At 41.0% G+C, this 72,089-nt stretch overlaps 1 protein-coding gene across 1 annotated transcript; it reads left to right on the plus strand.

Annotated features, from left to right (window-relative positions):
• The first annotated feature begins 17,835 nt into the window (after positions 1-17,835).
• ST8SIA3 (ST8 alpha-N-acetyl-neuraminide alpha-2,8-sialyltransferase 3) lies at positions 17,836-35,031 on the plus strand. Its single transcript, XM_023648274.2, has 4 exons — positions 17,836-18,592; positions 19,962-20,081; positions 22,498-23,055; positions 25,651-35,031. Exons 1-4 carry the CDS (start codon positions 18,414-18,416, stop codon positions 25,931-25,933), a joined length of 1,140 nt encoding a protein of 379 aa, XP_023504042.2. The 5' UTR covers positions 17,836-18,413; the 3' UTR covers positions 25,934-35,031.
• The last annotated feature ends 37,058 nt before the right edge of the window (positions 35,032-72,089 follow it).

A 72,089-nucleotide genomic window follows, 5' to 3' on the forward strand; every position in this document is an offset into this window, starting at 1 on the left:
TACGTGCAGTCCAGTTAGCGAAGCAGGGAGTCCCTCAGGACTCCCCCCCCCCCCCACCCTCTGTGCTTGCTCTCAGCACCTGCTTCTGGTCCCCAGCCTGGGGGCCCCTCCAGCTGTCACTCCTGGATTTATACTTGGCTGTCTCTCAGGGTCAGCAGCCTTGGCAGCTTCTTCAACCTGGACACCCCCCTTCGGTTCAGAGGAGGACTCTCTGTTGCAGTCCTGAGACCCACAGAACCCCATTTGCTAGCATCAGTGAGGACAGGGGGGCATTTCTGACACCACATTCCAAAATTCAGTGAGCTGAGGGACAGTGTTGGATCAGGCCACCCCGGCCAGACCCCGGCCCCCAACATTTGTATCTAGGTAAATCTGGCCAAAGAGAAGACCTAGGGCAGCTAGAAAGATAAAAACTGGTGTGGGATAGGGGAGAGGATTGAGCAGAGCAACAAGAAAACAAACTGGGAGGTAGCCGGAAAAGGTGTGCTGGGAGGGTCACTCCTGCAGGCAACCAGCCCCAACGGTCTCTATAGGGGCACCAAAGTGTTCAGCTCCCGTGGGGAAGGGTTAGCACCTCCACCTAATGTCCCCCCCATCTGAAAGCCGACCCACCTCTCCAGAGAGGAGCAACCCCAGTTGTTCGGGCACGTGGACTAGACAAACCATTGGCAGATTTTGCAAAAACACTTGCTCAAATCATTGGTGCCTTAGAATAATTGTTTCCTTCCTCTCTACTCCAATTGTGACAGCCTGGAATTTTCCATGAGAAACTACTGATGGTGCCAGCCAGAAATTTCTAGAACTCAATCATTTCCAAAGTTTTTTGATTACTCATCTCTATTAGTAAAAAGTTTTAGATGCACTCTCAATATAGGTGTGTTTAAAACTTTATACATTATTACAACTGTACCTGTATATTAGTACATTATAAAGCATACACGAAAGTAAGCATTTTTGAAGGATGAGTTAAAAATTCAATACAAATAGAAGGTTTAAGTTTTCTTCCTCTGCGCCAGCCAATCATCAGGTGCAACCCACTTTAGAGGCCACAGCCGTCAGCAGCCTCCTTGTCTGTTAACTCTTTTTTTCCTTAAACTTTGTTGCAGGTGCCACGTCTCTACTCAGCTATTCATCTTAGCTGTGCCAACTTGCAACAGAATTTGTGTCTCTGTCCCCTGGATGAACATGTCTGAGGGTGGGAAGAAGAGATGAGCGGATTAACCCTCGCCTTCAAATTTGAAGGATTAGCCTACACATTCTGCAACAATTCAAAGCGACTAAGTGACCACTGTGTGCCTGGCATGGTGTTGGGCACTGAGGGTCATACAGGGAAATACAAGGATGAGTCTGGCATGGAGTCTGCTCTTGAGAGCACTCCATCTCTGCTACTGAGGGGGAGGGGTGCACACATAGCTCAGATTCAGGGCAGATGGATGGTAGGAGAAACAGTGGACTGTAGGAATATGGCAGGAGAGCTGAGAGATATGGGACTTGAGCTGGTGTCTGAAGGATGGGCAGGACATTGCCATGTGGGATACAGGGAAAGGACTCCCAGCAGAGGGGCTAACTGTCTCCAAATTTAAGGTAATAAAATATGCCGTAATGCGCTGCCCTAATGAATATCCTGTCCCAAAGTCTGTTGGATACCGAAACCACAGGAAGAATACGTCTTCACTTTGACTCAGGCAGGCCTGGACTCCATTGTCGGCTCTTCCACCAGCTAGCTGTGTGACCCAGAACAGGGCACTCCATCTCCCCGAACCACAGCTACCTTGCCTGTTAAATTCAGATACTATAGCTCGCAGGCTTGTTGCAAAGTGTGACTAAAATAACGCACGTCAGCATCTACTACAGTACACAGTAAACATGGGTTACCCGTGCAGAGCAGCACTGGAGGATGCCTGTGGAAATGGGGCAGCCCCCAGTGGCCTTTCCTCCCTTCAGGGACCCCCTCTGGATGGACCATTCATGAATGTGGGTCACGCCTTTCATCCCAGCCCATCTTGAGGCCCAGTGAGTGACCATTTGTGTTTCAGTTGGGAGCACAAAGTCAGAAAGCAGACCCCTTAGTCCAAATCCCGCTATCCCACGTGCTAGCTGCATGCCTGGGAGCAAGCCCCTACTACCTCAGCCTCTTTCCTTATCTGTAAAATGGGGATGATGCATTCATTCAACAAGTATTTATTTTGTACCTACTGTGCACCAGAGATTATTCTGGTGTATACAACAATGCTGAGGAGACAGCAATGAACAAAACAGATAAAGATCCCAGGCCTAGAGCAGAACAAGTACAAGATGAACCTGGAACATCTTGTCACCCCAGAAAGCAAGGCTGCTATCCAAGGTCATGTCAAAACATCTCAGGGGCCAACTTGAAGGGACTCCTACAGGCCAAGGAAGAGCATCAGTAAGACTAAAACTGGCAATGGATTGAAACGTATCACATTCGTAAAAATCCATGAGTTTATACTGATGTTTTTTTAAATGGTTATATTTTGAGGATCCTGGATGTATTATTCTGAAAACTGAAAAAAATACAATCAAGCTTTTAACTCACCTTTCCTGAATGAGCTGTATATCAAGGTAAATCAACAGTTGATGAGGGAATATTTCACTCTGTAGGACTATTCTCGATATTAATTGGAAAAAAATGATAGAATATCACCATCCTGCTACTCACTAATGAATTAATGGATCTGGGCATGATCATCGACGGCTGCTCACACCACAAAATGATTCCATGTGACTCCTGACACAGCACCACCTGTGAAGTACTCCTGGCAAACAAGAAAAACCAAACCTGAATCTCAAGAAGGCTCTAGATCTACCAGTTTGCAGGAAATACAGGGGACAGAGGAATGTGTAAAATGACATTATGGGAATGCAATCAGCAAGATCCAAGATAAACTGCCCAATTTCTTCAACAATAATTGCAAGGGGTGGGGAGGGAAACCTATGAACTTAAAGGAAATATCAATCAAATGCAATCTATGGGTCTTACATGTCCCGATACAAACAAACTCACTATTAAAAAATCATTTGCATTTTTAATGGGTACACAGTTTCAGCAGGGGATGATGAAAAAGCTCTGGGCATGGTTCCACAACAATGTAAATGTACTTATGCCAATGATTAAAATGGTCAATTTCATGTGATGTATGTTTTATCACAAAAAAAAAATCATTTGTGAGACTATTGGAGAAATTTGAATACTGACTGGATACTTGATGATATTAAGGAACTGCGATGGTTGTATTTTCAGTGTCCTCATCTTTTAGAGGTACGTATTGAACTATTTATGGATTAAATGTATGGTATAAATTTGCCTCAAATTAATCCAGTGGTGGTGTGGGGGATGGTATAAATGGTACAAGATTCACCAGGAGTTGGTGATTATTAGAGCTGATGATGGATACAAGGGATTTATCATATATTTGAAGTGTTCTATAACTCAAAGTTTAAAAAAAAATCCCTGCCCTTCTAGAGTTTACATTTGACTGTGATAAAATAAACAAATAAATAAGTAAAATACATAGCATATCGGATGTTAATGAGTGTTATAGCAAAGAAATACGCCAGGAATATAGGAGGAGAAGCAGGTTAGAAATATAAATTTGGAAATTTTTATGCTAAGTGAAATAAGTCAAAGAAATACAAATACTGTATGATTTCACTTACATGTGGAATAAAAACCAAAACAAATGAACAAACAAAACAAAACTTATAGATAGAGAGAACAGAATAGTGGTTGCCAGAGGAGAGAGGGGTTGGGGAGAGAGGGAAGTGAAATGGGTAAAGGAGGTCAAGAGGTACAAGCTTTCAGTTATAAAAGAAATAAGTCATGAGGATGTAATGTGCAGCACGGTGACCATAGTCAATAATACTGTAGTGCATATTTAAAAGTTGCCGAGATAGTAAATCTTAAAAGTTCTTATCATCAGAAAAAAATTTTTGTAAGTTTGTATGGTGATGGATGGTAACTAGACTTATTGTGGCGATCATTTTGCAGTGTATACAAATATCAAATCATTATGTTGTACACCTGAAACTAACATATTGTCAATATATGTCAATTATACCTCAATAAAAAACACAAATGAGTGAAACATTTTTAAAAATTGGAAATTTTCAGCCCATGTAGGTATCTGAAGCCATGAGACTGGTTGAGTTTATCTACGGAATGAGTATAGATAGAAAACAGTTGTCTGCATTCTGAGTCCCGGGGCCCTCCGTGGCTCTGAGTTTAGGGAAATGGGGACAATCCAGCAAAGAATTGAGAAGGAACAATTAGTGAGAAAGGAGGAAAACTCAGGAACATGAAGTCCTTTAATCCAGGGACAAAAGTGCTCCAAGAGGGGATTGATCATCTGTGTCAAATGATGCTAATAGCCCAGTAACTTAGGACTGAAGAAGGACCATTAGATTTAGCAATAGGGAAGTCACCCGTGATCTTAGCAGGAATGTAGGGAAGGGTATAGGCGAAAGCTTCATCAGAGTGAGTTCTGGTGAGAAGTGAAAACATCAAGAATAGACAACACTTTCAAGTATATTGTTAACAATATATGGTATCATACACTTGAAAGTTGCTGAAAGTAGATCTGAAGCATTCTTACCAAAAAAAAAATGAAGTTACCTACGTGAAGTGATGATGTGTTAATTATCTTGATCTTGGTAACCATTCTATAGTGAATACGTATATCAAATCATCATTTGATGATGTGTTGTACACTTTAAATACGTACAATTGTATTTGTCAACTATTCCTCAATAAAGTTAAAAAAAGAATAGACAACTCTTTCAAGGAGTTTTGCTATAAAAAGGAACAAAAAACTGGGGTGGTAATGGAGCAGTACGTGGAGTCAAGAGAAGAATTTTTAAGAAGGAAGAAATTAAAGTATGTTAATAGGCTGTTGGGAGTGAAGCAGCAGAGAGCAACAATTGATAACGCAGGAGAGAAGTGCTGAGCCAACGCCCTTGGGTAGGCAAGAACCGACAGGGCCTAGTGCACGAGGGCACGGCTGCAGCCCATCCACGGGAACGGGAGGGAGGTGGATGGTATCACGCTGACACAGACCCTTCAGGTGGTAGGAGACATGCAGCTGTGGAAGTTCCGTTCCATTGCTTCTGTTTTCTCAGGGAAGTCATCAGGTGAGAGCGAGAATGAGGAAGGAGGTGGGGAGGTTTAAGGAGAGAGGAGAAGGTGTGACAGAGGTATCCACGTGAGTGGAGCAGAAGAGTGAAAGAACCCAGGAAATACAGGTGGCCTGTCAGGATAATGCCTATGCCTGTACCTCCATCATAAAGGGGTTGTAAAACTTCAGTTAGATAACACACGTAAAGCACTTAGAATAGTGCCTGCATAATAAACACACAATAAATATTAGTAATTTTTTACTATTAGGCCACTCTTCCTAAATTCTCTCAATCTTTGAGAATTGCCACTATTTCTAACATACAAGGTTACTGAAGCCCTAGGTTGTCTCTGTTTTTTTTTTTTTTTTCTTTTTTTGGCTGAGGAAGATTTGCCCTGAGCTAACATCTGTTGCCAAACTTCCTCTTCCTCTTTTGGTATGTAAGCCACTGCTGTAGCATGGCCACTGACAGACAAGTGGTGTAGGTCTGCACCCAGAAACTAGGCCCAGGCCACCAAAGTGAAGCATGCCAAACTTGAGCACGCCAAAGTTAATTCACTAGGCCACCAGGGCTGGCCCTGGATTGTCTCCATTTTACAGTTCTTTGGCTGAAACCCTGGAAAATAGCTCCTTCATCTCAAAACCAACAGAGCCATCATCGCCTGCCAAGGATATCTCCCTGCATGTGTCTGGAGAGGCGTCATCCCTGGAAGGCAGCCTTCCTGGCAGCAGGCACAGCAACAGAACACTGTGTCCCACTGAAAGGAGAGCCCATTCAGATCAGGCGTTCCTTGTCAGTAATTACAGTCCCAGCCTTGGAATTTCCTCAGGACTTGGTGTGGCTCTTGGGCTCCTAGTCCCCAGGGGCTGTATAGTGATCTTGCACATGGTACAAACAAGAAATTACAAATAGCTGCAGGATATGCAGACTCAGGGGATTCTGTGCAGGGACCCTCAGTGGTGAGCTGCCAGGCATGAGAGTGGGTTAACTTATGAAGATGAAGATGAATCACACACGTGCAGACAGGAACAGGTGGCTGGGGAGACACCAGGCATGATGGTGGGAAGTACTGAACCAAGAGTCCAAAGGCTTGGGATGGAATCCTGCCTCTGCCACAATGAACCACATTATCTTGAACTGTTCAGGTTCCTTTTTTGTACACAGGAGTGGTGGTGGTGATGATGATGATGATAATGATGATGATGATGATGGTGATAGCTATACTCTGATTCTAATGAAACACAGTCCCTGCAATACTAAAGTCCATGCTCCAAAAGGAAGGAAGATGAGAAGGGTCAAGACTCTTGTGTCAGATATCTTCTGTTTGCACCTCAAAAAGCCATTCTCCACTCTGATCCACTCTGCTTCATGCCCTGGGATGCAAGCCTGGATCTGGACTGCGTCAATGGGCTTTCTTACCTTCTGGCATTGGGTTCAGCTAACACAAGACCCCAGCTGGAAATCAGAGACTGGGACAAGCATGAAGCCAGGCATTTATTTGCCATAGGTTCGCCGCTTCCCTCTACTAAAGGCCACAGCTCCCCCAGGTTGTCCTCTTCCTCATCTACCCTGTCTATGTTCTGGTGGCCCCTTGCTCTCCCGCCCTTTAGAAGGAGGATAAGAGCATTCCACTGTCATTAGTCCCACGGTGCTTCACCGTCCCTTACTGGCCTCCTAAGCACTGCCCACACCTTTATTAAATTCCTTCAAATGTCCGGTTTGGTTGTGTCTAACATTTCCTCCTGAGATCTTGACTGAGTTCCCTTTTCTAGAGTTTTCTTTTCTTATCATTGACAGACACTGAACCGTACTGAGCAGTTAATGTCTACCAGGCTCCACTTAGGTTACAAAAAGTAAAAAAAGCAACATTTTACTGCAAAGGACCTAAAATCTCATTTGAAAGTCAAGGTATACGTACATCAAAAGGCATAAAAAGTGCCCCCCCCCCCCACATGCTCAACAAATCCAACTTCTTTCCCTGCCTAATAGATGGAGAAACCTACTTTCCAGTTGCTGAGCCTCTGGGCCACTTGCCCATCCAGGTCCCCTACAAATCAGGTCCCCACAGCACCAGAAGGCATAAAAGGGAAATTGCAGGATGCCAAGCTGTAAGCTTTCCTAGTGTAGCACAAATTCCATCAGAATTTCCAGTTTATTCATCTGTATCCCCAACAATACAATGAGCCTTGTGAGGGCAGGGACCCTATTCATCTTCCCATTCTCTTCTGGTCTGGAGACTGTGTTGGGTTCCTAACTGTTCTCCTTGCTTCAACCCTTGTCCCCTGCCCTAGTTAACCATTCTTCACACAGTATCAGGAGTGCCTTCTAAAACTATAAATCTAATCCTGCTGCTCTGTTGCTTAAGACTATCCAAGGGCTTCCTACTACAACTAGGATAAAGTCCAATTCCACATTATACAAGGGCTTATGGGATCTCATACCAACCCACTTCACTACACTCCCACCACATTAACCTTTCTGCACCTCAAATACGCCAAGCTAAGTCTGACCTTTGGGCCACTGACTTGCTGTTCCCTCTTCCTGAAATGCCTGGCTGGCTCCTTGCTCTCCTCCAGGCCTCAGCTCAAATGTCACATCCTCTATCACGTCTCCTTTTACAGTTTCTACACAGCACTTAGCACCATACGAAATAATCTTGTTCATTTATTATCTGTCACTCCCACAATATTAGCACCCTGAGAGTGGGACCTTGTCTGTATCATTCACCACTAGATCCCCAAAGCATGGAACACTGCTTGGGCACACAGTAAATTCTCATTAAATATTTAGTGGATGAAGGCATAGTATCCAGGTGAGCTCAAAGATGCTTTGGAGGAATGTATCAGGAGCAGAGAGAAGTTCTTTAAGCAAAGGTAAGGGAGAAATAAACTAACCTAATGCCTTCCGTTGTCTTAGCAGGTAACTGACAAGAGCTGGCTGGCCAGAAAGGAAGAGCTGAGTCCACATGTAGGAAGGGTGTTGGACTATGCCCTTAGGGGCCCTTATAAGGCTGGAAACCTTGGGGACCTCTGTCCTTCACACAGATTGAGTAGAGGCAGGGAGCTGTGCAGAGCTGTCTCACTCTCGTATTCCTCTCCTCCATTACCTTCCTTTCTCTCCTTCTACCTTTCCTTCATCTCCTCCCACAGATACTGAAATACTGCCCTCATCTAGCACTATTGGAAAAAGTCTCTCTTTAAGAGGTTCCAGGGACATCAGCCCAGGGACCAGATTTTTTAAAAAATAAACACCAGAGTTTAAACAATGTGGCATGATAACTACACCAGTTAGAATGCTTTTGGCCAAATTAAACCCAGATTCAACTGGTTTAAACAATAAGGAAGATTTATCTTCTCACATAGCTAGAGGTTCTGACAAAGGGAGGCTGCAAGATCAGTTAGATCAATTCCTTGCAATATCCTCAAGGACCCAGTTCCTTCTGCCTTACCATTTTATTATCCCCAGTATCAGATTTGTCCTCAGCTCTTTCCCCTCACGGTCACAAGATGGCTGCCACCATTCCAAACCTCACAACAAACACGACAATGTCCAGGGGAAGAAGAATGACTACTCTTCCTCAGGTCTCATTTTAAAAGTGAGGTCATCTTTCTCAGAAATCCTCCCAGTCACTTTCCTTCATGTCTTATTGGCCAGCAGGGGCTCATGCTCCCCACAAGGCAGAATGTGGCAAGAAAATGGAATTACCATAGTGGAATTAGACTCATCAAGAATTGCTCTTGCACAGGGGATGAGTGTTGGGGAGTTTACCAATAGTGCCATTATAGGCACCAGTCAGGAGTCTCACTCTGCTCTGAGGTATTAGGTAGAAGGTGCAAAGTTACCCAAATTTCAATGCAACCATCATTGTGAAATTCACTATGCAAAAGGATTGCTTAGCCCTAAATTAAAGAATAATAGGAAAATATACAATTGATGAGAGCAGAGAAGAGAAGCACCTAACTGGAGAGTGGGGAATGAGCTGGAAACTGGGAGCCTTCTCAGAGGAGATGCCAATAATAAAGCCAGAATCTCTTTACTACATGCCCGGCACAGTGCTAAGCGCATTACATAATTCACTCATTTAATCCCTTCAATAGCCCTCTGACACAGTTACTACTCTTTCCCGTTTTAAGGTGAGGAAACTGAGGTGTGGAGAATTAAATAGCTTTTCCCAGGTCACCAATTTAGTTAACTGGTCTCTGGATTCGCGTCCAGGCAAGCTGATTCCAGACTCATTCTTTTACTTAATTCCTGGACCATTCTTCCTCTCTAATCTTGCAAAAAGCTTTCCAAAGAGACAAATAAGAGTTCCCCAGCTGGTTAAACTAGAGGTAGGAAGTCTAGGCAGGAGGGACGAGTACACCTGCTAGAAAGTTATTATCTGGTTCAGGCAGGAGGTGGCTAGCGCCTCATTAGATGGTACAAAAGAAGAGACAAATTGAAAAAATATATTATTTTCAAAGGAAGAACTATTGGTACCAACATTGATATAATTGCTAATGGATGGGTGTTGCCAGAACAATGTCTCATACTGGCAACTTTAAGAAAAATTGAATTTCTATAAAGGTTTCACAGGACCTGGAACTGAATCTAGAAAGCCATTCAGTGTCTAAGCAAGCTGGCTTACAAAGTCACTCTGGTATTCCTCCATATCTGCCAGTCAATGCTTTCCATGTGCTCCCTCCATGTTCCAAGGGAACTGAGAGTTTTTCTCCCTGGTTACCATATGAGTAGCTGGCCAATGGATGTGTGGATCCACTCCTAGTCTAGTCAGTGCCCAGTGCACAGCCTAGCACTGACTCTCCACCAGCGGCCGTGGGCAGGGCAGTGTCAGCCAAATGAGGAGACCACGATGGAGGCCTGGGTAAAGGAGAAAGAAGATTCCAAACTGATTTACAAGCCCGGAAGAATGAGGCTATTCAAAGCAGAGAAGTGGTTGGAAACCATTTAAAAGAGTTATATTGTAGGAGGAAGGAAGATGATATGCTCAGTTTTGAATAGGTTGGGTTTGAGAAGATGGTGGCACATCCAAGAGATGGCATTAGAGGAGCAAGACTGAAATGCAGGTTGGGACTGCATACACAGATACGTGATTCAGTCAAGTAGACGTGATCATTCATCCAGTTATTGAGCATGTGTCTGTCCTATGTTCTAGAACAGTCTTAGGTTCCAGAGCTGCAGCAGTGACCTGAATAAAGCCTTTGCTCTTACAAGGCTTACGTTCTAATGTCCAAGCCCTTGAAAATAAATGACCCTTTGCACAACCCCTCACAATATTCCCTGGACCCTGTGTGACCATGCAGAGAAAACAGCGAAGTTGAAGTCACGGAAGTTGGGAAGATAAAATAGAGATAGTGAAGAAGAAAATAAGACAGCGAGGGCACCATCAGAGAGGAATAGGAAACTGAGAGAGTGCCATTTCAGAGAGCCAAAAGTGAGTGAGTTTAAAGAAGAAATTAATATCCAATGGCCCCAGGCTAGTAGCGAAGGAAAACCCATTGAATTTGATGTGAGGGTTGCCTTGGTCAGCTTCTAACAATGGTTTTTGATCCTCACTGTGCATCAGAATCACCTGAGGAGCTTTAAGACACACAGATGCCTGGGAGCTAACCCCAAAATCCTGATGCAATTGGTCTGGAGTGAGGCCTGGGCATTGGTATCATTTCTAAGTTGCTCACATGACTCAAGTGTACAGGTAGAGTTGAGAAACATTGCTTTAAATAAAGCAATTTCAGCAGTAGAAGCTAGATTGCAGAGAATAAAAAAGTGGATTTTTTATTAGTAGAGAGACTAGCAGTCTTAACATCAGACGTGGATGTTTAGCCTCAGTCTCCTTCCCCCTTGCTGTGGGATTTAACCTCCTTGTGTCTTATCTATGAAATCAGGATAGAAATACTCGCTGTGCCCAACTCACAGTTTCTTTGGGAGGTCAAGATGGGAGAATAGATGTGAGAGTACTTTGAAAAAAGATTGCAGTGCCATAAAAATGTAAGATTTATATGGTTGTCAGTTTTTTTCCCCAAAGATGGCCCTAAAGATAGTGATTATCAACTGTAAAGACCTACGTGGAACCCGCATCCCTTTCCACACTGAGCTCACAAAGAGAGCATCCTTTGATAAGTGCTCACAGCCACTATCCAAAGGTCTAATGTTGTTTGCAACTCTTTTTCACAGCTAGCCTTTCACCACATCTATAATAGATGCAGTTTCCACAGGCTTGAAAATCCTACCTAAAATTGCTAAATACACAGCCATCCAACATAAAACTAAAGAGTTGAAGGATGCTGCTGTAAAGATTGAAAAGTAAATTTAATGTTTTAAGGTCCCCATTTAGTTGTCAATCCTAATTGTTATAGAGAATGGAGAAGGCAGAGGAGAGACTACAGATATCTGTGAGAGCAGGCAAAGCTGCAGGACCTGAAAAGCCTAATGCCCCTGGCAGATGGGGAAGGATTGTCCAAGATCTGAGCCAAAACCAGCAGTAGGATTCAGTAAGCACCTTGGGGTCTGCTTCAGGTACCAGGATACACCTACCTATATAATATATGTCAGGCTGGGTCTCCAAGAAATGAAGCAATACTCTCAACCTTCCACACTCTGACTTTCCTTGAGGTAGCACCTGCTCCCAGGTGAGCAGTGGTACCTGTTCGTAGTGACCAAGGTCCAATAGGGAGGCTTTCCTTAATTATTGATGATCACAGATGTGAAGAGTAGTATTACAACATGCTCTCTACTCATTTTTGTTTGATGTTTTCCTTGAGTAAAAATACAAAAAAAATGCAATTCTTTGTCAAGGAAATAGCAAACATAATCGTTGAGTTTCTTTTTTCTAATAAGCAGCATGAACTGAGAGCAGGAGTAAAAAGATAAGCAAACTTCTCCAGAGGAATTAAGCCAGGTGTCAGATAACCGGTGTAAGCATCAGAGCTATCCTGGGGAAGGTCAGTTGCCTTCCTCTCGCCTCTGAGCCTGCCCTAGTTCCCTCTGCTCCAGTTGCACTTAGGGTGAAGGTGCTAATTGCTTCCTGATCCTCCTGCAACTCCTCTGATACTCTCCGCCCAACCTCTTCCACCTGCGGAAAGACTTGCTTCAGAACTGCCCTCCTCAAAACGGAAGTACAGACCCCCAAAGCCAGAAACGCCCTCAGCTTACACCACCTCCAACAGGCCTTAGACCCTCTTGCATGTAAAAATACACAACAAAATAGAATTTTGAAACAAAGATATAAAAGGATCTTCACAAGTTTACATTGATCATCTGAACCATGGAGAAGCCACTTTCCTTGTGTTTGAACATCCTTGTAAAAAGCTAACCATGAGAAGTAAGGAATACAGAAGCCAAGGTGGGTACCACATCCCTGGCTCCTTTCTTAATGAGAAACATCCACTTTGAAAAAACATCTTTCATGCCCCAGTGTATAGACCATAAGCTTCTGGCTTGAGAGGCAACAAGGTTTGGTGAAAAGAGGAATAACTGTGCAGCCATTCGATCCTATATTAAAGACTCATTTTGTAAAAAGCCGCTGTGAACTTGGCCAAGTCCTTCAACCTCCTGGAGTCAGTTTTTCCCACATCTATGAAAAGGAATAAAAATATTATCATACGGCATTATTGTGAACATGACTTGATCCAGAATATGGAGGTCCATAATATAAGACACAGTATAGCTCAGTCTCTCCTCCTTTCCCTCTGAGACTGAGTTTTTCAATATTGGGAAGTCCAATGATCTCTTATGCTTGTGATTTCCCTGTGAACAGAACACAAGTAATCTCAGCTAGGAGGGTGTGCTTATAATTGGAGGGGGAGGCATCCAGAGCCCAGGGAAGGGGGTACTTAATACTCCATCCTTCAACAATTCCTACCATTTCCTCTGCAGAAGCAGCGTTCATCAATAAATCAGCAAGTGGTAGTGCATTTTTTAAAATAACCTGGAAATTTTACCGTTTTTGTTATATTTTGTTATAATAGCATACACAAACAAAACAGCAGTTTTTCCCCAAAGATATGTTATTGACAATTACAGTTTCAGAAGCACAGAGACAAAAACTGTCCAGAAACTCACGATGAAGGCTAAAATTAGATTTCTTTTTAAAACACCCCCCCGACGGTACCTAGCTAATGTTATTACGGCTGCTCTAACTGTGGGTGATTTTCTATACCCACTGTCAGTGCAATAAAGAGACATAATAGACATAAGAATAGCTTAAAACTTAACTGTAAGATTATTTTTCAAGTAGCTTCTCCAAGTATAATACCTTAGCTTCTAGAAAAAGTAATCGCTGCAAACATTTGAAAAGTCGAAGTTCTATGCAAGGACCCAGGAGATTAACACAATTGAACATAATAGCTCCTTCCAAACCATTTCCTAGGGACTGGAGCGCAAAAAACCTTCAGACGGCTTTCCAAATATATTTTCTTTATTCAACGGAGAAAAGGCTATTTGAAGTTCTTGTATTCCTTTCACATAGAGATGCTTCACTGAGCTTTAAGAGAAACATTCATCTGTAGGCACAAAATGAGTAATTCCTCAGCTTCTAAAAACTGTAATCGTTGCAAACAGCTGAAATGTTAAATTTTATGCAAAATGTCTTTTGAAAAGACAGAAACAAAAACATGGAAATAAATATTTCAAACCAGTCTCAGCATTTATGTTTAAAAACATTAATACATACTCATATGCTTGTGGACGCATAGAGTGTCTCTGGGCTGCAACAGTGACTGTCTCTAGGAAGTTAAGGGTTGGAGGGAGTTTTACTGTTCGCAGTGCATCCCTCACGTGTTTTATATTTTGTACTATGTGCAGGTATTAATATTAACCTAGCTCAACCTAGTTACTTAGTTAAACGTGGTCTCTTCAATCAGCAAGCAAACTCATCCATCCCCGTCAAGGTAGGGGATCATCCTCTACAATCTGAAGACCAACCTTCTCCCTAGCCTGGACCCCACGTATGCTGCAAAGCAGAGAAGCTCCCTGCCTTCTTTTCACACTGAGCACCAGCTGTGCTGGGGGCTCTGCTGGCACTAAAGGACACAACAAAAACAAGAGGCTGTCTCCAGGCTGTCCCCACAGGATGGCTGGGGCTCCCTCCCCAGGCTCCAGCCCTCCCCAGCCTTCCCCTTTCCCTAGAGCAGCCCACTGCTTTTCAGATGTATCACTCTAGTCTTTTCCTTGTTGCCCCCACCCCTTCACTCTTGTGATTAAATGGCTTTGTCCAAGAGGTTAGTGTGTACTCTCTTTCTCAGTGACCCTGAGACACAATGACTAAGGGAGGAGGTTAAAGTCCCGAACACATTGGAGCCAAATCCTCTTCTAGAACACATTAGCTGTGTGACCTTGGCAAGCTACATAGCCCCTTCGAGTCTCAGTTTCTTCATTCTTGAAATGGTGGCAGTTACTATATCCTAAGAGGGATGGAATAGAGATTGAATGAGATCAGTTATGTAAACTGCCTAGTATAATACTCAACATACAGCAGGTGTGCAATCAATGTTAGATATCATCACCATCATCATCATCACCATCATAGTAGTAGTAGTAACTGGTTCTCACTGCCAAAGGATGACACTTTCAAACTTCCCAGGCCTGCACACGTTGCTAGCTCTCTGTCTCAGGAAAAGCAGAATGGAATAGTGGAAAGGGTGGGCCTTGGAGCCAGAAAGGCTTTACCTTGAGTAAGTCCTTAACACCAAATTTCTTCAATTATAAAGTGAGGATAGTTATGCCTGCCTCAGTGGATCAGGGTGAAGAGTACAGACAATGTATAAAAAACATCTGGCACCTAGTAAGTCCTCTCTACATCTTGGCTGTGTCCACTTTACTCCAGGGGGCTTATCTTATCACTGCCCCCAACAGACCTTTGCCCTCTTCAGTCTCCACGTCTTCGTTCAGCCCCGTTGCCCCTGCCTGCCCTGCCCTCTGTTCACATCTCCATCTCTGGAAACTTCCTGCATCTTTCTAGATTCAGTTTCATCCGAGAGCTTTTGGGGAGCTTTCTTTGACCACAATGGCTTTTCCCACAAAGTGTTTATCTTCTGTGGGGAAATAGGAGGTAGAAACCCAGAGGATCCTCAAATCTTTCCTCTGTTTCCCCTGTTAGACCTACTAGAAACTAAGAAGTTAAGCAATAAGGTGCAGAAAGAACTCCAGTCACATGTGGCCAAAGAGTAGTTTCCCAGTGAACTTTCTTCCCAGGAACTATGATCTCTGTGCTGTCTAGGAGTGGTCACTCGCCCCTCCAAAAGTCAACTCCCTAATGCCTTATTCAGGATTGTCTCATAATGGAAAATGGTCAATTGGTTCATTGATAACTTAAGGCCCACTGGGAATTCTAGCATGTGGACAGGCTAGTGGGCCACTGGACACATTAGCTGATGTCCACATGAGCAGAGATGCTTCTACTTCCCCATGGGCCTGACTGCAGCTGCTCCTAAATCCATTCAGTGTGAATCAGATTGAGCCATTGTGCTCCACAAATGTTGGACAATTCTGAGCAGTGCTGCTAGAGGATACAGCCAACTCCTTAGCATGCCATCCCAGACTCTTCACAATCTGACCTCAACTCCTTTTCTCAGCTCTTCTTTTGTGGCAGCCACCTCATACCTCCTGCTGCTTCCCAAGCCCACCATAATCTTCCTTGCCTCCTAGTCTTCCCTGTAGTTGGAATGTCCTTTTTCAACTTCTTTACCTAATGAATCCCACTCATGCTTTAAAACCCAGCTCAGATGTTGCCCTCTATGAAGAATCCTGCCATTCTTCCGCAGACAGAGTCTATCCCCCAATTCTCTCATCAGCCCTCTTGTTAAGCTCTTTAGATGGTACTAAGAGGATGCTTACTCCTGTCTCCCCGATGAGACCATAAGTATCATGAGTCAAGGATGATTTTATAACCCGTGTGTCTGCCCACCATGGTGCCTGATAACCAACACATTTTATTTAATGAATTGATGAAAGAAAACAGAAATAAATGAATGGATTATTCCATTTCTATCAAAAGACACCATCTTTCCCAGCCTTCCCATCTAAGTGCTGCCTGGAAGTTACTCTTGGTAGGTATGGGCTGGTGAGGGACAGAACCATGTTTGCAAAAGGTGGGCTCTCCTGCGGGTGGGAGAGGGAAGTACATGTGTCCAAAATAACAACTCCCCTTGAAAACATTAAGTCAGAAGGGTCTTTCACTTCTGTATTTCTTGTTTTCACCCTCCTATACTCCCATACAGGCCTGATATCCAATGAAATCTGATAAGTGATATTTTGTAAAAATATCCAAATTATTTTTTAATTTACTAAGTAGCTACAACACCAGACATGAAAAAATCCTCTATCCAGTAGCTGTGGTTGCCCTTTGAAGTGCCATCCACAGGATTTTTCCCTCTGGTAACTATTGAGCAACCCATTTTCACCTTTAGGCCTGGCACAGGATGCCTGCCTGCCTGTTTATTTTCTGGCTAATTCAGTTCCTTTACATCCTATGACCTTCAGTCCCATAAGCAATATGGGAGTCATCCCAGCAGGACACAGACAGTTGCCGGCAGTATGTGGAAACAGGGAGAAGAAAGGCATGGTCCTGGCTCTGCAGAAGCTCGGAGCTCAGAGTTCACCCCTTTGAGGAATTCACAGCCCACAGACAGACCATAACATTAGGTCCACCAAAGCCCATAAGGCGAGAAGTTCAGGAAGAAAAGAAATCATAACCACCTTGGAAAATATCAACTGCTTTGTTAGAAAAGACTTTCAAAGGCCAATTTCTCACCTCCAGCTTCTTTCACTAGTTTGTATTGACCATTATTGGGAGGCCCAGGCCAAGGGTAAAGCCAGGGTGAAGAAGCCACAAGCTAATTACAAAGGACAGAGCTAAAGAAACATGTGAGCTGTCTCTGAGTACGCAGTAGCGTGACCGATAATTGATTAATTTTTATTTCCAATGGATATTAAAACAGGCAACACGCGAATATGCTAACAAACTGAAAGTCAAGCAATACAATGAGGTAGGCAGTAAGCGTTCCTCCCACCCTCAGAGGCTGCCTCTCTTCCTTGCTTCTTAGGCCCCTTCAAAAGAGACTTCTGTGCATTTATAATGGACAGACATGTACAATGCCTTCAGCTTCTTGGTGGCTCAGGGCTAAGTTAAGCGGCCCATACTGAAGGCTTAGCCACAGGGATGAGTCAGAAAAGTGGGCAATGGAGAGTAAAATCAGGGCAGAATGCGCCAGGCCTGGTTAACTCAGGGGCATGCCCCCTGACCACCTGCTGTGTGCTGGCAGTCGTGCTGGCAAGAGGACAGGGGAGGGGGAGCCAGGCCCTCCACACTCACAGTTCACCTCGCAACTTTGCTAGGCATTACCCATCTTTTAGAGAGAAATAAGGTATGTGGAGAGCTGAGAGGCAGATAGGGGACAGATTCTCGAAAACTCCAAGGAGGTTTTAAGCCCTCACAAAGCAGACAGGCCCAGTAGCTGTCTAGCGCTTCCTTGCCGGGATGCTGTGGCATGTGCTGTTCCATGGGGCCCAGGGAAGTGCCTATGTGGTGAGGAGAGAAGTTCTTAAACGTCTTCCTTGCTAACACCATTCTCCCTGCCTCTCAGAAGCACCCAGCTGGTGTGTATCCTCCAGGACAGCAAATCCAGTTATTTATCTCCATATTCCGTGATATATTTATAGAGTAACGAATGGCCTATTAAACTAAGTTTGGGCGTCTGTCTCGCCACAGCCACGTCCTCGTCCGCGTCCTCAGCCGGGGAGGCCGTTGACGTGGGCTGCAGCCTTTCAGCCTCAATTCCCCTCCCTCTGCCACCTCCTCTTTATCCCTCCCTCTTCCTCCCCTCCTCCGCTTATTTGGGAGATTAGAGTTCATTAATTAAATCTTGTGCTTAGATCGAACTGTAACATTATTCCAATCACATTTATCTTGCAGGCGGCGGGGGAGATGGCAGCCTCACTGAAAACGCGCGGGGGAGCCTGAGCCGGCGGCCGGAGACGCACGGCGCGGCGCGCTCCATCGCCACGCCGCCCCGCAGACCCTCCATCTTCCTGCTCAGCCTCCTGGCCCCACTCGCCCCTGCCTTGGGGATCCGGCTTCTCTCTGGGGCGCCTGCCCGCCCCCACCCCACCCCACCCCACCCCACTCCCGGCCCTCCGCGGCTCCCCTGCCCGGTCCCCCTCCCCCGCCACACACGCTGACACGCGCACGCGAACACACACACTCACACGCTGACACGCCAGCGAGCTGCTGGCCGCTCAACGGAGCGATTTCCCCGCTTTCCCTGATCCCAGCACAGCCTGGGATGAGAAATTGCAAAATGGCCCGGGTCGCCAGTGTGCTGGGGCTGGTCATGCTCAGCGTCGCAGTGCTGATTTTATCACTCATCAGCTACGTGTCCCTGAAAAAGGAGAACATCTTCACCATTCCCAAGTACGCCAGCCCGGGGGCGCCCCGAATGTACGCGTTCCAGGCGGGATTCCGGTGAGTGCGGGCCTCTGAGCGCCCTCGGGTATCTGGTTTGTGGGGAAGGGGGTTGTTTTGGCTTCTCTGAGACACTTGGGGCAAGATAACTGCGTGGTCCTTCCACTCCTCTCTCTGATTCTCCCTTCCCCCTCCCCTTTGTTTTTTTTTTAACCAAGAGCACCTAAAAGCCGTTGTCCTAATCTCTGTAATTGCATTTTTCGTATTCTTCCTCGACATCCCTTCCCCCATTTCAAAAATGGGAGGAGGGTATAAGGAGAATGATGGTGGAGGGAGAGGCAATGTGTGTGTTTGGGAGGGGGTGGTGAATCGGGAGGAGGACTTGCATGAGGTTAGCGCCTTCTCCGCGCCCTGTCCGCAGACTCGGCGGCCGGGCTCTGAGAGGTCCAGGGGCGATTTAATGGCGCAGGCGCCGGACTCCCCTTGCGCTCTTTCCACTCCCCTCCCCCACCCCCCACCCCATCAAATGATGTGCGGGTCTATTCTCATGAAACCCCTGGGGTATTCTACCTCGATCTTTACCCCCTCCTCGTTTTCACCCCCCCCTTCCGGGATTTTTGTAATTCCCCCGCCCTCTGCGGGAAGCGAGCCTCCTAAGGGCCGCCTACCCTCGCCGCAGGTCCAAGTCACCGCCCGGCCGGCGTAGGGCTGAACTGGGAAGGCACCAGGCGCGGCTTGGCACAGCTCATCAAGAGCCCCTGTCCCTACCTGTGACCCCTAGACGCTGTCTCAGCAGGGTCCCCTGAGGGGCAGATGGCAAATACAAACTGCAGCCTGTGGTCCAAGCTGGGCCAGAGGTGCGGAACCTAGAGAAGCCCCAGCTGGGCAGAAGAGCGGAGCTGGCCGACGGCCTCCGAGGGTCCCCAGGCAGGAGACCGGGAGTGAAATCAAGCATAGGCTCGGGAAGGAAGAGGTTAAGGCGAGAGCCACCCTCAGCGTTCCCCTGGGTCTCCGGTTTCCTCTGCCCTTTCTCCAAAAATCAATTCACCCGGACGACGGGAGCGTCGCCCGCGAGGCTGGCGGCGGCGCGGCCGCTGTCCGCGGTGCTGACTCCCCTCGTCCTCGCTGCGCATCGGGCTCCAGCCGTGCGCCGGGCTCCCGCCCCTGCTCTCCGCCAGACGGCCATTTTATGGGTCTCTCCCGCGCCCGGAGGGATGGACAATGGAGACGGATTCCCTCAGTTTTCTTTATTCCTCCGGGCTGTATTGGGGAACAGAGGGTAGACCAAATGAGAGGTGACTTTGGGGCGGGATGGAGCCAGTGCGTGTGCCAGCTGCCCCCCGCCCCCACCGGCTGAACTTTAATGGCTACCTCGGCTTCCCCCAGCTGAGGCCAGCACGTTTGTCTGTGTACTCATGCTCCTCTCCAGGTCACAGTTTGCGCTGAAGTTTCTAGATCCGTCATTTGTGCCCATTACGAATTCTCTGACCCGCAAACTCGAAAAGAAACCTAAGTGGAGATTTAATCGGACAGCGTTTTTACATCAAAGGTAGGATAGGGGGGAGAGATCCAAAAGGTGTTTTTGAATCCTGGAGCTCAAAAAACAAAACAAAACAAAGTAATCCACAACAGCAAAAATCTGTCCTCCACCCTGAGGTATTTGTCTTGTCTTCTTGGCCTGACTGCACAAAAGCTGATTGGTAAGCCTTTTTATGTATGTAGTGCCTTCTCAGAAAACATCAAGAAGACCAATTTGAATGGAAGAAAAAAAGATATTTCTAATATCCTCCCTAACTTAGGCTTAATTGAGCATCATGATTCATAGTTGATGTGTATGGCTAATACTGCCAAAGCTATCTAATTTTTAGAAAGGTTAATTGGAAAAAGACCACCCAGTGCATTTTCATTCCCCCACTGAAAAAATTTGAAAAAATAAAATAGTATTGTCTCATTGAAACACAAAGAAAATACTACAATCCATCTCTATCAAATTACTCGTGAAAATCTTAGCCCAAATATATGCAAGTATTTAAGTATGGTTTTGTTTTGCTTTTGCCTGTTTATTTTCATTAAACCTTTACAGTTTTTAATATATTGTAAAAGCTACCCAGCATCTTTCTTAATAGTTGTTCTGTAGCAGCCTCATTTATACACGAAGGAGTTTATGTGTGTGTATGTGTGGGGATTTTTGTGTTTTTGTTTTGTTTTGTTTTGTTTGAGGTGGGGAAGAAGGATGAGGTTTACTCAGATGTATTTATTCTCCTCAGTGATTCTGGTCTACTCTTAGCAACCCCAGATAAGTCATTACTCCTTCCTTCTTGGTGGGATTACAATGCTGCTAAATGGAATGTGAGCCATCTAGTGTATTCATTAGGTGTGTGAATACTTATTTTACAAATACTTATTTTACCACTCTATTTAGGGGATTGCGTTTAGCCATAGCATTTCTGGTTACTGCACTCTCTCTTTTTAATTTTAATCTAATGACAGAATTAAAACAAATTCAATAGATATCCATGGTGTCATGAAAATATTGTTTATTTGAAAAGTTGACATATAGTCATGTGATTATGATTAAAATTTTTTAAACACTGTTTAATTAGGAATTAGTCCATGACAGTAATTGATTAATTCTAAAACCCTAGAAGTGCTTTCTTTTTTAACTTTTGGGTTTTCAATCCAATATTAATTTTATAGACAACCTAGAGAACTCTCATGAGTAGAACATATACTTTTTCCCAAAATATATTTCTATCTCAATAAAAATATTCTTCCCACACTAGGCCATGTGACCCAAATGACCAGTCAGAACAATATTTCTTTCTCAAAACTCTCCTCCTTTCAATCCATTTATTATGTAATCTTTCATTTCCCCAGTGTTATTTTAAACTTACTTTACCTTTGTCACAGCTTATAAAGAACAGTATTGGTAACTTTTGAAGTTTTGGATTAAAGCCTTCAGTTTATGCTGCTCTATACTTTGATGAATAAAGTGATTTTTAAAAATAAAATTCCAGTTAAAGTGATGATATGCAAAGCATTTCGTTTCATTTCTGCTATTTTTTAGGCAAAAGATGCAGGAAATTCAATGTGATTTCTTAGAATTGGAGAATCTAGTAGCAAAGTAACATGTTACTGGTCTCTTAAACATTTTAAATAGCTGAGACTTTAAGATGCTTAATTTTACTTAATACTCAACATGAAAGCAACCTGAAATTAGTGCTAAGTTTCCCCCTTGTCTTGTTTATCCTCTGAGTCCTTAGAATTTACACACGTTTTCAGGATTTACAATAGCCTGTTTTTCTAAGAATTAGATTCTCCAACTAAATTGTGTTTTTGTATAATCAAGTAGAAATATGCCCCTGTTTCATTATTCAAAGGACCTTAATGAGATTATCTCATTTCTATTAAATATTCAACTATACCCACTGCTATTACCATTTTCATATTTTAATAATAGATAGTACTATACTGAGTCATCTGTTTGGCTCTTATTTGGACACCAGTGATATTTGATACTCCTTGAATACTGCAGTCCCATAGCAAACAAGTAGTCCCTAGTTACAAACTCTAAGTCACCAATGTTTGTGCATTAATGTGAGCTCTTTGGGGCCTGTGTAAATTGTCTCCCTGTATATTCTGACACAGTATGGCCTGCACCTCCCCCTTGATCAAATACACTCTTTATGTAGAGCAGAAAACCAAAGAATGGCAACTAGAACTGTAAGTTACAACATTTGCGAGCCTCGAAGGATTACATCCAGAACGTGACTGAAAGATGAGTGTATGTCTGAAGATTCTGAAGCAGTCCTCCCCTCAAAGACCACAATTGTTATGAATGTATATTCTTTCTTGGATTCAATGTGCCTACGATTCTTGTCTGAATGAAATGGCAGCATAAGACATAAGATGGAAAATCAATTCTTTTGAATGGGATGCATTTAATGAATTTCTTTTTATTTTAGGCAAGAAATTCTTCAGCATGTCGATGTAATAAAAAATTTTTCTTTGACCAAGAATAGTGTTCGGATTGGACAACTGATGCACTATGATTATTCCAGCCATAAATATGTTTTTTCTATTAGCAATAGCTTCCGATCACTGCTTCCAGATATGTCGCCCATTGTGAATAAGCATTATAATATTTGTGCGGTGGTTGGAAATAGCGGGATCCTGACAGAGAGCCAGTGTGGACAAGAAATAGATAAGTCAGATTTTGTTTTCCGTTGCAATTTCGCCCCTACGGAGCCTTTCCAAAGAGATGTTGGAAGGAAAACCAACGTTACCACCTTCAACCCCAGCATCCTGGAAAAATATTACAACAATCTTTTGACCATTCAGGACCGTAACAACTTTTTCCTCAGTTTAAAAAAGCTCGATGGGGCCATTCTTTGGATCCCTGCGTTTTTCTTCCACACTTCAGCAACTGTTACCAGAACATTAGTTGACTTTTTTGTTGAACACAGAGGTCAGTTAAAGGTCCAACTGGCTTGGCCTGGAAATATAATGCTGCATGTCAACAGGTGTGTGTATTTTATTGCCTTTAACTCATACCCCACCAGATGGCAAATCAATATTGTAATCTCTTGGGGGTGGGAGCTATCCGATTAGTTGTTGTGGTTAGCTTAGTACTTTAGGACAAACTCTTATGTTTTGTAATGAATGAATGAGTCATTCTAGGTAAGAAGTTCAATCTCCTACTCCCAGCTGGTAACCAAGTGCCAAACGGAGGGACTGGTGTTTCATCAGCCTCTCCTCTCTATTCCCTGTCCCCTCCCTTGGTAGAAGCCTAATGAACAGTCATGGAAATAACCACAGATCAAGAATTTTCTTTAAATGGATACCTCCGTCCCAATAATGCCAATGGCTAAGTTAGACAAATCAAGTAGTTTTTTCAAAGAAGAGGCAATTGACTTAAAATGTTCCTTTTTATTTGATGTTTGGGTGTTTTGTAGATGTCCAAGATTAACAAGCCACCCAGATAAGTCATAAATTGCATAATCTGCCTTTATAATTTGGGATTTGAGTGCTCAAACAATGGTAAATGTGTATTTTATGAGCTCATTGTTACCCCTTGTAATTTGATAGACAGATTGACCAGAAATGCAATATTCCCGTCTAGTCTCATGGGTCTTAATTCTGGCTGTACATTAGAATCACTTGGAGGGCTTTAAAAAATACTTTTGCCTGGGCTCTATGTCAAAAGATTTTGAGTAATTTGTCTGTGGGAGAGGGGAGAGGCCCAGGTACTTGGTATTTCTTAATAACTCCCCAGATGATTCTAATATGCAATCAGAATTGGGAGGCACTAATTCAGGGCATTTTATAAAGCAAGATTAATCATGGGATTTTTTTTTTCTTTACATCATCTGAGGAAATTGCCCCAACTCTAATTTCCCCTATGTAAGTAGCTCCACTGTCCTAACATACTGTCCAGGTATTACTGCAAGTTAGAGTGGGTTCTGGGAGGCCCGGTAACAGGGAATTCTAAAGATTTTTATCCCATAGTAGATATTACCATTCTGTAGTCCCCTAAAGTCTTCCAAATTTAAGATCTCTTTAGTTGACCTCTCATAGAAGGAGGAATCATCATCTAATAAGCTGGTACCTATCTAACAAGTAGGGTATAACTTATAGTGTGTATATATATATATATATATATATATATATATATATATATACTATATATATACTATTACAGGTAGCCATAATTTATAGTGCAAACTGGAACTTTTCTTTGAGACAAAGAGGATGCTATTAATAATTACAACAAAGGTAACAGACAAAACTGGGACTGTCCCAGTTTCCCAGGGTGTATGGGCACGTTTTTAAGAGGTAATATAGCCCAACTCCTAAGTTTAAAGATGAGTCAAGTGAGCAACAAAGAACAGGAGTTATTGACCCAATGTCACTGCCCAAAATGGCAGAACCAGAATCTGAAGCCAGGCCTCTGCCAACCTGTCCTGTGATCTTTTGACCTCATCGTTTTTCTCCCCTCTTGCTCCATTTAAGTTCAGCTGTACCAAAAGAATTATCAGAAGTCATTCTAGGTAAGAATATTAAAACCAAGACTAACCTTTTAAACTCCAACTGGAAGGCAAAAGGTCTATCTTTGAAGCCTTCAAGTAGTGAAAAAGGAACTACATGTGCTTAGAAACTTAAGGAAACTTGCCTGTGTGGCCTGTCCTGCCCTCAGCTTTTCAGAAGGCCTGTGGATTTCACCATAATGCCTCACAACTGCTCAGACTTGAACCAAACACAATGGATCAATGAAAACTCAAAGGAAATACAGTCCATAGAAACCTGATTGATGGGCAGTTTAATTCTGCCTGCACAGCCAATAATAAACATACACACACATACTCCACAGCAGTCTCAAATATTCGGCGGTGAGGTAGGAAGGCTTCAAATTACTATCTAAATATGGAAGAAAAAATAACCATAATTTAGCATTTTCTTAAATTCAGAAAGTGAGTAAATACTTTTCTGATGTTGTGGCATGCTAAAGAAGGGCTTGTGAGCCCTCAGTTAGAAGACAAAGGAGAAGGGAATATGATTTTTTACAAGAGGTTGGAGAAAAATAAGCCCTCACAATCTTTCCAAACCCAAGAAGAAGGACTTATCTCTAGGTGTAGTAAGGAAGTGACAGAGGAGGTACCCTTAGACTAAACAACCTCCTCCCCACGTCCAGGGGCCCTTTATGTATGAGAAGCATCATCATTCTCATCAGTGGCCTTCTGTGGTGTCACCATTGAGTCAGAGTCACTACTCTTTAATACAACCCAGAGGCAGGACTGGCATCAAAATGGGCAACCTGTGCAGTCACACAGGAGCCGTGCTCAGAAGGGCCTGGCACTGGGTTTAATACTCTGCTATCACCCTCTTGAAATTCTCAATGACTTTTGAAACAAGGGCCCACATTTTCGTTTTGCCACTGGGTCTCACAAATTCTGTAGTCAGTCCTTCCCAGAGGCATTTTATAGTCTAAAAGATAGATTCAAAGCAAGTATTGTTTAAGGTACTTGAAGAAATGCAGCTTCCAGCCCAGTCATATCGACCTATCTGATTGAAACTTTCAACACTGGTCTCTGAATCCACCTGTACTTATTGTTCCACAGGTACTGGAAAAACAAACATTTGTCGCCCAAACGGCTGAGCACAGGTATTCTTATGTACACCCTTGCATCAGCAATATGTGAAGAGATCCACTTGTATGGATTTTGGCCTTTTGGACAGGACCCCAACACAGAGGAAGATCTTCCATACCATTACTATGACAAAAAAGGAACCAAATTTACCACCAAGTGGCAGGAGTCCCACCAGCTGCCTGCTGAGTTTCAGCTGCTGTACCGAATGCATGCGCAAGGGCTCACCAAGCTGACTCTGTCACACTGTGCCTAAGAACTCCAAACAGAAAGTGCCAAATGGCTGTTTAAAAAGTGCCCCAAATCAAATTGAATAGTCATCAGAATAGAACCCTAGAGAATTTCTTATAAGGATTGTCTGCCACTTAAAAAGAAAGACGTCTTCACTCCCTCTTTTGCACTGCTCTTGTACGGGGCTTAGCAGGACAGACGCGTTGAAGCCACATGATTTAAACTTGATTGATAAAAGGAATGTTACATTTGGAACTATGCTGCTAACAAAATGGTTTGAAGTATTTTCATGTTTATATTTTAATAATAAACTGCCTCTCATTTTCTATGAGGACTAGAGCTGCAGTTTCTGCAGCTTTGCTCAGACACAGTCCTCGTAATCAGATTTGGGCAGGATTTCAGTTTTGCCTGGGTGGGATCTGACTCTTAAAAATGGAAACATAAAAAACTGGTTTGCTTATCTGATCTCTCTCTCACTCTCTCCTTCTCTACAACCACTCCTCTAGTCCCACCCCAGTGGAGTTTAATAGTTTGCTAGGAATCATATTGAATTAGCTTTGCTTGTATGTGTTGCATCTGTACTTGATGTGTTCAAGGCTCTGGGTAACTTTGATGTTTCATGACAAACCGAGAAAATCATGATCGATCCCTTTATGATGACTTCTATGAGAAATGTCTCTTAGGAAGTTCTCACTGGTCCATATAGTCACTCTATAGCAGAGTGGTCCCTCTGTGGTAGGTGGCATGTAATGCAGTGCATCTTTCACTATCACAAAGAAAGCCTATGTCGTAGGTGGCATCACATCTCTTGACATGAGTGCTATTGTGGCAAATCATTCTGTTGCCACATCTGCAAGGGCATTCCACCCTGAGTTTAATGCTTCCTGCAATCCCAACCCAGGTACTGGGCTGGTAATTCTCTCAGAATAGAAAGGCAGCTTAAGAGCCTGGGATATAGGGAGGAAACAGATGATTAGAAGTTGTGATGGATCCCATATACCCTAAAGTGTTGTAACCACGTTGCCTGTTCAGAGCGTTTGAGAACCAGCAGGGTTAGAGTAGAGTAGAAGCTCCCAGGTTGGCTAGGGGAGGCCCCCATGTGAAAGTGCTGAATATCACTGTGTCTACTAGCACTGCCCCAGAACCATTTGCTCCCTTTAAGACAATTGTAGACACCCTATATTCCCTCTTTCCACTGAAACCGGATCTATACATCTACAAAGTAAGCTTTTCAAAAGGAAAAGCCAATGTGTAGTGGCAAGATTTGGTACTAAATAACCCTTGGAATTTGAGATGTGTAGACCTGCCATGAAGGAATTAGTTGGCCATTCTCTTTTTCGTTATTTCAGCCTTAGCAGTAGAAATCACATCACTCCTCTCCTTAGCTTTTCACTGAGCAGCACTTTGTTGTTCCAATTCCACCCAAAGTCTGGCCAAGTTGATGTTAAATTTTAATAAGAGTTTCTTTTTTCTTTCCAAATGCCAGTCAAGCACATTTGTAATATATTTGGGTGGAGTAGCTTTTTCTTTTCCAGAAATTTCATCGAGATTGCTTGCACTGTTACAAATACTATTTAAAATAATTGCTGTAGTTCAGTAATCATCTCACTGCCCCTCCTTGGGAAGGTATAATCATGCCTAAAACTAAACCAATACAGGGGCTGGCCCTGTGGCCGAGTGGTTAAGTTCGCGCGCTCCGCTGCAGGTGGCCCAGTGTTTCGTTGGTTCGAATCCTGGGCGCGGACATGGCACTGCTCATCAAACCACGCTGAGGCAGCGTCCCACATGCCACAACTAGAAGTACGCACAACGAAGAATATACAGCTATGTACCGAGGGGCTTTGGGGAGAAAAAGGAAAAAAATAAAATCTTTAAAAAAAAAAACTAATCAATACAGTAAGGAAAGACACAGTCTTTATGCTCATGTTCTGCCTAGTTCTAAAGGGGAGCTGTCTTGTTCTAATTTTTTTCAGAAAGCTAATTAAAGCAGCTTACATAGATCCAGATATTAACTAGTGAAGGAAAACCATACAGGTTTAAATGTGTCACCAATGGTGACACATCTTACAACGTTGTATGAATGGCAATCATCCAAATAGATGGGAAGAAATAGGAATAGATGTTTCAAAAAACAGCTCGATACTTGAAATAATTAGAGGAGACAGTAAAAAACATTTTTAAATTCAATGGTGTAATTTGACGGGCATCAAAACTGCACCATGTTCACTCCGTGTCACTTTGGAGAGGATACCACTACAGCTCTCATGCTGAGCTGTGTTAGGATCGCTGCGAGAATGATAACTGACACAAGTGTTTAGTTGGCTCTTCTGAAGCACTTAGTTCGTTTGGTTATAGCTAAATGATTTTAATGCCAGCCTTGCATGGGCCAGATTCTGACTCTGGAGTTTTAATCCCAATGTGCCCATTAGATTTCACTAAATAAAAATACATAGACACTTTGAGCCAGGCAGGTTAAAAGAGCAAAAGACTAGAATTCCTAAAACCAGTTAATTGTTCTATGGTAGATCATTTAAATTACATCTCATCATAATGTCAAGTGTTTTTGGGAGGGGGGCATTGTTTAAAGTTCAGGGAGATTTTTTAAAATCTCACTTCACTTCTGGCCCCGTCTTAACCTACAGTGAGAGGACTTCTCCAGCTCCCAACATCATTTCATCTGTTGCTTTCACAAGAACTCAAAATGTCGAGGAAATGGACTTGTCTCCCAGAACTAGAAGGGCTCAGAGATCAGGCTCATTCCTGTTTCTAGGCAGGACTTCCTGAAGCTGATCCCAAAAGACCACCCTTCTCTTTTCTCTAAAAATCTCTGAAGAAAACCCAAGGCCCTCGGTAGTAGTTAACCACAATTCTCATAATTTATAAATTCTTGATATACAGCCTATATCCCTCTTATTGGAAAAATTAGGTGCAATATGTTGATAAAGCATTTATTCCAGTTTTCGGCGTGTAATGAGCACTCAATATATGGCAGCTTTTACTGTTATTTTTATTGTTAGTTATACCCTTGACCTACACTTCCAGCATAGAGAAAAATAGCCTGTAGCTGATCATACAAAATCTCTTTTTGTTTTTAAAGACTATTTCAAAGATAAAATCTATATAACCACTGTCATGACAAAAAGAGTTGGGCAGTCCCATGAGTCCTGATTAGAAAGGCCGTGGTGTAAGCAACCAGCACTTCTGGGCCTGTGTGGTCAACAGCAGTGAACTGGGCAGGCAGGACCATTGGGTCTCTCCTCCTGATTCAGCTACAGATACATAATACTGGCTTTGGTATTCCCCTTCCTTTACTGGTTCTAGGTTAAGTGCATCCTTTTGTCAGAACCTTTCTTCTTTTTGGATAGTCACAGCAGAGTCCATCCTCAGCTATTGGAATAAATTTCATCATAAAACCCCCACAGCTATCTACACATGACACCATCACAAATGACCAATTGAGTTGCAGAGGGGGAAGAAAAACCCACAAACATTTAGCCACCTGCTTAATGCTAGTGCCTCAGTTTTCATCAGTTGTTCTGAGTGTCATGTGCAGACATGTAGATCCAAGGGAGACAAGAGTTAAAATGCGGCGTCAAAAATCCCTCCCACATCCAGAAAATCTTTCCCATATTTGATGATTAAACATCTATGGTTCCCCTGCCTTTGATTCTCTGTCTTAAGTGTTCTTGACCATTGCAAGAGTGCTATGTTTAGTAGTGTTGTGTGCCTAGCAGTGCTGACTGTGATTACTGGGCCATCTGTCTGTAACTTTGATGTCAGGCACCTGACCATGGGGCTACCAGCCAGGACGTGCAAAGGGAGAAGCTCCTCCAGCCTCCTTGTGCCTGGGCCTCCATTATCCACGAATGTGAGTGCCAAGACTAACCTAATTTGGTGGGGAAGCTGAGGAATGGAAGAGCACTTCTTCAGACCTTAGGCAAGGTATTAATTACTAGACCAGCAAAGAGGTGTTGACCTGAGGCCAGGGGAAGCAGCGACAGAATTGTAGAACTCTAGGACACTGGAAAGGGAAGAGCCTCTCAGCATGTCTAATTTTTGACTTTACAAATGAGAAATGGAGAAAGAGACAGGCTAAGTGATTTTCCCAAGATTGCATAGGTAATCAGTGGAGAAATTATGATTCCTTGTCCAGTACTTCCTGGCCTTCTCAGCATCAAATGAAGATAGGCTCAGAGGGAAAGTGATTTTGGTCTGAGGTCCACAAGGTACAGAAAATAAGTTAAAAAGGCTGCAAAGGAGGAAAAAAGATTCTCCCCACCGCCCCCCCCCCAAAAGATATTTATTTCTCAATGCAAAACAGTAAAGGAGCTGTTTGCCTAGATATTCAACAGTCCACTGCTAAGAACCTACATTCTCCCCTGAAATGAGAGAAAACTCCCTTAATAAATTATGATTCTAGTAAATCACTATTCAGTTACTAACAGCTCACAGCTGACAGCTGGAGTCTTATCCAATAATCTTTCATCTTAACACCTTGTTTTAGTAATATGTATGCATAATTTAAAAGTTGAATACTGAGGATGGTGATGTATTTCTCCATATGTGTAATTTTCAGCTGGGGCCCCTTGAGGTAAGAAATACCTTTCTCAATGCCTTCCATATTGTAAGTAACTTCAACAGCAGACTTTGCATTATTGCATTTAGTACAGAATGCTAAGATGTGCAAATAATAATGAATACATTGGGCTGGGTCTTCACGTGCAAAATAGCAGAGCAATTTTCTGTATAATTCTGGATCCTTAAATTGTTTTTGCCCTAATTGTTTGAATGTGCCAGGCAAAAGTATCTGGTTAGCCTCTACTTCTCCCTGAGTGTATAGAACTGTCCTTTGGTTACAAAGAGAGTTGAGGCTGTACGTGTATGCGTATTTGGCTGAAAAACCCAGACGGAGCATCACTGGTGCTGGGAACATAGAGCCTCTGGGCCACCTGACTGACTTATCTGGGCTCTGTGGCCCGATTAATCAAGGCCACAGGTGCGTTGATACTAAGGACCAAAATGACTAAATATGCCTCTCTTACACTCTGATTGCTTTGCCACATCAATATAACATTTGAAATGGGAAATATCTTAGAATGTCATTATTGTATTATTTCTTTTTCTTGTGATGACTTATTATTGAAGATATATGTTTGAATAGATGCTTTTATCCTCAATGAAGCTCATTCTCTTGTTGTTGATTACAGTGGAATCACAGCGAAGATGCCTGTCGCAGAGTAACTGACTCCAAGTTAAGATTACAATAGGGTTATGGGGTTAGGACCTGGATTATGTTGCTGATCCACCAGCAAACAAAGCTGTATGAAATGAGAAGCTCTTTAAAATACAATTCTTGTTCCCCACCCCAGACCTTTGACTCAGAATGTCCTGGGATAAGCCTAGCTTACAGAGATTCCCAGGTGATTCTGATGTGGCCAGCATTTGGGAGCCAACAATATATAGCAAAATCATATATACCTTTTTGACCAAAGTAGCTGAATGCTTCTCACTCCTCATGAAATTAATATCAGATCTGTTCCTTGAAGTTATCATGACACATGGCAATATAGACACAGTCTTAGTGACTCAAGCATTCAACTGTTTTGGCTGAACTGACTAATTTGTCACTAATTTGTAAGCAAATAGTAACTGATTAATTTAGTCAGAATGGATGCCAGCCTGAAGACAGTCAGAGTGGGGAACATTGCTTTAATATACTTTACACCAAGAACAGCTCTTTATATTTCATACTAAGAGGCAGATCTCAGATCACTCATCTTCACAAATAGATTGAGAAACAGGAAAGTTACATGATTTATTCAGATTCTACTTGGTTGTCATTCCCAGAGCCTAAAATATTCCTAAAGGGGTCTTATTTCTCAACCTGCAAGTAATGCCCCAAATGCAAAGGTCCTCAGGTTAAAATGAAACCGATCAAAAAAGCAAATTCAAGAAACTAAAATTCTAAGACCAAGTGAGTATGAGAGAGGTGGTCAGTTGGCACTGGCTGCCTTGTGCCAGCCTCTGTTGAATAAGATGCCACCATTCTAATGAAGTTTTGGCCAGGCTCCTTTCTATAGCTGTGCTCATGTCTTTCATCATCAGAGATACTAAAGGGCTCCTTTGATTTCCCTTCTCTGGGATTCAGAGACAATTTTAGCTCTTTTGTGTGCTGCTAAATGTTTAACAACTGGCTCTGGAGAAGAGTGGAGCCCCGATTTGTAGCCCTTGCCAATTTCCACGGTGTACTCTCATTGTAGCCAATTTAAAGCTACTAACTTGATGTCAACCAGCTGAAAATGTAACAAAATGTTTTCAAGAGCCAGTATGAGCTGGCTCCAGCACAGCACTGCCTGAACAATTTCTGAATCAGTGAGTACCAAATAGAAGAGGCGAGCAGCAGCTTTGGAGGGACTCCCAAGTGCCCCCTCCTCCCAAGGAGGCATTTATACTTTAGTTAGTTCTACTGATTTTTAGTATGTTATTGGGTCCTTGAGGCTAAGGACCCTAAGGTGTTCAAAATATTTCCTAGCCATGTGACTTTTAGGAACCTCTCAACAGACTCCTCAGTACCTTAGGAGATTACTAGCCATGGCTTGTCTAATTTCTAAGGGTGACCTTCTAGGTCAAAATTCTTCAATTAAACTGCCAGTTGAAACCATGTTGGCTGATCTTTTTTCATATCCTATAGTCCATTGCCTGTTTCCCCAGTTCTCTAATTTTCCCTGTCCACTTGCTCCTCGGCCTTTTGACAGCACAAAATTCACAGGCATCCAGAAATCAGTGCCCATAAAGGAGCAGGGGAAGAGAAAGACATCCAATAAGCTTACCTGGCCCCACCGCACCTGGGGAAGCTCCATAGTTCAAATGTCTCTACCCAGCTAAGCCTCATGCCCAGGGTTTGAGTAGGTACTTAGCTGGGCTTTCCTTGCCCTCAGAGAAGTTCCTAATGGGAAGAAACACCACTAGATAAGAACACTACCAGGCAAACTTTGTCGAGGAAGGCATCATGTGATGCCTTGCCCTTAGCGAAGCTAGTGTAAGGCTGGACTCTGAAAAAAACCTACCCACAAACATTTGGCCACCGCAGTCCCCTGGGCAGTGAGCAGTAGGGCAACTTTCTTTCTTCCTCACCACCAGCTGTTCACTACTGTTTAGAAATCGGATACCCTGGTGAGCCACAGAACAAGCTTTGTTGGTAAATTAAAGGTTTTTCTGATGGAAGTCATTCTTAGGTGGGCTTAATTAAATCCTTTGGAAGGCAATGCTGGGAAAAAATGCACTTAATTCTTCAGATACAATAAGTGGCCATAGGTTCTCATTCAGTGAGCAGTAAATCAAAATTAGATCATGAAGGACCAAATCTACTTTCTCTGCTGTGGTAAAATATCCTACAGGTTCTGTAAGGCATTTCGAGACTGTAAATGTTTGAAACTCAACTTGGACATTTTCTATGTATGGTGTTTAAAAGGCCAGGGTATACCACCTCTCTTTTGTGTTCTTCTTAACAGTCATCGAAATGAGCTTGTTTCTCTATACTGAATAAGCTACATATTGTTTTAAATGAGTCAGATACACGTTCAGATGTTTTCCTGTATTCACAACAAATTGCATGTAGCCTGGGCACAAAATAGGCCTTCATCCTCTGGCTCTTTGCTGGACACCAAAGAGAGAAGTCCATAGCTACAAGCAGAAGGGACTTGACAGTAGGCCCCATCTTATTATGAACAAATTCACAGCAAAACCAGCCTTGGGGAACCAGCCACTCCTACAACATTTTTAGCTAGGGAGGTAGGGAAAAAATTGGTAGATAATGGGAGAAAGGATCGGTCAATGTGTGAAGGTGGAATGAAGTCAATGAAGTACTTGCAAAAGGGAAGGGGAGGTTTCCCACTGAAATCTGGAATCTAGACCATTTTTCAAGACTTGGAATAATTTGTCTCCATGTCAGAAATGCTCTTTAACCACATTTCAAGATCCAGATCTGAGCTCTTACTATGCAGAAAAGTAGCCTTACAGACCAGAGCTCTGGGAGGGGTTTATTGATGGGTTGAGATCCAGTCACCAAGCATCATCAATTAACACTGAAATTCTCCCAGGACATAGAACAAAAATACTGAAATATCACAATGTGGCATTGTTTACTCACATAGGACAGTCACCTAAGTCCATAGCAGAACTTCACAGATCTAGACATTATCTCAGGTCTAGATTCCAGATCAAGATCCTCAGTGTGGAGATGAGACACTGAGGTTCAGAAAGGAGGAAGTGACTTATCTGCCCAGCTAGTTAACTGGAATTGAGTCTGGGTCTCCGAGCCACTGATTCTACTACACCGCACCATACTGCCTCCATTCTTTACATGGGAAGTTGACAATCCATTGTGAAGGCATAAATCAGAAGTCAAGACAAAAGAATTTTGTGATATCTTCTCTCACTTAACTTACTTGGTTTCACCATTTTATTTTAGCATCATTTTAAAGAATGGTATGTCAATGTAGAGTGAGGAACAAAGCTTTCTATAGAGTAGTGATGAAACCAATAGGTCAAAAGGCGAGAGAACAGTGAATGTAAATTATTGAAGAAATGGCAAGAAGCATGTGTCAGGGAAAATAAATGCTTCTTATGTTCTTATAGTCATGGAGCCCTCCCCCCACACGCTTGATGCATTTGTTTTGGAAAATGCCATTTTATGCTGAGAGACTGGCACTGAAGACTTCACTCCTCCGCAACTCCATCAGAAGCACTCTCGCTCTTTGGAAGAGGCTACGGCCCTTAGGAATTAGACTCACATCCCTTGTGAGAGGCAGCCTCAGCTGCCCTTGAAAACAAGCTGCCAGACTGACAGGGCCATGGAGACCTGAAAGAAGCCAGCATTGCTGAACTGAGGAACATGTAAATATCTTCTGCCTTCTTGGTGAACAAGGATGACCATCTTTCTTTTGTAGAGGTAATCTCGTGTATATTGTGACTATAGTTTGTGAAGACAATGCAATGATTTGCTTCGACAGCTCCCCAAATGTACCTGTTAAGTGTGAATGTGCCTGCCTCATTGCCTCGTGTGCCAAACACGGTACTGAATGCGTTCTTTTTAAATAAACTGTTTTATTGTGCATTGGAAAACACTGTCAGTTGTCTGTGTCTCATTCAGAGGATCCCACATACCCACACTAACACAATCCATTCAATGAAGAGACTAAATGCATCCTCCTTTTTATCATTCTCTGTGTTTTCTGTGTGTTTCTCCTTGGAGATTTGTAGGACTCCAGAAAGGTTGGGCTTGGCTGTCTACATGAGCTAGCAGCAAATACTGAAATTCCTCCATGCACAATTCTTCAATAGGTCCTTTAAATGCAAATCATGCAACAGGTTGTAACATTATTAATAATAATACATTATTCTTGAATGTTACAGTCACATACATCATTTTATTTCATCAATAATCAGGTGACGGAGGGATGCTGGGGGACTTGGTCCATGTTGCACAGTTAGTGGCAGAGTTAAAATGAGAACATGGCCTGACTCTCAGTCCAGTGCTCTTCCCCTTGCATCTTCACCCCATTCCAGTTCTCTCTTTATGCCACCTCCTCATAGAGCCTTTCCTGATGTCCCCATCAGCCTCCATCCCCTTATCCTATGTTATTTTTCTTCATAGTATTTTCTTTCCTCATTTGAAATTATAGTATTTATTTATTTCCTCATTGTTTATCTGTGTCTACCACTATATTATAAGCTCTACCTTCTAGAAAGCAGGTAACTTTGCATGTCTTAATCACACTATGCCCCCAATGGCTATAACAATGCTGGGAATTTAGTAGGCTATCAATTAATATTTGTTGGCTGGATGGATAAATGGATGGAAAGATGTACCATAAAGTCTATGTATCACCTCTCTCTTTTTTTATCTCCCTCCCCATCTTTATGCCTACACCATAGACATCAAAAGGTCTCACTCTGCTCTGACTGTGCTGCCTCAGACAGTGCCATGAATAATAATAAGTATTTGTTGAATGAATGAATGAATGAACAGTCCTAGGAATTGTTTTTCTCAATACCCATGCTCCTACATCAAGAATGTCCCAGCAAATTAATGCACCAAAGCACATCCTGTCTTGTGCCTGTCTGATTATAATTTCAAGCAAAAGAAGAACTTGTGATGGTAAAAAGTACAACATGATTGGAAAGACCCTGCCTTCAGTAAACAGGGTTGCATCTGAGAGGGGTTGATGCAATGCTCTTTAATTCAAATTGAAAGCCCTTATTCGTCACTTTATGTAACACTGGACAGGATATGAACAGGATACAAAATGAGCAAAATCACAATGCCTATCCTTAAGGAGCTTGAAAACCTTATTGGGGAAACAGTTCAACATGTGACAAGGGGATGTCTTTGATCCCTGGCAGGTCCAGGGGATGTTGGGATGCAGGTGAGGGACAAAGAGAAAGAGAGAAGCAGAGAGAGAAAAGGGTGGCCCCATTAAACTTGAGTCAAGACAATAAAATTGATAGAGGCCAGATATAATACTCAGGACTTACATTTTGTGAAAACTACTTGCCAGGCTGTTGATTCTCCCCACCACTCCCACAGACGAATGGTAAATTGTTCTAAAACAAAGCAAAACACTTCACAAACTTTGGCCAAACGTGAAATTGACACCAAGTTTATTGCAGGCTCTCTGCCTGGGGCAAATTAGTACAAATTAAATTTAAAAGTAGAATATTTTCCCTAAGAAAATGCATTGTCACAGCTTGATCAAGACGAAGAGGATTAAAGAAACCCCATTCATAAAAGAGCCAACTTGACCCAAGGCCCCCAGGTATGGGGTTCCCTCGCCAGCGGGCCTTCCACAGGGTGCAAAGGCTGGGGGGTGGCTGGAACCAGCCTCCACAACTAAGGCATCCTCCTTTGAGTGCGCTGTTCTTGGTGAGTGAGTTAGCTCGCCGAATAGGCTGCTCCGAACACTAGCCCAGAAAACTCAGAATATCATGGGTGACTAGGAACTTAGAGACTCAATGAATTCAATGCTCTTGTTTCCGGATGAAGAAACCAAGGCTCGGGAAAGAAAGTGACTTGTCTAAATCTACTCTCCTGGCGAGCAGCAATTTAAGTACTTTATTAATTTCTCTAGGAAGCAAAAGAAAAAGTTATTTTCATATCAACTAACAATCCTCAATTCTAAATGAAAATATTTGAAAGGGCAGTCTGCTCATTTTAACTGTTTTTTTCTTATTATTACAAAAATATTCTTTGAAAACATAATAGAAAATAGAGATAAGAAAAAAATATAAAAAATCACCTAAAACTTTCACCTGTTTTTCTGAGAGTGTGCTGCTTGTTCTACACTATGCATAAGGTGGGGTTTTCTGCTTTTTCCTCACTTAAAAATATATTAAGAGCATCTTTCCATGTCATCAAATATTCTTTGATAAGCTCACAGTATGGAAGCACTGTAAATTATTTAACCAATTCTCCATTGTTGCTTCAAATTTAGGTTTAAATTCTTTGACATTTTTCATTGCTGTAAATAGTGTTTTGATGAACATCTTTGTAACTGAAGGTTTGAACATGCATGATTATTTCCCTGTATAAATCCCTTGAAGCGGATTTTCAAGAGGTATGAAAAATTTTTGGAAGAGGAGTCTTTTTCAAAGCCAGTCGAAATATTCAAGTAGAAGTTCGATGACCAAATTTCTAAATCTTTATTTCCCTAGAAAACTTTAAAAGGCAAAAAAGTTAGGAGAAAAGCATGCATCATCATTGAGGATGACTTCCTCAATAGAGAAATAATGCCTTTTTATATACTATACTAAGGTAAATAAATAAGCTGTTGTGTGTGCTACTTAAATTCAGCTACCATATCTCTTGTGTAGGAGCTGGGAGGACTTCACACATCAAGAGAGAAAGCCCAACTAATTGTATCCTCATTGCTAATCAAATAAGAAGCACAGCACCGGGACCATCTGGGAGCGATGGACCTTCAGTACAATGATAGATAGCTCTTTTCCTTATTCTGAGAGTATGTTTATTGCCTACTCAATCCTCCCAACTTAATAATGCCTCCAATTCACATTAAGTCCAGGAAGTCAAAATGAGGAGGTTGAACTAAACAGTCTACCTTGAGGCTACACAAATCCTATAGATCAGTTGTTTTTGTTAGACTTCTTTTAATCAATATCTCCGCTTCTATAGGAGAGATGTGACTTTAAGCAGATTCAAAGTATAAACATACAGATTTTCAAGGCGGATACGTTAAGGGTGGCCAAAGAAATCCTGCAGAATCCCCTATTCCCCATCATTGTTCCTCTCTTAAGTAAATCTGTATTTGCACAAAAAAATACATTTTAGTAAATACATTCTTCACTGTGGGTCTTACAGTCTCTGTCACAACTACTCAGCTCTGCCACTGTAGCACAAAAGCAGCCAGAGATGATACATAAATGGATGAGTACGGCTGTGTTCCAATAAAACTTTATTTACAAAAATAGGCAGCAGCCAGATTTGGCCCAAGGCTATGGTTTGCCAACCCTTGCTTTAAGTAACACGCTCCTTATTGTATGTAAAATATTTCCTTTGACAACCTTCATTGTATTAGTTTCCTAGGGCTGTCATAATAAATTACCACAAACTTGGCGGCTTAAAGCAACAGAAATTTATTCCCTCACAGTTCTGGAGGCCAGAAGTCTGAAATCAAGGTATCAGCAAGTTTGATTTCCTCTGGAAGTTCTGAGGGAGAATCATTCGATGTCCCTCTCCTGCTTCTGGTGGTTGCTGGCAACCCTTGGCATTCCTTGGCTTATAGCTACATAACTCTAATTTGCTTCCTTCCTCACATGGCCTTCTCTATGTGTCTGTATCTGTTTCCCCTTCTCTTCTCTTGTAAGGCCTTGCCATCGGATTTGGGGCCCACTCTAATCCAAGATGATTTCTTCTCAAGAGCCCTACCTCAATTACATCTGCAAGACCCTTATTACAAATAAGGTCACATTCCAGGTGGACATATCTTTTGGGGGCCACAATCCAACCCACTACATCTGTTTACAATATTACCCCATCCACCAAGTAATTCAAGGACCCACAAAGAAGAACCTATGGAACACAATTCAGTGATACAGACTCAGATGTGCTCCAGGTGCTATTATTCCTCCTCAAAGGTACCATACTGTAAAAGCCCGACAGCATTATTGGGTGATGAAAGTTACGTCCTCAAATTACATTTTCTAAAGCTCTCTGGCATCTACAGACAGTGAATGGATGAGCTCTAACAACAGATTCAGAAACAAATCAAACATCAACTCCAAAATCAACAAATTCTAAAGACATTCCTAGTATACAAGGACTCAATTCACACACCAAGGAGATGCTCAGTGCCAGGGATATTGATCTTGTGTAAGTGAGTGTTCTGGCTGGGGTTCATGCACCACATTGAAAGGAAAAAGTGGGTATGGAGGAAATATGAAAGTTGACCAACCTATGACATGAAGTGATAAGTTCAGAAGAAATGTCTAAAATGTTTCAGTGGACACAGTTGTTCAACACTTACAGATCAATTTAAAACTCATTCTCATCTTGCAGCAGATATCACACATATATAGATATAGATCTTAAACAACTTTAGTCACAAACACTAATATGTCTGATTTAGCTTCCAGAAACCTTTGTGACCTAATCAGTAAATAAAGCCTGCCGGGAACTCAGGTGGAAATTCAGTTGGTGATATTTTTCTCAGAAATGGGACACATGAAATTATCTTTAACGAAGTGTAGAAGACAGTAAAGGAGGATGATTGAGTGACTTACAAGAGAGAAAAGTCAGAGTTAAGTAGAAAATCAGAAACTGAAATAACCACATAGATTTGTTTTGTCCTGTTGGAAGCATTACATCTTTCAAAATGGAACATATACGAGAAAGTTTTCTGCCTTTAACTATGTCAAGAGCAGAATAACTACTTGAAGACTTCATTCTTGGGAGACAACATTACATGGACTGGGAAGGCTTGTAAGAGGAAATGGCCCAAATGGTCTTTCCTATAGGTAGCTGAGGGTTTCCAGATGGGAGATGTCCTCCCACCTGGATGTCCTAGACCAAGAAATGATCCTCTGGTGAGAGATACTACATGGCCTGCACACTTGCACTCTTTGATCCAGCCCTAACTAAGACAGGGGATTTTCCATGGGCTGGATCTAGCAAATGCTACAGCAGGGAGAAGGGATGATAGAAGAGGTAAGTTCAGTGAGTCTGGAATAAAAGGAAGAGGGTTGGGTTGATCCGGATACTATCTAAAGAAGAGAATCATGAGCCACCGATGAGTGACAAGGGACCAGAGAACTTTGTCATTCTTTTTAACCTCTGTAATTCCCTATGTTCCTTTTGCTGAATGCCTGGACTGTTTCACTGTTGTGGGCATAGTTAACTCTCTGGCAGCCCCTTTAAATGGTCCCAGCATTTTGCTTCAGGGACATCCTCCTCATTTGCTTTCCTTCTGACTGCACTGACCTTCCTCACATACTAACTCCCCAGAGTCCCCCTCCCACTCAGCTTCCACTTGCTGTCCTCTTCTCATGTGCCCCTACGTGGACTCAGTAACTCCAACTCCAGAGTTCACCTTGCTTTGTAACCAGGGATTACCCTTCAGATGTACAAGCCGTAATCTCAGGCTTGTGATGCTGCCCCCCCAAGCAAGAGCGTTGGGACATGATTGAGCAAGCCCACAGCCCCCCAAGACCCAGGTCATATCAGAAAAGCAGTCAGACAATTATCAGACTAACCTCAAGATCTTGGAAATAGGAGTCTAGCCTCCTCTGCTGCCAGTTTGGGGACACACAGAAGAAGCTCAAAAGATAAAATAGGCAGTAATGTAGCAATGAATAAAAAGAGACTAAGTCCCTCTGGGAGGGAGACAGTGGCTATGGAAAGAGAGGGAAGAAGCTGGCGTGAACAGATTGCTGACAGCCTCCTAGAAAATGGCATCTTCAGAAACCTATTCATGATTTTGCATTCCCAGCAGTGTTTGAGTGAGCCAAATCAACTCTGGTGTTAAACCACTGAGATTTGGGGGTTAACTTATTACCAAAACATAACCAACCTTGTTCAGATTAATACCTTAGATGTTAAACTTTCAAAAACAGATATTGCCAAAAGCTGGTGTGCATATGGAAATTGCCCTAATTTAACGTCTTGGTATCCAGCTACAGATCCTACCTCCCTCAAATAAGCTTGCATGCCTGGCCCCTAATTCCTCCTCCTGACATAGGATTCTTCTCCTTCCACTCTGCCCTAAAAACCCCACCATTGACGGCAGTCCTTGCATTTGCTGCGACTTTGGCCTTTAGCTCATCTTGCTTTGTACCTTGTAACCAACTAATGTTAGCTCCTTGAGGGTGAGCACCATGTCCCACACTGCTTTGTGTCCTTTACTCTGACTCCTTCTCAGGGTGTACTCAGTAGGTGTTTGTTAATTGCACCATTGCTCAGACTTACCTGTGGCTCCTCTTCGAGTTCTCTCTGTAAAGTTCCTGCAGCATCTAGTCCTATCTCCTTGGCAGTATCATTTCTATCAACAGAAAATGCTTCATTCAGTTTCAGAGATAGGAAGACGGTATGGCTCAGTATGCAATCTTTACACTAAACAGCCTCACATAGGAGAATTTACTCCTCAGTGGTCAGCCTGTCCCACCCAGGCAGAAAGTTCTGTTGTGGTTGTTAATACTTTTCTTCTAAAGCAAATGGCACATACTACTTCATTTCAGCATGAAGCTCACCAGATAGTAGAGAGAGTTTTCATGAGTGGATATATCCAGAAATCCCTTCAGATGTTCAATTATGGCATTCCCTCATATCCCCACGTGGAAGGACAGACACCAGCATATTAATTAACAATGGCTATTCCTGCATGGTGAAATTTTGGCACTTTTCTGTAATTTTCTAAATTTTCCCCAATGAACATTTATTTTTGTGATCTGGAAAAAAAATCTTTGACTATTTTGTTTCTTACTCCTTCCCCTCCCCACAAAAACTCAATGATTCCATTCGGAATACAATTAAAAACAGGCTAAAATCCCCCTAGGGAATATTGAGGCCTTACCTATGGCTCAGTTCTGTCCATAAGTGACCACTGGATGAAGCACTGGGACCCCAGAGTGAGGTCTTTATCCATCGGGCAAAATATTCAACCAAACAAGAAAAGCTAAACAAGAAAAGCCAACAGGCCCACACACTTTTATAGCCACATACAGGAATATCAATCTCCACAGAGTTGTCCCAAATAACAGTATCCACTTGGGCTGAGGCCACTGGTGTCCTGTTAATACTACACCGCATTCCTTGTGGGGAACCTGCAGAGTGGGAGCCAGCAACCCCATGAACCATGACTACTAGCATTTGAGACCTGGCTCAGAATGGGACCAAGGGAAGGAAATGTCTTGGTCAAAGCAACCCCAGCATACTTCCTTTCCTCCCTCTAGAAACAGGACTCCAATAGATGGGACTTTCTAGGTGAATGGGCACTGAAGGTATGGGTTTCTCAGATTGACAACCAGAGGATATTAACATTGGAAGGAATTTCAGAGGCTCTGAGGTGTGAACTGACTTCTCCTACGTTACACAGCTTGTAAATAACAGATGCAAGTCTGGAATCTAAGTCCCTTGACTCTTACTCTGGGCCCCTAAGCATGACATCATGCTGAAAAAAGCACAAGAACGTCAGAAACGAAGTGTGTCTTCACCTTCCTGCATCCCTGTGGGCACCCACCATCTCCCCCTCCTGCTGCAGTGGCCTAAGTGGCTTTTCTGGGCCCAGCCCTGTGCTCTGCTCAGCTTTCAGACTTCTCTAATCAAAAAGCAGCTGCTTAGATTTCATATAACCACTGTTATGCCGTAATTAGTAATTAACTTGTCAGCATTCCAACAGCAACAATAAAAACACAATGAGGTTCACTGAAAATTAAAAACAAAAACGTCAAAAAAACTAAAGCACAGTAGGTTTAAAAGAAATATATCACTTGGTAAGTCTGGTCTTTGAAGCTAATTCTAATTCCCTCTGAAAGATGAAAAGGTAATAATGGGGTAATATGTTACCTGTGAGAAAGAAAGTTACATCTTACTGTGGAGCTCCCAGGGATGCTTAACCTGGGGTCCACTAAGTGACCAACTGTCCCAGTTTGCATGAGACTGTCTCAGTTTTAGCACTGAAAGTCCTGAGTCCTGGGAAACAGTTGCTCACCGTAAATAAAGTTCAAGCGGTCTGTAAATCTGGATGGGAAACAAATTACATCTTCATTTTGACTAACCTCTAACTGAAATTAACAAATTTCCTTCAATTATGAAAGTAGGCAACAAATCACAGTGATATTAGCAATATCTGTGACTCAGTCACCAATCCCGTATATTTTTATATCACGTTAAATTATAGCAGATATCTTAGAATATCATGTATTTATCACTACTTTGAAATAAATAGACATTAAAGCCACCACTAGATCTTATTTAATACATTAATTTAAGGAATACCTATTACTATATCAAAAATTTTGTTTTTACTATTTTAATAGTTATATGCAATATAATTGCATTTAAAAAATTATGAGGGGGCTGGCCCCATGGCGCAGCGGTTAAGTTCACACGTCCCGCTTCTAGGCAGCCCAGGGTTCACTGGTTCGGATCCCAGGTGCAGACATGGCAACACTTGGCACGCCATGCTGTGGTAGGCGTCCCACATACCAAGTAGAGGAAGATGGGCACGGATGTTAGCTCAGGGCCAGGCTTCCTCAGCAAAAAAGAGGAGGACTGGCAGTCGTTAGCTCAGGACTAATCTTCCTCAAAATAAAAAAAAAATTATGAGACGTGGTTTACAGGCTTCACTAGACTGCCAAAGACAGACAGCAGCATATCAAAGTTATGGACTATAGAGGCACCTTGCAGAACCTGAGAAACTAACTTTCTGGTATTGGAATTTGTGGAATGATGCATCAGGGAGTACGCTAAAGGATTTGAAATCCTTATCTCATTTTATCCTCTGTGCTACCCTCTAACGTGGTTACTAACCTCCCAAGGTCATGCTGATGAAGTCCATGCCCTTAACCATCAGGCAATCTGACCTTCCCTGGGCAGACCTGGGACTGGAATCTCCTCTCCTGATTCTTAGCACGGGTTACATCCACTGGGGCATGTCTGGGGACAAAGAGGTCCTATTTAGCAGCACCCAAATTGGAAGACTGCCTCCTGCTCTAAGAGACTGGATTTATTTATAAATAAATTTATTTATTTACAGGAGTCTTGGTCCCACCCAACTCTGAGCACAGTGCTTATTCTCTTGTCTAAATCCCACTCCCTTCTCAAGACCTTAGGGAGGTTCAGGAACTTCTGGAGCGTTTTCCAGTCACCTGCTAGATATTTTCTAGTCTCTATTGCTTTTATATACAAATGTATGTAACCCATTGGATTCTTTCTAGGAATAGATTCTAGCTAGATGTCTCTTTTAGTAAACTGAATTCCAGCAATGTGACATTATATTTCAGAATGGCTAGAACCCTAGTCACTTAGGACCTTCTTTCAGGCCCTTCAAAGCTTTGGCAGCACAGAGGTGACACTAATAGTTTGTAATCTTGAGTCTTATAAATACAGATTAATCAGTTGCCTCCAAAGATTGGGAAAAAAAGGAAGGCAACTGTTGTAAAGGAGACCCATTATTTTCATATTATCAGAGCAGAGGAAAGCGAGATCCATTTTTCACCCTATTGAGAAATTAGCTCCGTTTCAACAATAGTTTTTAACCTAGAAATGTCAATGTCTTACCACTGGAAAGTCTTTATTATTCCGCAGGCATGGGAGGCGGCAGCCCACTGACTGGAGGGGCTGGAGGCCTTTCGAAAACCCCTCTCACTGCCCTGCAAGCAGCTGTGCTGACACATCATCAGCTCAAACAGAACCCATGAAATCACACGTAAGATCCGACTCCTAGAGCCCAGACTGCTGCTGATACTGAGGCTGTCACCTCACACGGTTTAGATGTTTCAGAGACCCTTATTGACAGGATAACTATTCCTCCCCATTTGCCCAGGACAGGAGCAGTTTACGACTCTTCTCCTGGCATAATTATTAAGGGAGCTTCATCTCCCTCTCAAGAATGTCACGATGTGGACAATACATAACAGTAAGATCACCCTATTTACTGATCATCTGGTTCAACCACTTCTTTTCATAAAAGAAGAACCTAAAACCCAGATAAATGAAGTGACTGATACAAGCTCACAAAGTAAGGGGATGGCACCAACTTACGTCTCCCATGCTATTCATCTGGGCTTATACTAGTGTCTCCCTCCATGATTACAGACACTTTGCTCACATTACTCTGTTTTCCCATATCTATAGACTGGATTTTCCCTTTTTCCTATTGAAGTAAAATTTACATATAATAAAGTATTCAGATAAGTATTCAGTTTCACGAATTTTGACACCCAAAACAACACATAGAATATTTCAACCAACCCTGAAATTTTCAGTCAGCCCCTTTTAGTCAATTCCCCCACCCCAGAGGCAAACACATTCTGATTTCTATCCCCATAGATTACTTCCCTGTTTTTGGAGTTCATACAAAAGGAATAATACAGCTTATACTCTAGAAGGGGGAGAGGAAGAGTAATGATAAAATATACCCAGCCAGAGCCTTATCCATAACAGAGGTTCACTTTCCAGGAAAAAGATTTTTCCCAAAGTCAAGAGGACACAAAAACAAAGACTCTAGAAGAAGCTGAATTCTCTGGCACCTGTAACTATGGCAAATATTAAATACAGTCCACGTCTTAGCCAGATTAACATAAATCCTCACCTAAAGGCCTACTTACCTCAGTTCCTAGTACCCAGAACAGTATGCCTAGCTTTAGGAAAAATCACTAGGCAAACCAAAATGAAAGAAGAAACAAAGTCTCGAATAAACAATCATCAGAACCAGACTCAGATGTGACACAGATGCTGAAGTATCAGGGAATTTTAAATGACTGTGATTATTATGTTAAGGACTCTAACAGAAAAGAAGACAACATGTAAGAACAAATGGGTAATGGTAGAGATGGAAACTAAAAAAGAATTAAAAGGAAATGCTAGAAATCAAAAACAGCGTAACAGAAACAAAAAATGCCTTGATGGGTTCATCAGTAGACTGGACATGGCCAAGGAAAGAATCAATGAGCTTGAAGATAGGTCAACAGAAACTCTCCAATGGAAATACAAAGAGAAAAAAAGAATTAAAAAAAATAACAGAATATCCAAGAACTGTGAGACAATATCAAAAGGTATAACATATACATAATTGGAATATCAAGAGAAGAAAGAAAATGTAGTAGGAGAAATACTTGAAGCAATAATAGCCTAGAACTTTCCAAAATTAATGACACCAAACCATAGACCCAGGAAGCTCAGAGTTACTGATTTTCTGGTCTATCTTTTCTGTCAATTGCTGACAGGGTGTAAAATCATCAGCTTTGGTTGTAGCTTTGTCTACTTCTCCCTTTAGAAAGATCAATTTTGTGTCATAACATTGAAGTACTCTTATTAGGTGTATGCACATTTAGGAATATTAAATCTTCTTGATGAATTGATCTCTTTATCGTTATAATATATCATTCTTTATCTCTAGTGAGACGCTTGCCTGGAAGTCATGTTTTCTGATATTAAGCTACAGCAACTTTCCCATGCTTAGAATGTGGATGGTATGTATTTTTCCACCCTTCCACTTTTTATTTGTTTGTGTCTTTATTTTTAAAGTGTGTTTCATGTAAATAGTATATAGACTGTGTGTGTTTTATCCAGTCTGACAACCACTGCCTTTTATGCAGAGTATTCAGATAATTTGCGTTTAATTAATCATATATATGCATCTATTTAAGACTTTCATCTTGGTATTTGTTCTCTGTCTTTTTTGTCGTTTCTGTTCTTCCTTTCCAAGCTTCACGTTAATCAAGTATTTTTAGTAATCCATTTTATATCCCCTACTATCTGTTTAGCTGTACTTCTTTCCTCTTTTTTTGTTTTCTCTCCCCAAAGCCCCAGTACATAGTTGTACATCCTAGTTGTAAGTCCTTCTAGTTCCTCTGTGTGGGATGCCACCACAGCATGGCTTGATGAGCACTGTGTAGGTTCGCCCCCAGGATCTGAACCAGCAAACCCCAGGCCACTGAAGTAGAGTGCATGAACTTAACCACTGGGCCACCGAGCCAGCCCCCTTAGCTATACTTCTTAGCTCTAGTTTTTTACTTGTTACCCTAGAAATTGTACTATGTATCTCTAACCTATCACAGTCTACTTTCAAATAATACTATACAGCTTCATTAACATTGTAAGGAACTTAGAACAGTATAATCCAATTTTTCCCTTTCCTAACCCTTATGCTCTTCTTCTCATACATTTTACCTCTACATATGTTATAACTACCCAAGAATATATTGCTATTGCTTTTACGTTAAGCAGCCCATATTCTTTTAAAGTAACGTAAATATACACTCAGATACATATAGATGTCTATCTATCTAATAATTTTTAAAGGTATTTTATATTTATCCAGATAATTATCTCTTCTGTTGCTCTTCAATCTCCTTGAAGATCCAGGATTCCATCTGATATAGTTTCCCTTCAGCCTGGAGAGCTTCCTTTAGCATTTCTTGTAGTGGCATTCTGCTGAAGATTAATTCTCTCAGCTTCAGTCTCTCTGGAAATGTCTTTATTTTACCTTAATTCTTGGAGGACATCATCATGAGATACACGATTCTAGATGGACAGTTTTTATTTTATCTTTAAGTACTTTAAAGTTATTCCTTCATTGTTTTCTGTAATCTGTTATTTCTGACAAGAAGTCAGGATATTTTTGTATTGTTTTTTACCTGTATATAATATATTCATTTTTCTCTGACTGCTTTTAAGATTATTTTCTTCATCTTTGGTTTCCAGCAGCTTGACTAACATGTGCCTAAAGATGGTTTTCTTTACATTGGAATTCTCAGGGATTCTTGGATCTGTGGGTTAATGCCTTTTATCAATTTTGGAAACTTCTTGGCCATTATCTTTTCAAATATTTAACGTCCCATCTCCCTCTTTTCTAATTGTTATTCCAATCATACATGTAATAGTCCATTTTTGGTTTTGCACTGATTTAAGATATTTTCTATTTCTGAGTCCACTGATCCTTTTTTCTATTCCTACTCTAATTTTTCTTTGTGCTTCAGTTTGAGTAATTTCTATTGATGTGTTTCAAGTTCACTATTCTTTCCTCAACTATATCTGGTATGCAATTAAGTGTGTCAAATGAACTCATTTCTGATATTATGTTTTTCATTTTTAGCACTTCCAGGTCCTTACCTGTCTCCTCTCTTCACCAGGATCATATTTTCCTGCCTTTTACGTCTTGCAATTTTTTTTTGTATGCCAAACATTGTGTGTTTTAAAACATGGTAGGGATTAAATAATATTTACTCCCAGAAAGGGGCATATCCTTTCAAGCTCTGGTATGAGAGACTGAGTCAAACTAATGTAGAGTTGAGGTAAGTCTGGGCTTTGCTGCAACTTCAGTTAGATTGAATTCATCACTTGGCTTCAGAGGTTTTGTGGACAGCATCAAGACTTTCCATCCAGTAGGACTTGGAATCTGAGCAATTCAAGACTCTGAAGATCTCTTTATGCTTGAAAGCCCAACCACCATTTTCCAAACCATGGAGGATATCTTTGTTTTCTTTACCGCCCTGCTACCAGATTTAGGGCAACTAGAGAGTTCTCTTTGTTCTCCAGTCCTGCCCTTGGCTTTATGTACACTGAACTATATCTCTCTCTGCCATGCTTCCCTGTCCCCAGCCTTCAGAGGACCACTGTAATGCACACTGTGAAGGTCTAAAGTGGCCAGAGGGGCATTCACCGCCCCATTCCCTATATTCACAGGTACTTCCTTTTACTTGGTGAAGACCAGTATAAGCTCCTAATGTTCTCCTCTGGGCCCCTAGCTTTCAGTAGGATGCTGCAGTGCACTCAGTGAAGACTCAAAGTAACTTGGGTGGACTTCTCTCAGGTCTCCTGGTCCACCCACAGCCTTCAGTGCCATGGCCTTGCTCATGTGTCTCAAAGGAACTTTCTCTTAGCTTTCATTCCCTGCTTCCAGCCCTTGGTATATGTTACAGGTTGAATTTTGTTCCTCAAAAATTCTTATGTTGAGATCTTAGCCCCCCAGTACCTCAGAATGTGACCTTATTTGTCATTGTAGATATAATTAGTTGAGTCCATACGCAGTAAGGTGGGTCCAGAATCCAGTGTGAATGGTGTCCTTACAAAAAGGGGAAATTTGGACACAGACACACACACAGGGAGAATGTTATGTGAAGACAAAGGCAGAGACTGAAGCAATGCTTCTGCAAGCCAAGGAACACCAAAAATTGCCAGTAAACCATCAGAAGCTAGGAGAGAGGCATGGAACAGATTCTTCCTCACAGCCCTCGAAGAAATCTACCTGGCTGACTCCATTATCTCAGTCTTCTAGCTTCCAGAGATATAGGAGAATAAATTTCTGTTGTTTAAGCCACTCAGCCATGGTACTTTTTTATGGCGGCCCTAGGAAACTAATTGAGTGTCCTATCTCCATGTACTCAGTGAAGCCCATTAGAAAGTGTTTATAGGTGGGTACAGACCTGCTGTGTGGCTGGGGCTCCTTAATATACTAATTGGTCATGCCAGCCCACATGTGCCCTGGCCTAAAAGTTCATTGAGGGCAAAAGATTTGAATGGACACTTAAAGAAGATATATGGATGGCAAATAAGCACATGAAAAGATGCTTAACATCATTAGTCATTAAGGAAACGCAAATTAAAACACAATAAAATGCCACTACATACTCATTTAAATGGCTAAAATTAAAAAGACTAACTCTACCAAGTGTTGGTGAGGACAAGAAGAAACTGGTACTCTCATACACTGCTGGTGGGAATGTAAAATGGTACAACTATTTTGGAAAATGGTTTGGTGGTTTCTTAAAAACTTAAACATATACCTGGTCTATCATCTGGCCATTCCAGTCCTTGGTATTTATTTACTCAAGAAAAGAAAGCATATGTCCATGCAAAGATTTGTGCACAAATACAGCAGCTCTATTCATAGCAGCCAAAACCTGGAAACAACCAAAACGTCCATCAGCAGATGAACAGATAAAAAATTGTGCTATAGCCATACAATGGAATACTACTCCACAATAAAAAGCAATGAACTATTGATGCACTCAACAATGTAGATGAATCTCAAAATAAATATGCTGAGTGACAGAAGCCAAACTTAAAAGAATGCCTACTGCATGATTCCATTTATATAAGATTCTTGAAAATACAAACAAATCTATAGTAATGAAAATAAATCATTAGTTGCCTGGGGATGGGGAGGGTTGAGAAGGAAGGACTACAAGGGGGCACAGAGAAACTTTTGGAGGTAAGATATGCTCATTATTTTGATTGTGGTGATGGTTTCATTGGTGTATAATGATGTCAAAACCGATTAAATTTTTCGCTTTAAATATTTGAAATTTATTATATGTCAGTTATAGATTAATAAAATGCTTACTTTTTTTTAAGTTATCTGAAGTTCAGCTGGCTTCTTATTCCTGCCTCTGGCAGGTTCCTCTCCTTCCCACTGCCCTGCTCTTCCCTCCTAGGAATAGCTCAACACTTCCTGGATTGTATTTTTTTTAAGTTTCTTTCTGTCTTCATCTCTCTGATGGGTTTTTTTTCAATTGTGGCAAAATATACATAACTTATACTTACTATTTGAATCATTTTTAAGTCCACAGTTCAGTGGCATTAAGTACATTCACATTGTGTGTGCAACCATCACCACCATCTTCAGAACTTTTTCATCTTCCCAACCTGAAACTCTGTACCCATTAAAAAATAATTCCCCTTTTTCCCTCTCCCAAGTCCTTGACAACCCCATTCTATTTTCTGTCTCTATGAATTTGACTACTCTAGATACCTCATGTAAGCTGAATCATTCATATTTGTCCTTTTGTGACTCATATGTTTCACTTAATGTCCTGGAGATTCATCCACACTGTAGCAAGTGTCAGAATTTCCTTCTTTTTTAAGGCTGAATAATATTCCATTGTATGTATATACCAAGTTTTATTTATCTACTCATCCATCTATGGACACTTGGGTTGCTAGTATGTCTGATGAGTTTTTAAAGTTATGATTTTGTAGCTTATCTAGCTTATTCTCCTGTTTAGGGTGGAAGCAGTGGTCTCTTGTAACTTCTTACTCCCTAACCAGAATTGGAAGTCTCCTATGTATTGAATTATAACCTCTTTTTTATTATCTGACACATATCTTAGAATTGAGGGAAGGGTATCCATATTCTATCAAATAAAGGATACTGAATCATTAAAAATCCCATAAATAATAAAGCCTCAGATTTGTAAAGTATTTATGGTTTTCAACACCTGACATGAGAAAACTGGGGCATGAACAGGCACACAGTTACAACAGGACAGATACTAAACTTTGCATGCCTTGATTCATGCACAATTCCAATAAAAAATCTAAGCAGATTTTTGGAAGAGAAGGCAGAGAGCAAGCAAAGAACAACTTAACTTGACAAAATGACTATTAAGTTCAGTCTAAAGAAGAGCTATGCAAAAATAACAAAAAAATTATTGGAAAACAATTAGTAATGAATGACTAGCCTTGGCAGATAGTAAAACATATAAAAAAGTTACTATAATTAGAAGTGTATTATTAGTGAATGAGTAGACAGAAAAATCAATATATTCTGTTCTAGAACAGAAATTCTGAAAGCAGATCCAAGAATTCAGTGTGTAATTATAATGATATTTCAAATCAGTGATTAAATAAATGGCAATGAAAAAAATTCCCAAGTAGCGGGAAATGAATAGTAAGAAAGTTAAAGTTATAGTCATTCAGGTTCCCACATCTTAAGAGAAGTGGAAGCTGTTATCTTTAACAAAATCTGTCATGTTCTCCTTCCGTTATACTTACTTTTTATTTCAGTTATCCAATCACTCGAATGTTTGTATTAACTAACCACCTTGCAAACAGTCACTTACCCAAAGCAAGCAACATTTTTTTCTGGCGAATTTTAAAGAATTGGGGTTTCTTTCATATTACTGCAGTGGAGAAGCCTGAGGACTATTCTCCAGACAGTTCCAAGGCTGGATTACTATTTAAAGTATTCAATGAACCTGAATTAAGTCCTTTCTATGGGCCGAGCAGTGTGCTAGGTGCTGAGGATAAAAAGTGAGTCAAGCTTGGTCCTACCTTCAAAATGCTGTTTAACCTACCAGTAAGTCAACAGACTGTCTGCAATGTACGTAAGCTCTTCGCTTCTTATTCGGTTACAATTTGAGTATAATAATAGGAGCATATTGGGTAAAAGTAAGAAATACCAGGTAAAAATAACGAAGCACCAGAAAAATTACTCAATATAGCTTTTGCTCATTAGATCTCTGCAAAGAGATTAAGCAGGATTGTTAGAATCTGATGCCCGTGTCTGAGGATGCTCACTCCAGCAGATTTGCCAAACAAGATGGATCCTCCAGGTTCTCCCCTTCACACCACAAAGCAGTCACAGCTGGATGCATTATCATTGCTCTACCCTCTCCCCGAACAAATCTGACAAGCTGATCGCATTCGGCCATGACATACAAAATATGGCATAATTGGAGACTGTAATCATCATGATGAGAGCTGACTTGATAAGAGAGGTCAAATCCCATTTTTATATCCTGAATTTCTAAAATATTGTTTCGTCAAAAAAATCAATTTCTCATTTTTCTAGCGTTAACTTGAAAAGGGTATAATTGATCAAGCCTAAATCCCTTACATCACCCAGGACTGTGTGAAAGGCTCATACCCAACAAGCCACTTGAGTTAGGGCCAGGCAAACAGCAGTTGTCCTCAGCATCTAACACCCATGGGCCTGAACAGCTTCAAAGCAAGAACACGTTTTACATCCTTTGGTTAAGACTGTGGGGAAAACACAGGCTCATGGAATATAGATGCTCAGCTGGCTCATTTGGGTTTTGTGGTCCAATTTGTGGATGAGATATTTATAAAATCCGGTGATTACAATGCCATCTCATTAACATTCGTTAAGTGAAAACCACAAAGTGCAGGATGGGAACTCCAGTCTAAGGGGAGAGGGAGGAAGAAGATGAATAGGGAGATGGGTTTTTCTACCTCAGCACAGACAAAAAGAGACCCCTCCCCACTTGCTTTAAGTTAGACTTTCTCTCCTTACTGAAGGAAAAAGGGAGGGAAGTGGAAGGAGGGGAGCTTTTCCATTTGTCAGTTGTGTTTGATCCCTAAGCAAACCAAATCCAAGGCAAGCCCAAGTGATTTCCCCATGAATTCGAATTCTGCATTCCTTATATGATTTAGCCAAGGAGACACCTCCTCCAGGACGTCTGCCTAGACTAAACTTACCCAATGAGATGTCTACATGCTCAGTGAGGTTGTGTGGACTGGATTGAACTCACAGTGCTTTCAGTACAAAGCTGCTGTTGCTGCCTTGTAACTGGTTTCTGCCCCTGTCCCTGTGGGGAGACAGTGTAGTTTCACAGAAAGAACCAAGGCTATGCTGTCAGAAAAGCCTGGACTCCAGTTCCAGCTCAGACACGTGCTGGTTGCAGACCCTCTGATAATATCCACTTTGTAAGGATATTACAGTGAAAGGTGGTGGGAACAGGGGTTACATGAATTATATACTATCTGTCTAGTGAGTAGGCACTCAATAAATGGTAGCTACAATTACTACGATTTTACTGATATCACTGACTTTTCTCTCCTAGTCAATCTCAAATTTGCAGGTGGCTTAGATAATGTATTCCATGCAGAACAAGCAATAGGATTATCCATTCAGTGGGCATTCAGTAAATACCAACTAAACACATGAATGATGCTGTGTCCAGAGGGAGAACATTTAAAAGTTGGACTCTGTCTTCAATGATGAATCAAATTTAGTGACTATGGCTACGGTCTGTGCAGCATCTTTGAGGACTCTGCAAAAATTTCAGAAGGGTCTTCCTTCTTTGTCAATTATAGAATAATCTAGATCTCCAGCCTTCTTCCCTCCTAACACCTTACCCCACCCTAGTCCTCACCATACACACACACACACACACACAGAGCAGGGGTTATTTTGACGGCACTTAGAGTCATTGAAGGTAAAGCCAGAAACTCCAAATGAGGGTGCAGCGGCCCAGAGGCAGAAAGTCTGTCACAAAGTCAACAGAAAAATTGTGATTCATGTTTGTACGTTTTACCCCCACTTACCTGTTTGGGGATGAGGGGCAGTACCATTAGCTAGAAAGTACTGCTTCTGTGACTTTAATTCAACACTGCCTTTTGTGCTTTTCCTCTGCAGAGCAGAGCTGCATGCATAATTAACCCTCTGCAGGCTTGTAATGGAAGCAAGAGATTGCTAGAGCTATGCCTGGCAGAGGCAGAGGACTGACTCTGTTCTCCTCCCAAGGGCAAAACACAGACTAAGAGGTGGGAGTCACAAGTTAAGAAGAGGATTTCCTAACCCTACTAGCCTGGAAGCAATTGAATGGGCTGATTTAGGTGGTGACGATTTTCAAGATGATGTCACAGAAACTATTGGAGAGATTCTTTTTTTTTTTCCTTTTTCTCCCCAAAGGCCCCCCAACCCCCATACATAGTTGTGTATTTTTAGTTGTGAGTCCTTCTAGTTGTGGCACGTGGGACGCCGCCCCAATATGGCCCACGAGCAGCACCATGTCCAGGCCCAGGATTCGAACCAGCAAAACCCTGGGCCGCGGAAGCAGAGTGCACGAACCCAACCACCCTGCCACACCACCGGCCGGCCACAGGTCGGCCCTGGGGAGATTCTCGCACTGGGAGGAAACAGGAGTGGCCAGCCTCTAAGGTTCTACACTTCTCAGATCCTGGGGTCGGTCTTCAGGAAGGAGGCACCCCTGGAGGGCTGGGAGGTGGTGTGAAGTGAGCACCATTGATGCAGTAGTTTTGGAGCTTTTAAGGCTTCAAAGCTCTGTTCCTAAACCTCCCTATTTATGACGGATAGGTTCTTACAATATGGTAGATTGTTATACACAGAGCCACATTTTCTTAAAGAGCTAGGAAAACAAATCCCCATTCTATTCATTAAATTCTTTAAGGGATGGAATCTGGAGAAGACATTTTGTTTTCATTCTTCAGCACTGGAAGCTTAAAAGTCTTGGTCTGCCAGCTGATGGCTCCTTCCTCAGAGCTGGGATATCTTTAAATCCCCTGTTCTATCTCCCAAACACAGCCTCCTTGTACCTAGGATTCCCTCTCAATTTCACTGCACTCAGCATAAGTAGAATAAGCAGCAGACAGCCTTGGATGATTTGAAAGACATTCAAATTCCCTCCCACCCAAAGTCTACCCTCTACCTAACTACAACTGTCCTCGAAATAACTGTTCTCAGAGATAAACTTTTGCATAAAGCAATTCTTCCCGACCGTGGTAAGTGCATAATGATCACCATAAACATTGAGGCACACCTTATTTTACCAACTTCTTAGCTAAGGTTCCGAAAAGAGTAGGAGCAAAACCAGAGATCTAAATGGGAGGGGAGCTGAGTATGCAAGGTGAAAAATGGATCATCAAGTTAAGAGAAGGGCAGACCCACAAGGAGCACCAAAGTCACGGAGGAGAGCTAGGTAGCTGACAGTTCTGGAGTAGAGTGCAAAAGAGGCCATTAAAATGGAAATCACAAAGAAGTAAAACCAAGCTTGTTCAACGTTCGTTCACTCATTCACTCATTCATTCAATGAACACTCCCTGATGTACCAGGCACTGTCCTGGGAGCTGCACGGTATAGTGAAAAAAGTCATGGCCTTTGATGTCAGCCAGGTCTGTTGAGTCACTAGCTCAGCCTATTCACTGGTGGGTATTTAAATCAATGAGCACCGGTTTTCTCCTTTGGTTTGCCAGGGGATTAAATGAGATAACTGCACAACACAGTCCCTGGTACATACTTGCCATTCTTCCCACCCTCCCCTTGCCCTTGTTCTACAGTTAGACTTAGAGCGTCTCTTGTTTCCATCCTGGATGCCCTAGATATTCCAGATAACCATCCTACCCAAAGCACTCAATTTCAGAAAGGTACTAAATTCCACTTCCTGGGCCTCAAGCAAGCATTCATCTGCAGAGCTGCTTCATCTCCAGCACCCCAGCAGAGCAAGATCTGCAGCCATGCTCAAGGGCGAATAGCATTTTTCTTCGAAAATAATGAAGCATTGCAGATGGAATAAACTGCTATACAGATGAGCTGACAATCTACTGGGAGACCATGCAAACCAGACAGTGTAATGAACCAGCAAGTACGAGATGAAAATGCATCAACAGGGTTTACCACATGATGGTTCCAGACCTGCTTTGAAAGGGAGAGAAGACTGGTCCAAAGAACTCATAAATTGAAACAAATCCTCAAATCATCTCCACAAGGCTTGAACTGCTATTTCATACAGTTCCTGAAGCTAGCTAGGCTGTAAGAAGCCAGTGCACTAACAAGAGTCAAAAGGAACAGCATGGCAAACATAATGCGTAAGCAGCTGACGGTGCTGTGGCACTTCCTGCCCAGGGACTTGCTGGCAATGAGGAAACCCATTTACCCAGCCTAAGTTATGTGTAGCACGAGATGGCAGATGGGATGAACTATTAGAACTCCTCTAAAATGTGAGGCGTCTGGCTACTAACAATCTAAGTACAATTGGATTTATCCAGTTTAATGGACTTCATTCATTCATTGAACAAATATTTATAAAGCACCTACTATGCACCAGGCACTGTTATAGATGCTGGGGTTACAACCATGAATAAAACATTGGCTCTGACCTCCTGCAGTTCACATTTTAGTGAGGAGAGACAGAAAAGAAACAAATAAGGACGGAAGGAAGGGAAGGAAGGAATTTCTTCCTTGCACATATCACTATCTAAAATTAAAAGCTGGGGGGGCCGGCCTGGTGGCATAGTGGTTAAGTTCGGCCCACTCCACTTTGGTGGCCCAGGTTTACGCGTTCAGATCCCAGGCACAGACTACACCACTCCTCAGCCATGCTGAGGCAGCAACCCACAAACAAAATAGAGGCAGATTGGCACAGATGTTAGCTCAGGGCCAATCTTCCTCAAGCAAAAAAAAAAAAAGAGGAAGACTAGCAGTGGATGTTAGCTCAGGACAAATCTACCTCACCAAAAAAAAAAAAAGCTGGGGTCATACGTTAGAGTGACTAGGTGACCTGAGTGACAAGAAGCCAGCCATGCAAAGATCTGATAGCATATGAGTTAATGCCTCCTATTTCATAAAATCAGGTACTTTTCTTACTGGAAAGGAGCTTAGTGATCAAACTCAATACTCTCAATGTATGATACTGAGGCTCAAGGAAGTAACATGCAGGCTGCGTGAGTAAGAGGCACAGACCACATGTCCTCCAGTACTGTCGCACCAGGACCTCTCCTACGGCTGCGTGAGAAAGACCTCAGGACCTGGTGACGTAGGAAGGAAGAGGCGAAGCTGCTGCTGCACTGCCACCGGAGCTTCAAGCGATGCACGTCTTCCACTCTGTGCAGAAGGACAAACGGTCAGGGGCCAAAGTACACATTAACTCACAGACAGAGACTAGCTGGCTAGTCAGGGGCCGGGCAGGGGATAATTTGGAAGCTCGGGGAAAAGGTCTGGGCAGAGGCATGTGGATGACCTATGGCAGAGGGCATGAACTAGGAGGCTACACAGATCCTTAAACAAACCCGTCACAAAGTATCCTGCCTCTTCACACAAAGTGTTGGACTAAAAATATAAATAAGCGTTGGTAGAAAGATAGACTATTAAGGACATTTAATGTCAGAAAGTTCACATGCTGGCATCACTGTAGACCGGTCCAAGAGGAAGGATTAAAAAGAGGAGGTCATTAAAGTCAAACAACCCTGTGGAAGCCTTTTATCCTCCATGAGCCTGTTTCTGAATCTATTTTAAAAGCTTGTTCGGACTACCCTCAGAACTGCCAAAGGATCTCATCTGTAAAGATTAACAGCACCTACCTCATAGGGTTCTTAGAAAGACTAAATGAAATAATATTTCTGATAACCAGCACATAGTAAACACTCCATATACGGCTAGTATCAAATGAAAAGACGCTTGCAAAACTACTTTGAAAACTGCAACATGCTACAAAAAAAAATGCCAGCAATTATGATTACAACACAATATATTTAATTTGTAATGTTTTACATTCTTTCAGAGGTTTAGCCTTGTCTCCTTAACAAGAACAGGGTCCTTCTCTTCCATTTCATTTAACTTCAGAGAAACTGGTGCAGTGTTTGCCACCTGGTAGATGCTTGAAATCTTTTCCCTGACTCACAAGACAGGAGCCAGTGAGTAATACCACGCCTTGGCACCCCATGAATACCGGCAAGAGCAAATGCTTCTGTAAAACTCTGTCAAAGAGAGACTCTTCTTTTCTTTTCTTTTTTTTTTTTTTATCAGACTGAAAAAGAGGAAAGGGAAGTACATTTCCCCAAACCACCTGAAATGTCGCACAATGATTTCAAATGTATTTCTATTTGTCAAATGTATTCCAATCAAGTTATTTCCAATCATGGCTATTTCAGGGTGCTAGTGTGTATGCACCCACTTCCCTTTATTTTTTATTAAATGAAGAATCAAGGATTATATCTATCCTGTGCTCAAAATTTTTAATGGAACCTAAATCCTCTGAGGATTATCTTAAATCTAGGTAATATTCTTAAGTGGGATTTGAATAGAGCCAAATAGCTGCATGGTTAGAAACCTGTCTATCTGTCTCCTTAAAGTGATTCCATGAATTCGGATCCCTGGGTCACTAAACGACTTCAGTGTTGGTATATGTATTATGAGAAAACTGATCAAAATTCAAAAAACACTCAAACAAATGCCAGATCAGGATGATTTGGAAAAACTCTGTCAGTCCAACCCATCTCGTTTCATCTCATCTTTAAACAGCCCTAAACTCTGTATTCCCTTCCTGTGAGTAAAGCTAAGTTCTTCATTACCTCGTCTCCTTCTCTTTATCTGTGTTAGTACCCCCAGTCTGTGAATCAGCCTAACAGCTTTCTTTTCCAGAGCCACTTCAAATCCTACTTCCTACTTATGCCTTCCTATTACACATTCATTTCTAGAATACATCCCACTTGGTGAAACTTGGAACTTCCCCCCATGTAAATGACCACTTGGAGGCGAGACCAGAAACGTTGCTCAGCCTTGGTTCCTCACCACAGGACTAAGCCCAAGGCATGAGCAGCTACTTGCTATCACGGAAACCGTTGCAATAATTACACAATAATTACCTAAGACACTGAGTTGCATTTGGAGTTTGAATGACAGGTCTCCATCGCACAGAGGAAACATACCGCAGAATTCATTAAATTCAATCCTATTATAAAATGTTTCTTCCCATTAATGATCTACATTGATATCACACTGAAAGACTTGTAAGACTCACTCGTACTTGACTAAGTTGGGACACTGATTCCCATAAATCACAGCGGCCATGTCTCATATCGGCTTTTGTGCAGTCCCTGAAAACATCCTTGCTGGTTCCACTCCCTCAGTTGTTGCCCGATGCTGCCGCAACATGACGTAAGCATTAGCGCCGAGGTCTCGGGGTCGGACTTTATGTGCGTCTTCCGTGGGGCACCTCTTTTTTCACAAGGTCTTCCACAGTTGAACTTAAAGAAATGAGACGAGATAGAAATTTCAGATGCCATGGCCAGCCAAGGAAAGAGTCAGTTTTGAGCAAAAAGTTTAGAAACCATCAGTCTTTCAGATCATACCGTGTAGATGGTCACTTTTCTGTCAAGCGTATTCTGTATTAATTTTGAAATGTTTATATGTTGATCAAATTAATGAATAAATCAAAGAGAGAGAGAGAGAGAGAAAGAATGCCCAGGAAGCAGGAGTCCTATTTCTGTCCCTGACCAGTATGCTGTGTGTGCCCTTGGACAAGTGACTCAGCCTCTCTGATCTTACATACTTCATTTGTGAAATGGGGATAATTACATCTTACTTCCTAATGCAGAAAGCTAGGAGGGAGCATAATCCTCTTATTTTATAGATGAAAACAGACACTTAGGATAAGTGGCTTAACGGCATAAAGTTCTCAAAATCATGTTTGACAGTTGAGGCAAAAATTATAACACTGTCTGATATGGTGCTAAGTGGATGCAAAGGAAATATTTTAAAACAAATATATCATAAACGAGGAGAGCTAAGATTTGTACATTTCACTTAGACTGGATAAATGTCAACACTAGTAAGCTGCGACAAGTTATGTATATGTAATGTCCTACCTAGGGCAACCACTAACGAAGCTATGCAGAAATATAAACTCAAAAACAATATAAGCAACAAAATCAAAAGTAAACAAGTGGGACTACATCAAAGTAAAAAGCTTCTATACAGCAAAAGAAACCATCAACAAAAAGACAACCTACAGAATAGGAAAAAAATATTTGCAAACCATATATCTGATAATGGGTTAATATCCAAAATATATAAAGAACTCACACAACTCAATAGCAAAAAAACAAATAATCCAATTAAAAAATGTGCAAAAGCGGGGCTGGCCTGGTGGCGCAGAGGTTAAGTTCGCATGTTCTGCTTTGGTGGCTCAGGGTTCGCCAGTTCGGATCCCGGGTGTGGACATGGCACTGCCTGGCGGGCCATTCTGTGGTAGGCATGCCACATATAAAGTGGAGGAAGATGAGCACAGATGTTAGCTCAGGGCCAGTCTTCTTCAGCAAAAAGAGGAAGACTGGCAGCAGATGTTAGCTCAGGGCTAATTTTCCTCAAAATCAATCAATCAATCAATCAATGAACTTAAAAAAAAATGTGCAAAGGACCTGCATAGACACTTTTCCAAAGAAACTACACAAAAGGCCGACAGGTATATGAAAAGATGCTATCACTAGTCATTAGGGAAATGCAAATTAAAACCACAATGAGATATGACCTCATGCTTGTTAGAATGGCCATCACCAAATGACAAGAGATAACAAACACTGGTGTGGTTGTGGAGAAAAAGGAAACTTTGTGCACTGTTGGTGGGATTGTAAATTGGTACAGACACTATGGAAAACAGTATGGAGGATCCTCAAAACCTTAAAAATAGAACCACCATATGATCCAGCAATTCCACTTCTGGGAACATATATATCCAAAGGAAACAAAAACACTAATTCAGAAAGATATCTGCACCTCCATGTTCATAGCAGCACTATATACAATAGCCAAGACATGGAAACAACCTAAGTGTCCATCAGGGGATGAAAGGATGAAGAAGTTGTAAATATATACATATATACACAATGGAATATTATTCAGCCATAAAAAATGAGGAAATCTTACCATTTGTGACAACATGGATGAAGCTCGAAGGCATTATGCTAAGTGAAATAAGCCAGACAGAGAAAGATAAATGCTGGATGATCTCATTTATATGTTGAATTTAAAAAAAGACTCATAGAAAAAGAGATCAGACTTGTGGTTACTAGAGGTAGAGGGTGAGGGGAGGGAGAGTTGGAGGAAGGTGGTCAAAAGGTATAAACCTCCACTTATAAGATAAATAAGTGCTAGGGATGTAATGTACAACATGGTGACTATAGTTAACACTGCCGTATGATATGTAGGAAAGTTGTTGAGAGTAAATCCTAAGAATTCTTATCACAAGGAGGATTTTTTTTCTTTTTATTGTATCTATATGAGATGATGGATGTTAGCTGAACCTATTGTGGTAATCATTTTACAATATATGTATCACACCATCATGCTGTACACCTGAAACTTACACAGTCATGTAAAATAGAGAGAGAGAGAGAGAGAGAGAAATCAAAATGGAATTTTAAGAAATGTTCAAGCAACACATTGGAAGACAGGAAAGTAAAATAGAGAAAAAAACAGAGAACAAACAAAATACAAACGTTAAGCCCTAGTATATTAATAATTACATTAAATGTAAATAGTTTAAATACACCAATTAAAAGACAGCAATTGGCAGAGCAGATTAAAAACCATGACCCAATTATAGCTGTCTACAAGAAACTCAATTCAAATATAACAATATAGGTTGGATGGAAAAGGATATATCATGTAAACATTAACAAATAAAGCAGGTGTGGCTGTATTACTACCAATAAACTTCAAGAGCAATGAAATAAATTTCAGAGCAAAGGAAATCACCAGAGAGAAGGTTGTGACATAATGATAATAAAATCAGTTCAACAAGGAGACACAGCAATCCTAAATGTTTTCACCATGCACAGAGCAGCAAAATATGTTGAGAATATATACAATAGATATAGAAAATATATAGAAAGAGAGAACTGAAAGGATAAATAGATAAATCCCACAATTATATTTGGAGACCTCAACAACTGCTGTCTCAATAATTCATAGAACAACTAGGCAACAAATTAGCAAGGATATATCATCCATCAACAGAATCTACTCAATATTTAACTGATAGAACACACCACCCAACAACAGCGGAATACACATTATTTTCAAGCATCCATGGAACATATACCAACATAAACCATATCCTAAGCTATAAAGCAAACCTCAACCAATTTAAAACAATTGAAATGATAGGGTGTGTTTTTCGTCCATAATGGAACCAAACTAGAGATCAATAACAATGATAAAAAGAAATCTCCAAAACTTGCAAACTAAATAACACGCTTGAAAATACTCCATCAGGAAGTCTCAAAGGAAATTTTAAAATATATAGAACTGAATGAAATTGAAAACCCAGTATACCAAAATGGGTAGGTTACAGCTAAAGCAATGCTGAAAGGGAAATTTATAGCATTAAATATTTACATTAGCAAAGAGGAAAAGTTTCAGTTTCAAATGAACAATCTAAGCTTTCACCTCAAGAACCTGGAAAAAGAAGAGCAAAATAAACCCAACACAAGTAGAAGGAAGGAAATATAAAGCAGAAATCAATGAAATTGAAAAAAGAAAAATAATAGAGAAAATCAATCAAACAAAAAGCTAGTCCTTTGAAAACAGATCAGTAAAATTGACAAACATCTAACAGATTGACCGAAAAAAAAAAAAGGAGGAAACAAATTGACAATATGAGTAAGGAAATAAGGAATATCACTTCAGGCTCTGCAGACGTCAAAAGGATGTTAAATGAATACTATGAACAATTCTACATATACATAAATTTGACAACTTAGATAAAATGTACCAATTCCTCAAAAACCACAAGCTAGCATCCAATATCAAAAAAATAGAATAGTGTTATAGCTATTAAGGAGATTAAATTTGCAACCTAAAAACTCCCAAAAGAGAACTCCAAGTCCAGATGGATTCACCATAGAATTCTACCAAACATTTAAAGAAGAATTAAAACCAGTTCTACACAATCTCTTCCAGAATAAGGGAAAACTTCCCAATTCATTTTATGAAGCTAGTATTATCCTGATACCAAAACAAGACAAAGACAATATGAAAAAAGAAAACTACGGACCAACACCCCTCACGAATATAAACGTAAAAATCTTTAGCAAAATATTAGTAAATAGAACTCAGCAGTCTACAAAAAGCATTACACACCTGACTATATTAGTCAGAGTTCTCCAGAGAAACAAAACCAACAGGATATACATAGATACATATATAAGAGGAGATTTATTATAGGAATTGGCTCACACCATTATAGAAGCTGAGAAGTCCCACAATCTACCATCTGCAAGCTGGAGAAACAGGAAAGCTCTAATTCAGTCTAAATCCAAGGGGCTGAGAATTGAGGCGGGGGGTGGGTGCGGGCGCTGATGGTGTAAGTTCCTACGTGAGTCTGAAAGCCCCAGAACCAGGAGCACCAATGTCCAAGGGCAGGAGAAGATGGATGTCTCAGCTCAAGCAGAGAGGGAGCGAATTTGCCCTTCCTCTGCCTTTTTGTTCTGTTTGGGCCCTCAACAGATTGGATGATGCCTACCCATATTGGGGAGGGCTATCTACTTTACTCAGTTCACCAATTCAAATGCTAATCTCATCCAGAAACGCTCTCACAGACCAAGAAATAATGTTTTATCAGCTATCTGGGCATCCCGTAGCCCAGTGAAGTTGACACATAAAACTATCACAATGACCAAGTGGTGTTTGTTTCTAGGGATTCAAGGTTAGTTCAATATTAGAAAATCAATCAATGTTACCCACCATATTAACAAGCAAAAGAAGAAAAATTACCTGATCATCCTGATCAATGCATAAAACTGATTTGACAAAATTTGACACCCATTCATGATAAAACTCTTATAAAATTAGGAATATAGGGGAACTTCCTCAAATTTATAAAGAGCGTTTACAACTAACATTATATTAAATGATGAAAGACTAAAACTGATCCCTCCTAAGACTGAGAACAAGACAAGGATGTCCACCCTCACTACTCTTATTCAACACAGTACTAGAAGTTCTAGTGAGTGTCATAGGCAAGAAAAGAAATAAAATTTATACAGATTATAAAGGGAGACATAAAACTGTCCTGATTTGCAGATGACAATGAACATCCACATACAAAGTCCCCAGGACTCCACACACACACCCACAAAACTAATAAGTGAGTTCAGCAAGGTTGCAGGAGACATGACAAACATACAACAGTTAATTGTATTTCTCTATATAGCAATAAACACATGGATACCAAAACTTACAATATCATTTACAATCATCCTCCAAAATGGAACTCTTAGGGAAAATGTAACAAAATATGTATAGGACTTATATGCTGAAAACTACAGATCTGGATGAAATAAATCAAAGAAGATATAAATAAATTGAGCTACATACCATGTTCATGGGTTGGAAGACTCAATAGAGTAAAGACATCAATTATTCCTGAATTTACACACAGGTTTAACACAATTTCTATCAAAATCTCAGCAAGACTTTTTGAAGATATAGACAAGATTATCCTAAAATGCATATGAAAAAGCAAAAGAACTTAAATAGCTAAAAAAAATTTAAAGGAAGACAAAGGGGAAGAAATTAGTCTACCTGATTTCAAGACTTATAATATAGCTAAAGTAATCAAGACTATGTGATATTAATTGAGGGACAGACACATAAGTCAATGAAACAGAATAGAGAACTCAGAAGTAGACCCACATATTTATGCCCATTTGATTTATGCCCTTTTGACAAAGGTGCAAACATAATTCAGTGGAGGAAAGATAGCCTTTTCGGTGAATGGAGCTGTAGCAATTGGACATCCATAGGCAAAAAATAAATAAAAAGAAAAAGAACCTTGTTCTAAACCTCACATTTTGTACAAAAATTAACTAAAAATGAATCATGGATTCAAATGTCAAATATAAAACTTTAGAAAAAAATAACCATGTGAAAAATAGATCTAGGGCTAAGCAAAGCATTCTTAGCCTTGAAACCAAAAGCATGGTCCATAAAAGTAAAAATTAATAAATTGGACTTCATCAGAATTAAGGTTTGCTCTGTGAAAGGTCCTATTTAAGAGAGCAGGGGCTGGTCTCATGGCCGAGTGGTTAAGTTCACGTGCTCTGCTTTGGCAGCCTGGGGTTTCACTGGTTCGGATCCTGGGAGCAGACATGGCACTGCTCATCAAGCCATGCTGAGGCGGCATCCCACATGCCACAACTACAACGCCTCACAGCTAAAAATATGCAACTACGTACCGGGGAAGCTTTGGAGAGAAAAAGAAAAAACAAAATCTTTAAAAAAAAAAAAAAAAGAGAGAGTAAAAAGACAAGCTACAGACTCAGAGAAAATATTTGCAAACCACCTATATGACAAAGGACTACCATCCAGAATATAAAAAGAATTCTCAAAACTCAACAGTAAAAACCTAACAATCCAATTGAAAAATGTGCAAAAGATGTGAATAGACATTTCACTAAAGCATATATACAAATGGCAAATAAGCATATCAAAAGATGTTCTATATCATTAGCCACTAAGGTAATGCAAATTAGAATTACGATGAGACATTAAAACTACAATTGAGACAACTACAAATATTGACAATACCTAAGCTGATGAAGATGCGGAGAAACTGAGTCACTCACACATTGCTGGTGGAAAAGTAAAATGGTATAGTCACTCTGGAAAAAAGTTGGCAGTTTCTTAAAAAATAAAACGTGCAACTACCAGACAACACAGCAACTGCACTATTGGACATCTATCCCAGAAAAATGAAGAGGTATGTCCACACAAAAACCTGTACATGAGTGTTCACAGCAGCTTTATTCATAAAATAGCCCAAAACTAGAAACAACCTTTAAAGCTGCACAGTTAAATAAACTGTGGTACAGTTATACTATGAAATATTATTCTGCAATAAAAAGGGACAAATTATTCATAAAAACAACAATCCAGATGGATCTCCAGAGAATTAAGCTGAGTGAAAGGCCAATCTCAAAAGGTTGCCTGCAAATGATTTCACTTACATAACATTCTTGAGATGACAAAATCATAGAAATAGAGAACAGATTAGAGGTTTCTGGGGATTAAGGAGACTAGGATTTTTTTAAAAAATGGAGGTCAGCAAGATGGCAGAATAGGACCATCCCATCTCTTATCTTCCCACAGAAACACATATTTGGCAACCAACCATAGACAAAAGTGCCTTTGTGGGAGCTTCAGGATCCAGGTAGGAGGTTGACACCTCAGTGGAGCTAAAGACTAGTGAAGCCACTTTGAGAAGGTAAAACTATGCCTCAGTAGCAGGTCCACCAACCACAGGCCTGGCTGTAGACCTGGAAGTAGCCCTGTTCCCCTACGGACTCCACTCTGGCCCTGCTTGTGTGAGGTCCTGTCATCAGCCCTACCATCCCACACCCCTGGTAATTGGCCCACCAACCACAGACCCAACTGCAAAGCCAGAAGCAGCCCCATGGCTTGGCTGCAACACCACTAGACTGGGGTCCTGGAGGCAGACCCATCCATTCATCCATCCAGGGATCTGGAAAGAGAAGGCCTTTACCTGCCAAAACCAATCTGTAATGATGGGAAGAGGTAAGTGCTCCTTTAAATGCACAGACACCAATGCAAGGCTACAAGGATCATGAAGAATCAGGCAAACATGAAGCCATCAAAGGAAATTAATAAAGCTCTAGGAATTGACCCTTAAAAAAAAAGCAGAGATCTATGAACTGCTTAACAAATTCAAAATAATCATCTTAAAGATGTTCAGTGAGCTACAAGAGGACACAGATAGACAACTAAATGAAATCAGGAAAACAATATATGAACAAAATGAGAAGTTCAATAAAGAAATAGAAACCATAAAAAAGAACCAAACAGAGCCGGCCCAGTGGCATAGTGGTTAAGTTCACACACTCTTATTCAGCAGTCCAGGGTTCACAGATTCAGATCCCAGGTGAAGACCTACACACCATTCATCAAGCCATGTGTGGCAGCATCCCACAAAAAAAAAAGAGAGGAAGATTGGCACAAATGTTAGCTTAGGAAAGATCTTCATCAAGCAAAAAGAAGACAATTGGCAACAGATGTTAGCTCAGAGCTGATCTTCCTCACAAAAAAAAGAGAGAGAGAGAAAACCAAACAGAAATCCTGGAGCTGAAGAATACAATGACTGAATTAAAAAATTCAATAGACAGCTTCAACAGCAGGCTCAATCAAGCAGAATAAAGATCAGTGAACTCAAAGACTGGTCATTTGAAATTATCTAGTAAGAGGAACAAAAAGAAAAAGAATGGAGAAGAGTGAATAAAGCTGATGGGACTTATGGTATACCATCAAAAGAATCAATATATGCATTATCGGATTCCTAGAAGGAGAAGAGATAGAGAAAAGGGCAAAAAGCTTACTTAAAGAAGTTATGGCTGAAAGCTTCCCAAATCTAGAGAAGGAAAAGGAAATTCAGATTAATGAAGCCCAAGAGTTTCCAAATAGTTTGAACCCAAAGAGAGCAACAATGAGGCACATCATAAATTGTCAAAAGTCAAAGAAAAAGACAATTTTAGAGCAGCAAGAAAAAAGAAAAAGCAACTTGTCACATAAAAGGCACACCCCCCCCTTCCCCCTTTAGACAGATTTCTCAACAGAAAGTTTGGAGGCCAGGAAAGTGGAATGATATGTTCAAAATACTAAAAAAAAAAAGCCTGCCAACCAAGAGTATTGTACCCAGAAAAACTTTCCTTTAAGAAGGAAAGAGACAAACAAAAACTGAGGAGGTTTGTCACCATTGGATGTACTTTATAAGAAGTGCTAAAGAGAGTCCTTCAAGTTGAATTGAAAAGATGTTAAACAGCAACATCAGAGCATATAAAAGCAAAAATCTCACTGCTAAATATAAATACAAAGAAAAACAGAATATCTAATACTGTAATGGTGGTGTGTAAATCACTTTTAACACTGGTTATATAAGTTAAAAGACAAACATAGTAAGAATAACTATAACCACAGAAATATGTCAACTCAACACAATATAGAAAGAAGGAAAATCTGACATCATTAAATAAAGTGTGGGAGAGGGGAAGTAAAGTATAGAGTTTCTATATGTGATTGAAGTTAAGTTGTTATCAGCTTAAAACAGACTGCTCTAACTATAAAATTTTCAATGTGAGCCCCTGGCAACCATGAAAAAGAAAAGTACATTAGATACACAAAACATAAAGAAAAGAGAATCAAAGCACATCATTAAAAAAATCATCAAAACACAAACAAAGACAACAAGAGAAAAAGAGAGGAACAGGAGAACTACAAAAACGCTAACGAGTCCTTATCTATCAATAATTACTGTAAATGTAAATGGACTAAACTCCCCAATCAAGAGGCATAGAGTGGCTAAATGGATTAAAAAAAAAGACTCAACTATATGCTGTCTACAAGAGACTCACTTTAGATTTAAGAACATACATAGGCTGAAAGTAAAGGAGTGGGGAAAGATATTCCATGCACCTTGTAACCAAAAGTGAGCAGGGGTTGCTAGATTTATATCATACAAAATAGACTTTAAATCAAAAACTGTCGTAAGAAACAAAGGTCATTATATAATGATAAAAGGGTCCATTCAACAGGTAGATGTAACAATTATAAATATATATACATCAAACCACATAAACATATGAAGCAAACATTGACAGATCTGAAGGGATAAATATACAGAAATACAATAATAGTAGGAGACTTCAATACTCCAGTCTCTATAATGGACAGATAATCCAGACAGAAAATCAATGAGTAAACAGCAGAATCAAACAACACATAGATGAAATGAGCCTTACACACATCTTAAGAACACTTCATCCCACAGCAGCAGAATACTCATTTTACTCAAATGCACATAGAACATTCTCCAGGATAGATCACATGCTAGGTCACAAAACAAGTCTTAACAAATTTAATAAGAGTGAGATAATTCCAAGTATCTTTTCCAATATAATGGAATGAAACTACATATCAATAATAGAAAGAAAATGGGAAAATCTACAAACATATGTAAATTAAACAACTCACTCTTAAACAACGGATCTAAGAAGAAATGAAAAAGGAAATTAGAAAATATTTCGAGACAAAAATGAAAACATAACATACTAAAACTTATGTGATGCAACAAAAGCAATACTACAAGGCAAGTTTATAGCAATAAATACCTACATTGAAAAAGAAGAAATGTCTCAAATAAATCACCTAACTTTCCACCTCAAGGAACTAGAAAAAGAACAAACTAAGCACAAAATTAGCAGAAAGAAGGAAATAATAAATATTGGAGCAGAAATAAACAAAATGGAGAATAGAAAAACATTTTTAAAAATCAATAAAACTAAGAGTTTTTTGAAAAGAAAAAGAAAATCAACAAACCCCTAGCTAGGCTAAGAAAAATAAAGAAGACACAAATAAATGAAATCAGAAATGAAAGAGGAGACATTACAACTGATCCCACAGAAATAAAAAGGATCATAAGGGACTATTATAAACAAGTACATGCCAACAAATTGGACAATCTAGAGGAAATGGAGAGACCCCAAGACACATGCAAACTGCCAAGAATGAATCAAGAAGAAATAGAAAGTCTGAACAAACCAATAACAAATAAGGAAATTTAAGAAGTAATCAAAAAATTTCCAACATAGAAAAGCCCAGGACCCGATGGCTTCATGTTCTACCAAAAATTTAAAGAAGAATTAATACCAATCCTTCTTAAACTCTTCCAAAAATTAAAAGAGGTAACACTTCCAAACTCATTCAATTAGGCTAGCCTCAAACTGATATCAAAGCCAGACAAGGATACCACAAGAAAAGAAAACTACAGGCCAATATTTCTGATGAACATAGATACGAAAATCCTCAAGAAAATAGTAGCAAACCAAATATAATAGCATATTAAAAGAAACATACACCATGATCAAGCAGGATTTATCCCTGGGATACAAGGATAGTTTGACACATGCAAATCAATCAACGTGATACACCACATTAACAGAATGAAGGATAAAAATCACATGATCATCACAATAGATGCAGTAAAAGCATTTGACAAAATTCAACACCCTTTTATAACAAAAATTCTCAACAAAATAGGTATAGAAGGAACTTAGCTCAATACAACAAAAGCCATTTATGAAAAGCTCACAGGCAACATCATACCCAACAATGAAAAGCTGAAAGCTTCCCCTCTAAGATCCAGAACAAGGCAAGGATTCCTACTCTCACCTCTCCTATTCAATATAGTACTAGAAGTCCTAGCCAGAGCAATTAGGCAAGAAAAAGAAAACAAAAAGCCCTCCAAATCAGAAAGGATGAAGTAAAACTATCTCTCTTTGCAGATGACATGATCTTATATGTAGAAAACCCTAAAGACTCTACAAAAACTGTTAGAATAAGCAAATTCAATAAAGCCACAAGATGAAAAATCAACATACAAAAATGAGTTGTGTTTCTATACACTAACAATGACCTATCTGAAAAGGAAACTAAGAAAACAATTCCATTTATAATAGCATCAAAAAGAATAAAATACTTGGGAATAAGCTTAATAAAAGACATGAAAGACTTGTACACTAAAAACTACAAAACAATGACAAAAGAAATTTTAAAAGACACTAATAGATGGAAGGACATCTTATGTTCATGCATTTGAATAATTAATATTATTAAAATGTCCATACTTCCCAAAGTGACCTATAGATTCAACTCAGTTTCTATCAAAATCTCAATGGCATTCTTTACCAAAATAGAAAGAACAATCCTAAAATTCATTCAGAACCACAAAAGATCCCAAATGGTAAAAGCAGTTTTGAGCAAGAACAAAGCTGGAAGTATCACACTCCTTGATTTCAAAATATATTATAAAGCTGCATCTCTAGATGATCTATGTCGAGTCCCTGGCTTTCATACCACTTATACACATACAACTCTTAAATTTATATCTTTAGCCTCAACTTCTCAGCTAAATTCCTGACTCATATCCAGTTACCTACCCAATATATCCTCTTGAACGCCTAACAGACATCTATACTTAAGATGTCCAAACACATAACCTCCCCCTCTCAACTTGTTCCTCTCCCCATCTTCCCCACTTTTCTTCGAGTTCCCTGATAAATAGGATGACAATTTTAAAACATGGCTCCAATGTCCCCTCCTCTTTGAGTCTGGATGAGCCTGTGAATAATTCTATCCATAGAATACGGTGGAAGTGACACTGTGTGAGTTCTGAGGGTCATAAAAGGCTATGCAGCTTCTTAGAGGTTCTCTTGGAATGTTTGCCCTCAGGGAGCACACCTTCTCAAAACCCAGCCATTATGCTGTGAAAAGCCAAAGCCAATGGAGATAATAAAAATGGTTGTTGTCTTAGTCCACTATTTTGAGAGTGGTTTGTAGTAACACAGAACTGGAACGGATAGCAGCTTTACTTTCAGTTATTCAGACCAAAAATTCTGAAGTCATCCTTGACTTCTTTTTCTCACACTCCTTATCCAATCCTTCAAAAATTCTGCCAGCTTTCTCTTCAAAATATGTCCAAAATCTGATCAATACTCACTACTTCATCTATAAAATGGATCTCTTCTAGTCAAAGTTCTTGGTTGAAAGCAACAGAAACTGACTTAAGCTGACTTTGCAGACAAATTTATTGAAAGCAAATTAGATGGCTCACAGAATAGA

This window comes from Equus caballus, chromosome 8, assembly GCF_041296265.1.
Source record: "Equus caballus isolate H_3958 breed thoroughbred chromosome 8, TB-T2T, whole genome shotgun sequence".
NCBI classification, from domain to species: Eukaryota; Metazoa; Chordata; class Mammalia; order Perissodactyla; family Equidae; genus Equus; species Equus caballus.

What these genes read in the sequence shown, in the direction of transcription:
- ST8SIA3 (XM_023648274.2), top strand. Translation starts at nt 18,414, where the DNA reads ATGAGAAATTGCAAAATGGCCCGGGTCGCCAGTGTGCTGGGGCTGGTC. An exon ending in GCGTTCCAGGCGGGATTCCG is followed by an intron (nt 18,593 to 19,961) that starts GTGAGTGCGGGC and finishes GCTCCTCTCCAG; the next exon opens with GTCACAGTTTGCGCTGAAGT. An exon ending in ATAATGCTGCATGTCAACAG is followed by an intron (nt 23,056 to 25,650) that starts GTGTGTGTATTT and finishes ATTGTTCCACAG; the next exon opens with GTACTGGAAAAACAAACATT.